At 32.1% G+C, this 72,089-nt stretch overlaps 3 protein-coding genes and 1 long non-coding RNA gene across 4 annotated transcripts; 1 reads left to right on the forward strand and 3 right to left on the reverse strand.

Moving 5' to 3' along the window:
• Positions 1-14,176: 14,176 nt before the first annotated feature.
• Positions 14,177-17,439, reverse strand: LOC134281679 (receptor-type tyrosine-protein phosphatase alpha-like). The gene is made up of 12 exons (XM_062764114.1): positions 17,343-17,439; positions 17,110-17,238; positions 16,802-16,950; positions 16,572-16,707; positions 16,114-16,272; positions 15,920-16,013; positions 15,664-15,734; positions 15,404-15,538; positions 15,015-15,134; positions 14,761-14,909; positions 14,419-14,554; positions 14,177-14,285 (listed from the first exon to the last, which is right to left on the reverse strand). The coding sequence occupies exons 1-12, from the start codon at positions 17,403-17,405 to the stop codon at positions 14,214-14,216; spliced, it is 1,413 nt and encodes a 470-aa protein (XP_062620098.1). The 5' UTR covers positions 17,406-17,439; the 3' UTR covers positions 14,177-14,213.
• Positions 17,440-17,562: 123 nt separating this feature from the next.
• Positions 17,563-17,931, reverse strand: LOC134281681 (uncharacterized). The gene is made up of 3 exons (XR_009995143.1): positions 17,843-17,931; positions 17,700-17,770; positions 17,563-17,601 (listed from the first exon to the last, which is right to left on the reverse strand). It is a non-coding gene; the product is annotated as an uncharacterized LOC134281681 (long non-coding RNA).
• Positions 17,932-38,690: 20,759 nt separating this feature from the next.
• LOC134281687 (multiple epidermal growth factor-like domains protein 10) lies at positions 38,691-48,549 on the forward strand. Its single transcript, XM_062764121.1, has 12 exons — positions 38,691-38,748; positions 38,840-39,061; positions 39,179-39,297; positions 40,596-40,730; positions 41,406-41,424; positions 41,571-41,744; positions 43,400-43,540; positions 43,995-44,240; positions 44,327-44,461; positions 44,619-44,759; positions 48,163-48,277; positions 48,362-48,549. Exons 1-12 carry the CDS (start codon positions 38,691-38,693, stop codon positions 48,513-48,515), a joined length of 1,659 nt encoding a protein of 552 aa, XP_062620105.1. The 3' UTR covers positions 48,516-48,549.
• Positions 48,550-52,361: 3,812 nt separating this feature from the next.
• LOC134281689 (perlucin-like protein) lies at positions 52,362-53,727 on the reverse strand. Its single transcript, XM_062764122.1, has 3 exons — positions 53,691-53,727; positions 53,527-53,610; positions 52,362-52,585 (listed from the first exon to the last, which is right to left on the reverse strand). The coding sequence occupies exons 1-3, from the start codon at positions 53,725-53,727 to the stop codon at positions 52,362-52,364; spliced, it is 345 nt and encodes a 114-aa protein (XP_062620106.1).
• Between the last annotated feature and the right edge of the window lie 18,362 nt (positions 53,728-72,089).

The raw sequence follows: 72,089 nt of genomic DNA on the forward strand, positions 1-72,089 counted from the left end.
ATTTTTTGATCGTTTTTTTTATCGTACGATCATATACCTATTATCTATTATTACCTTTATTGAAAAAAAAATGGATTAAATTTTGATCATGCATCACGAAATAACTATTTTATAATATGATAATGTTTTTTATTTCAAAGCTTTTCTGGAAGATAGTAAAACAAAATGAACATAGTCCTCGAATTTTCAAAATTAAATCTCGTTTGTAAATAAGTCTGACCTGACGCTAATAAAAAATATTCCTATGCAAGTCCACCTTTAAAGAAATTTAAATACATAATTAAGGAAATAATGTCACAAATGTCACAAAGAAAACTTGTTGAAGTAGTCAAGGACATGATCGTATATTCTTGGTATTTTACACTTATTGTCACACGTTAATAAATAAAAGCGACTGAAACGATAGAGCTACGATAAGCCTTAGTTCCAGAAAAAAAAGAATTTTTCCTTTAAATTTAGAAGAAACACAATAAAATAGCTAAATATATTCAATTATTATGCACACTGGAAATTACACATGAGTATTGATAAATAAATATAATGTAACAAAAACAACAAATACAAATAATAATGAATAAACAATAATTAAACTATAAAAGCTAGGTTACAAGATGGTATTTCAGATACGAATTATGCTATCACAAGTGCACTGGACGTTTATCAATACAAACACAAAAGGTTTAAACAATACTAATCATATACTTTTATCAATAAACGTAAACCAAGCTACAAAATGTCCATGTCTACCTTACATGTAGTCACACTATATAACCAGCAACAATAAAAGTAACAACAAATATGTAACACACTATAAATCATATCATACATATATAAGCCATAAAAATTTAGTGTTTTCCCAAGTGCTTCTGTAAAAATAAATCGTTAACTGTTATTGACAACAAAAGCAAACCTACAACTGACCATAACTCATAGTACTTTTTCCCTTAACAAAGATATTTACAACCTGAATGAGGAAACCAATATATCTGATAATTTTGAAAATCATATGGATAGTTTATTACACATTTTTTGTGTAACGACCAGTCCCAAAGCTCTTCCACAAACTTCTGTTAGATTTCCATCTTACATGTACAAAGAAAAGAAGAATCAGATAAAGAAGCAAGAGTCCCACAAGAATTCAATATGTCTGGCTTTAGTAGGAGATTGGCTATAAAAGGAACAATTTTGAAGAGATGGAATGTGTTTGAGTAAGATATTTTTAAAAAAAAATTAAAAAAAAAAAAAAAGATTAGCGGTTTCAGGAAGAGAAGTAATTTTTTTTGGAGGGGGGATGTGTTTTAAAACAGAACATTCAGGGAAAAGTTTTTTTTTACATATAAAATAAAGGATGGCTGTTAACAAATGCAATTTAGAGGATGCAGGTGCAACTTTGCAGTTCTTAGAAATTCATCCTGAAAATCGAAATGGGACACTTTCGAGAAGAAAGCAATATTTTTCCTTAAAAAAGCTATCTTGATATTATGATATTCTGTAAGGTTGCTTTCTTTTTCCCTGTAGATTAAATTGCCTTATTTAAGTTTCAAGATATCGAAGATAAAATTAAAGTACGATATAATTACGTATTTTATTTTGGTAAGTTAAAAAAGATGATAATGCGAAGATAAAATTAAAGTACGATATAAATACGTATTTTATTTTAGTAAGTTAAAAAAGATGATAATGCTTAAGCATTTAAAAAAAAAATTAATGGAAATTTAAAAACACACTTACGCTTTACAGATCCCTAAACCCGATTCCACAGAAATACTTCTAAATGAAAAGAATGTTAAGAAAAACGCTATAAACAAAACAATACTACCAATCTTCATGGTCTATCGTGTATCAATTTGTCTGTGCTGTTCAATCAGGAAGCAATAAAAAATATATTTAATGGTATAATTTTTTTTTGCTAAATATGTGTGGTTCATGTCACGAGTATTTTACATGTAATTATCAATGTAAACATCAATTCAAAAGCATTTGATATTTCAGCACATCATAGGTTATGATTGACACCAGGATTTTTTTTCCCAAATGTCAGTTATTTGAACAAAATAGTTTTCTGTAAATCAAACCAGTGTCGTACAGAGCTCATTTACGGAAAGAGATACAACATCATTAACAAATCTATAACTTAAAAGTTTCCAAATCACATATTTATATATGGAAATATATTTCAAATACTATAATTCTAGTTCTACTTGCCTAATAAAAGCTCGTTAATTTTATTAACTATTGCTCACTAAATATATATATGTTTATATACGTTTATTCATGGAAATTCAAGAGGTGGAAAACACAAACGTACGTCGTCGTTTCAATATACAATAAAATCCATATTTTTTGTAAAATGCAAAAATATAACCAGAAAAAAATGTATTTCATACCATTTTTTAATTCCTTATTTAAGGTAGGACAAAACAACCGCGGATTCTATTTTAACCAATTTCTTAAAAAGTCCCGGAGAAAAAAAAATAAAATTACTATATTGACAAAAATGAATTATCCAAGTAAGAAAAATAATAAGTTTTGACATGTTTGCATCATATTTTGTGAAAAAATCAGAGAATATATTGGTCACTTGGGGACTTACATTTTGCAATGAGTTTATGCTATCTAAGTGCTATAAACAAGCATGTAACAGTCTGTTATAAAATGCAGTGTAACTTTTGTTCCATAAAGAGTTTAATGGACATTGAGAATGAATACTGTTCGTTATTTCCATATCCTTCTTCCATAAAGAGTAGAGGGCATATTTGGACACATATATAAGGAGTATCCATTCTTTACGTACCACAAAGGTCAAGGTCATATCGAAAAGGTCAAATATTGTGACGTCATCTACTGAATCTTTCAGTTTTTTTTGCCATTGAAATTTTTTAATCGCTAAAATATCTTAAACCACTGTTTCAATTTTCTTTAACTTTAAACATTTTTTTCTAGGACCCATTTGAATCATTCTGTTGATTTTTTGTAAAAATTGAATATAATACATTTTCTCTTAAGAAAACTTAAACTGTCGGATATTTACATGTAAATTTTCAATTCTGACGATATGTATGGTCTATTTTTACTTAATATTTTACTCAAATTTTCCAGTATTAATTTGATTTACTGATTTAAAGTAACAAAAAGGTTATCTTAATTGAAAGTATGACACAGATTTGCAATAGGTCAATTGATAATTCTAAAATAAGGTTCATTCTCAAGTAGAATGTCTGATTTCACAATCTTCTTACAGGGGTCTGATAGGCCATGTTTCAGCCTATGTGGGCAAAAAATTGTGTGGTTGAATTTCTTTCATATTATATATAAAGAGAGATTTTGTATCCTAGAACAAAATATATAAGTTTCAGAAAAATTTAACTTGAGGAAAAATTTGGCCTATCTATTGTGTCCTATCTTAATTATCATAGTTCAAAAGCCATTGCTAATGTATCAGTAAAGTAAAATAAACAGAAACTCTTACGCTTTGTATAAATATTTATATTGGTCAAACGTCTGAATCAAATTATTCAACCTCTTTATGTCGCCCTCCTGGCGCAGTGGTTCGAAAGTCTGTTCTAGAGTCGCGAGGTAAGGATTAGATTCTTACGTTGCGGGTTCGAATCCCCTGTGGGACGTGAAGACCCGTCCTTCGGATGAGACCATATTAGCTGAGGTCCCATGTCGCAGTAGGTTTTGGCATAAAAAAGATCCTTCCCTGCTCAATGCCCCTGAATGCCGAGTATAGGACAAAAATTTGCAACTTTCCACCGGCAAGTAGTGGCGTCTCCATATGAGTTAAAAATTCTTGAGAAGGACGTTAAACAGTATACAATCAATCAATCAACCTCTTTTGAGGCAATTTATTTTATTTTCATTACTCCCTTTTTACTTATCAATTACTTGAAAATGAGGAACACCTTGATTCCCTTTCTTAATTCTCAGTTCCCTTACTTATGCAGCCCCATACAAACAAATACTATTAGAATTTAATCAGAGTATTCAGATGATTTCTGGTTGATTTCTGCCATGCAAATGATAGGGTACTCAACTCATTTGCATATATATTTTCTTTGCAGTTGATCGTTAGTTGAATACTCCTCTATTTTCTTTGTAGTTGACCGTTAGTTGAATACTCCTCTATTTTCTTTGCAGTTGACCGTTATTTCAATACTCTTCTAATTCCTTTACAAATGACTGTTAGTTGAATGCTCCTACATTTTCCTAACAGTTGACTGTTAGTTGAATACACTCTATTTTTTTGGCAGTTGACCATTAGTTGAACGGTCCTCTATTTAGTTTATAGTTGACTATTGTTGAATAATCCATTATTCATAGCACATTTGTTGAATACATTTAACAAAATTAAGGGAGATTTGAAATCTTAGACAAGCAGTGTTCTTAAAAATTAACCTTTTATGTCTCTGAGTATGAAGAGTCACAACAATGGAGTTTCTAAAATGACATACATCTAAATACGTAATAAATAAATTGAGCTCGCACACCCTCACAAATTGTTTCATGTTTCTTTTTTGTGCAGAAAAAGTATGAATTTAGTCTATAGCAATGGCATATTTTTACCCACACATAAAGAAACGCAACAAAAGACTTAATTCATGAATTCTTTTAATATTTTTAAAATGTTCCCAATTATAATTGGGACCCATACTTGCTACTGTTTTTGTCTATTAATATCTGTTTAAAAATAACAAAAGTACGAAAAATCTTTATATTTTATACGTACAGATATTGCACAGTCATTCATGAATACAATAATGTTTCAATTCAAAATTCCCCAACTTCTAATAAAACACACTGATTCAAATTTAAATTGTTATAATTATGGTATTGAAATCCCTACCTATAATAGTATAATTTCAAACCCAACATAAATAGTAACAGAGATTTTCTAACACTGAGTGGTCAACAATGATCAAATCTACAAGATCTCACCAAGTCAGATTGTTCAACTATGGTAAACTTTTTTTGCATGACATGAAACTAATTAAAGTAATTTTCTGATGAAAAAACCCCTTCAAATGAAAATTTTAAAGGGTGTCCTAAGACCCCTTGCCTCTCTGAATACAGTTAATATCCCTAGCTACGCCATTATTACTCGCTTACAATTCTCTAATGTAAATACTTACTTTTACCTCGTAACATATATCATCCGTGGGCTGTAACGATCAAAATATTTTCCTTTTAATTAGATATAGAAACGTTGATTTACTTCATCGGAAATATTCACATGAATATATATTTGCCTAGACTTCAAATAAGATTTTTAGAGTCATTTACAATTTAAATATGACTAGCGATCAAGGTGAAATTATTTTGTATATCAAATTTTAATGTGACGTTGTTACGAGAAACATAAGTTTTCATAGATAAATCCAAATTCAGTGTTGTACAGAGAAAAACACATGTATAAAGATTAACGAAGGTTCATTAAATAGAATAAATAAATAAATAAGTTACGATGAACAATTTTAAGACATGCAGGTGATGGTGGATACATACTCGCAGTTGATATGTATCTCAGTCTAACACTGCTCTGGTCATTTGCCAAAGTCACGGAGGTCCGTCAATCAACAGACGTACAGGCGTTGTCCAGAACGGCAAGACACACGCGCTAATTCGGAAACAACCCGGCGTCAAATGTAATATAATAATAGCATAATATTGCACGATATTAAAGTTCATATAATTTATACGTGACTAGATACATTGTAATATTTAACAATGATTTAATAATACATAACGACACTAAAAATCCTCCAACATTACATGCCATATTCCCGAAAAAAAAAGTTATGAAAACTTAAGACATTTCTAAATGCTCTTTTAGAGTAGTTGCATATCTAAAGTGTACTAAAATCACCCTTGCATATTACATATTGCATGCGTGCTTCAAAATTATACAAATCTTCAGTGATCCTTTATAATCAAAGTAATTAGTAATATATGTACTACGTACGAGGGGTGTTAGAAAAATTCGCGGACAAGTTCTATTGTGAGCGTGCTATTTCCACGAAACCGGTCAAACTTTCCAGATAAAATCTTTACCTTTTTTCCAAGAAATATACAAGAATTTGGTCCTCTCCGGTGATTATTGAAAAATATACAGCATTTTTATTTTGATAAAACTTGCTTCATGGAGCATGCTACATTTTGGCACGTTTACATCACAAAGACTCTTTATTAAAATTAAAAATTGCACAATTATAGCGCAAAGAGATTTATGATATTTTGCCTGCAGCTAAAGTATGCAGGAAACGTCACTGGGAGAAATTTTGAACTAAATTGGATGGTATCTGACTGTTTTATAGCCGTTTATAAATGATCAACGCGTAAAAGGACAGCCAAAAATCGGAACGTCACTGAGCGTCATGGAGCACTGCACTACGTAAAAATTATGTGTGTAGACAGAAAAATGTCTAAAAAGAGATTAGAATGTTTAAGATGCTGCCGGGAATTTCCTACACATACAAAGAACAAGTTTTCAAATGGTTATAGCTTCATAAGAATGGAAGGAGGGACATTTTGAATGATTACTGTAGATCACTAAATTTTAGCGACAGCTTTTTTTCACGAGATAGTCATTGACTCTTGATTAGCGAGACAAAATTTTCGCGAATTGTGGTTATTGCTCTATATATTCTTAAGGAATACTATTATACGCGAGAATTAAATTTTCGCGAGCACACTGTCTCGCGTAATTACGCGAAAATAAAGTTCGCGCGAATAAAAAGTGATTTACAGTAACTTCATCGATACTTCAATACCCCCTTATCACGTGGACGTTGCGTTGCGCCTATATGGTTTTGCATAGTTTCCATACCTGATCGATTAACTGCATAGACTTTTTTTTTTTTTTAAATTAAGATCTCAATAATATACGAATCAGTACAAAAGACATTATAGCAGAAAAGTAGCATGTCTTGATATAGATATTCAATTTTAAAGTAGAAAAAAAGATAAGAAAAATCTAAGAGATGAAAGATTTATAACTATTACTGCCACAAAACTTAACGGGTTGAAATCTGGTTGTCACGTCGCTTACGTCAAGTGATTGCTCCGTGAATCCCATGACCCCAGAGTAAAAATAGTTGTAAAATTTCAAGATTTTATTATATGGACCTGATTTTTTATATAACAATAAACAAAATGTAGGAATTCATTCAGACATAGTTCATACTTCACAGTACACAATAGATTTTTCGTAATTCAATGTGTCCGCGAACTTTTCTAACAACCCTCGTATACTACTCAGATGATTTTTTGGAATGTAACTTTGTAAGTCTTTGCTTTAAATCAAAGACATCTAGCAGCTAACGCACTTAAATGCTTGTGTTTCAAATTCCATACAAAAAATGACCTGCTTCTAGTCGTCGATTAGCAGTTAACTGGTCGTCAACTGAATGCTCTACGAGTGAGTTGAATGCTTCTCTAAAAATCTGTCCACTGTTTTGCAAAAACAGAACGTCAGTTGACTGCTTTGTCGATTTTACCATTAGTTGAATGCTAATACTTCAACAATTTCATGTTGAACACTCTGACTTAATGATTTTTAAAAAGTTTACAATAGTTGACAATTCAGTGTTAGAAAATCCCTCTCATTTATTTTTGGTTCTAAAATGACGTTATAATACATCAGGTTTGCAGTTTTTTAAATCTTGTACATTGATAAATTTGTGTAAAGAAAACAATAGGAGTAATCAAATTATAATTATAATTAACTTAAGGTAAAACATATGTCGTAAAAGTCTCTGTCACAAGATTTGCAAACTTTTCATAACGATAAATTAGCACTCGCTTATTACTCAGTTAAAAGCACATGTCATGTTTCCTTGTTATTAATTGTAGTGCATTCTGTAAAACTTGGAATGGTTATTAAAAACTCCGATTATACATTTTCAGTCATTTTTAGGAGTGCTTGTCATAAAGAGAATGTGAAAAATCTCAAAAATACGTATTTAAACATCATCGTTCGTCTACTTTATAAACTGAACAGTATTAAACAGTATTTCTCAAAAATATCCTTTTTTATTCAATTGAAATAAAAGATGAGTCCACATTTAAAAAAAAATAAGCAAATGAACTTTATTATTTTTAGTCAATTTTCCACCCTATATTTTTTAACATTTTTCAGAAGGCTTTGTCAGAATGTTTTCAATCTTACATATGATGAAGAACATACCCAAATAATTAAAAAAGTGATTAAAGTATTTACCTTTTCCCTAAAACTAACGAGAAATAGGTTATTTACGAATGCTACTTTTGTTGACCTTTTTGCACTTACACAGGATTTAATTATGAAATGACTGTTAAGGATCACTTTCAGATTAACAGTGGGAATGTTTATTTAAAAAATTGTATTTTTCTAATTAAAAAGATTATATCAGATAGAAAATTTGTACTCAAACACCAACCATTAAAAATAATGAATACATAATTAACTAATAACTATGAAAAGGAATGCACATCATTTCATGATAGACATAAAAAATCATACATATATGACTTAAGACACACTTATCAAGGTATTATACTCTTAAGTTAAGATTGTTGCATTCCCTCAAAATAGTAGCATACCATTCACAAGTTATCACAATGTAATTTCATTACATGAGAAAGTCTTGGATATTTTCCACTTTAGGTCAAGATCTAGTAAACGAAAAGTGCCTACAGGTTTCTCGAATTTGAGAAATGTTTTCAGTCATTTAGCTTTATAATCAAAATATATAAATTGATTACAGGTATTAAGAGTATTTTGGTATGATTTTAATTTTGTTCCTTGAATTTCAAATTGATTTATTTTCTACAATTTCTATTGAAGCTGTAAAGTACTGGAAAAAGTAATATTACATTATGACGTCTTTTAAAATGGATCTAGCACAGGCTTATCACATGATATCATACGACGTAGATTCTACGTTAAGAAACAGAGAAGTTTATAACTAATGGTCAGTTGCTAAGAAAATTCAACAATGGCCAACTATATGCACATGAGTTTATCGCTCCCTCATTTGCACGCCAAAAATTTAATTTACGGTCAATTTATGGTCGTCAGTTGATCATCAAGGAATGTCTAGTGAATGCTTTGATTGAATTCCACTTCCAGATTCCACTTCCAATTCCAGATTTTTTTTTGTATGAGTTGAGTTATAAAAAGACAAAGATAAAGACTATATGATTAGGAGAAATCACATTGTACAACAGAGGAAAATATATCATTCTTTTCTTTTCATCTTAAGAATTTGATTAGACAGAACTTTGAGAAATAGTTGTTGATCATTCGGAACTACTGTTCCTTTGATTTTGTCAGCTGTTGGAACAGCCAAGTCATACACGTTGTTTTTCGAAGTTGATTCTTTCATATTTTTATGATCTTGATGACTTAATGTGTCTTGTATGTTTTCTGTGTGATTATGAACTCTTTCTTCCGAATTAGCCAAGTTTATTTGTTTTTCTACGTAAGTGTCTCTTTCACTATATGGGGGACTTTTGGCGTTTTGAAAGGTATTTCCTACGTCAATTAAAGATGCTGAATGTAGGTCGGATGGTCTTAGATACAGCAAAGAGGTTCCACTACAAGATCCTGAAACTGGTGAATTTTCATTAAGTGAATAGCATCTATCTGATGTAGAACTTCTTGAATAATAGCTATCAATGCAATAGTCTGATGTTTGCATGGTATGTTTTAGAAGCATGTCTTTCTCCATTTTACAACATCCGTATACGTGTGCTTTTCTTTCTGTAGCGAAGCTGGATTCACTTGTACAAGAATATGCGGTACCAATGTCAAGGAGTTTCTTATTTCTGTCTTGAATTTCTGTGTTGTTCTCTACATTAGATTTTCTAAATGACGGATCTGAAACAAAATTGATCATGTAATATACATAAACACATGATAAATTACATGTAAGAACAGCTGAAGTCGGTATCGTCCTACAGTACTGAAAAAATTATATTTAAACACTCACCGATGGAATCTGAAACATTTTGATGAAAATGTTGCAACCTGTGATTAGAAAAGGGTGAAGATACAAAATTTTAAGAGATTGTTTACTTTATTAACTAAAAAATAGCATTTATATCTTTGTGTAAGTTAATTAATATACTGTAGATTCCTAATTAAACGCGATGAATTAATTTCCGCGTAATTTCGCGAGAAGCATCACTTGCTAAAAATATTACTCGTTTTTATTTTTATATTGCTGAAATCTATGTAAAATCTATTGATCAACCGTCCATTCGCTAATTATAATTCTCGCGATTTGACGTTTAAGGTCCAGTTCGCGATAAAAAGTATTCGCGAAAAATAAGGAATCTACAGTATATAGTGAATTGCATTTAAAATGTACCGCACGTACTTTCTAGCAAAGGTGTAGCTTATTCCAACCACTGTGAGAACAGCAAGGAGAACGCCAAATGACATAAGAGCAAATTGAAAGAATTTGCTTTTCTTGTTTATCTCATCAACTATAAAAATTCCCCAAAAATAAATGTAAACATACTTATTTTGGTTTAATTATTCAAATTGATAAAGTCAATATGCACATTCAGCAATTAAAAAAAAGAGTTAACATGTTTATCATGTTTATATTCATTATTTAATCTTAAAGAATGTTTCAAATTCATGTCTGAATAATATTAAATAATATTTTTTCATTTAGTTTCAAAGAATTAGTTCGTTCAATTAAGGTAGGACAAAACACCCATGGATTCTATTTTAACCCATTTCTTAAAAAGCACTAGAGGAAAAAAGATTTATATTACTATATTGACAACAATGAATGATTTCTGAAAGAAAAATAATAAGTTTTGGCATATTTGCGCTATATTTTGTGAAAAAATCAGAGAATCCTAATATTGGTCACTTGGGAGCCTACATTTTGGAATGTGTTTACGCTATATATCTAAGTGCAATAAACAAGCATGTAACAGTCTGTTATAAAATGCAGTGCAACTTTTGTTCTATAAATAGTAGAGGGGGGATATTTGGACACATAAATACGGAGTCCCTATTCTTTATGTACTACAAAGGTCAGGGTCATATCTAGAGGTCAAAGGTCAAATATTGTGACGTCATCCACTGAATCTTTCAATTTTTTTGCCATTGAATTTTTTTTAATCGCCAAAATATCTGCAACCACCGGTTCAATTTTCTTTACTTTTACACATTTTATTCTAGGACCCATTTGAATCATTCTGTTGATTTTTTGTAAAAATTGAATTATACATTTTCTCTTAAGAAAACTTAAACTGTCGGATATTTACATGTGAATTTTCAGTTTCTGAAACAATGTATGTACTATTTTACTTCATATTTTACTCAAATTTTCCATTATCAATGTGAATTACTGATTTAAAGTAACAAAAAGGTTAACTTTATTAAAAGTATTACACAAATTTGCAATAGATAAATAGAAAATTCTTAAATAAGGCTCATTCTCAAGTCGAATGTCTGATTTCACAATCTTCTTACAGGGGTCTGATAGGCCATGTTTCAGACTATGTGGGCAAAAATTGTGCGGTTGAATTTCTTTCATATCATATATAAAGTGAGATTTTGTATCCAAGAACAAAATATCAAAGTTTCAGAAAAATTGAATTTGAGGAAAATTTTGACCTATCTATTTGGTCCTACCTTAAATAACAGTTACATGTATCATACGACACACATGCAACACTACATACTTTTGCATCTAAACATTGAATGAACCGGGGCAGGGTAAATACCAAACTAGAACATGACAACTACCTGGTAAATTCAAAATTTAGAACAAGACATAGGTATGAATAAGTATATTGCATACTTATACATCCTTTTTCTGCGTCACATGTTTCATCAGAGGCACAGTTACATATCTCCAAACAAAGTCTTCCATAATAATTTATCGGACATTTCTTCGAGCAATTGTTCTGATAGCTCCCCGAAGGACATTCTTACAAAGAAAGGAAATAATGCAATGTTAAAAATTGTTGGGATGGTTTTTTCTTATATTTTGCAATCAGCTTGCATCTATCCTTTTATATTGACTACATGTACATGTAAAAATTCGTCGTCTGCGTGGCATAGTGATTTGATCATTTGCTCTTGAGTCGCAGGTCGCCCGCGTGGCCGCAGTGGTAAGAGCCTGCTTTAGAGTCGCGAAGTAAGGAGTTCATCCTTAATTACGTCGTGAATTCGAATCCCACTTTTGGATGTTGACACCGGTTTTTCGGATGAGACCGTAAAAACGAGCCCCTTGTCGCAGTAGGTGACAGCATTAAAAAGATCCCTCCTCGCTCAATGGCCTGAGTGCCGAGTATAGGACTAAATTTGCAGCTCTACACCGGCAAGTGGTGTTGTCTTAATATGAGTCGAAAGATTCTCGAGAGGGACGTTAAAAAACGCTCAATCAATCTAAAGTCGCAGAGTTCATACTTAGTCAAGAGTCTAAATCAAACTGCGAGACGTGGGAATCGGTCTTTCGGATTAGAACCTATAAAACTATATTCCATGTTGCAGTAGGTCATGGCATTCAAAATCATTCACTACTCAATGGCTCTAAATGTCGAATACAGGTCTAGATTTGCTGTCGTTCACTGGGAAAACTGCTGCTTAATGTAAATGAAAAAATCTCCAATAGGACTTTAGTGAAACAAATCATTCACGGATGGATAGGTGCATATTGCTTTTAATATTCTATTTCTTAATAATACTTTTTTAAACTTTTGAATAAACTTCTAGAAGATAGTCATGTTAATAAAGTGAGATATCCATCATAAATACGCATCCACTTGAACAGGTTTCCTTATTGTGTCAAACCCTGACTACTATTTAGGCATAGTGCACGCAAAACACAACACTATTATATAATTAGTCCACTACCGGTGAAACCGGATGAAACTATAGGTTTTTCTCCCTGTCTGTCTGTACCTCTGTATGTCTGTCAGTCTATCCCACTTGGTTTACCGCACTATTTATTCAAACATTCACATAATCTGTATTAAAGATATGAGTGGATTCGGAATACTAGTAAACAAAATATTTATTGACAAATTACAAAGTGTATTTCAAGACGAAAACACACACAAGTTATACACAATGTGCATGCATATGTAAAACCTATGTCGTCAGATAAAAAGAAAGAAACGTATTTATTGGATCAGGAAATAAGGCAGAAATTAACACAACTTTTACCAACGATGTACCTTCTTTCATTTCATTGTATCTTCATTTTAAGTCACATGTAAAATAGTCATAATGTATAAGGAAGAAACCTTAACTTGCATACTTTCTTTTACATTGATCACAATACATATATGGCATTTAAGAACCAATGATAATCAAAGGCGTTTTTTTTTCCTTAAGATTATTACGTGATTTATATTTGACATTGCATTAAGGGTCAATGGAAGTAAATAACATTTGGAACGAAATGCATTAAAGAAATTATGAATATATTTCTTTCTGTTCTGTTGATTGGTAGTCTCTGTACTTTTTCACATTCAGACGCCTTAAAGTAAAAGTTTATGTATTATATAATATTGACAGGGAAGAAAATAAACAATAAATGCAAACAAAACCATTTCCTTGTCTTTTTGTTTTTAGACTTCGTGTCCTTGAAAGCTAGAAAAATAAGTACAAATGAATAAAATAAATGTAGAAAAAGGTATGATAAATGAAGAGGTACCTAATTTAAAAAATCGATGTTCTTGAAAGTGATACTTTTTAAGTAGCATTTTGCTAGACGTGTTGTATGTTAAGAAACATTCAATGAACAGATCTAGACTTACTTGTAAGACACAATATAATTTTTAAACGCTTTATACTATTCTCTTATAAATCTAATGAATGAATTCAGTTGAAGAAAATATATGGTATTTTAATACCTGTCTGATTATTAACAAATAAATGAAAAAACATGAATAAGTACATATGCATTATTCTGGTTTATTTTTTGGTCCGTCGATGACTTAACTTTAAATATGTGCTGTATTGCTTCTATACATTGCAACAAATAAAGGAAATATATTTATCATTAGTGGCTAAAACTTGTTATAAAGTAATTCTTTTTACAGACTGTACTCATTCAGCAAACATTGAACTTCTCAGTATTTTCACTAGAGAGAGGACTAAAATAGGTGACGCCTGCTTGCCAATATCCCATTTACTTTTTTGTTAATAAAATTATGTATAAATTCAATTCATTTTAACAATTTGCAGCTATGTCCATTTAGCAATTAGCGTAAACTGCATCATTCTGAAGATATTCGGCTAAAACATCATGGCAAAACTGGTATTCATCCTACAATAGAGTTAAAAGAAATGAAATCAAACTAGCACAAATAAGATAATAATTGGCAATAAATTTCTAATTCGGGCCTACTTTTATTTCATTTATAATTTGGCTTCACAATCTCTTATCTTGTTTTTCGTACCAATGTTGAGATAAATTCCGGTCGTCGAATTTGAAGCAAACGTGTATTGGTAAACATATCAAATTCGTTGTCAAGGGATATTTGCTCCAGACAGTTGTAAACAACACAGAATGGCCCGCAGCGTTTGGCACCGTCACTGAAGGAAAAGGAATTGTTTGATTTTTAATTTGTGCAAAGAGTGTCAATTTTAATTTTTATCTATTTAATAAAGAAATGATATATCAAAATATAATTCCTATAATTGGACAAGATCAAAACTTTGTTTTTTTTTTGTTTATAGATGAAACTTCTTCATTGTATTTCATTACATAATCATAAGCCAAATTCATATCCTATCTTTACTTGGACAAAATCAGAATTCTGCTTCCAGTCAGGCTTTTTTCAATTTTTGTTTCTTTTATCGCGTCAAGTAACGCCCTGCGATCTAAAGGCAAGCCTTCTTTCCACGCCCTGCATTCACCTACAGCCAATCTTCTTATACTACCACAACCCTGAAAACAACACACATTCACTTATTTGTAAAATTGTTTTTTCTGTGCACTAGTATCTGATTTTGTATTACAGCTTGTCAGTGACATTTTGATGTTTTAACAAACCTCTCGCTTCAGTAAAATTTCTGTGGTGTTAATATTGTTGGAATTTGAAGATTCTGCAAATTTTACTGTGAACGATCCCAATGTTTTTGTCTGTTTTTTGAATGGAAACCACAGGGTAGACTGAAAATATATAGTTTAGATTCAAATGAATAAAAGAAAGGAATAGGTAAAATATGTAATTCATGTTCATATGAATAACAAAGAAGTGAGCATTTACATAGTAGCCAATACACTGTAAATTAGCATAATAAATAATAATCATATTAACCTATTCCTAAAAAACCAGAACGTAACTTTTAACAGTCAATGAATAGACATGAAAAACAGAAGTTAAAATGTCTTTACCTGATAAAGAGGAAAATTACTTTTTGTCAACTTATAACACATACCGAGGAAATATCTCTCAGGGGAGATAAGAATACAGCAAAGCGGACATCAAAGTCTGTCAGTAATCTGAGAAAGTCTTCCGTGTAATCAGGAAGCGGGTACTGAGCACTGATCAAGGCGTCATTTCTAGTAAAAGACTGAAAAATTCCAAAGTTATAATTTTATTTGTGGTATTCTGAATCAGTGTCTGTTACATTACAACTTGATTTTCTCTATTTGTTAATTAAGCAAAAGATGTGAGTTTAGTGAAATCTTGCTAAACCTTTAGAAGAACAGCATTATAATATGTTCCTCTATTTTTCACGTAGTCCAAATAACATCTGAATTCCTCAACTACAATAAAAACAATAATTGATCCCGAATTTTGCGTGTCTTAAGGTTCCCCAATCTTTATAATCATGATAGTTATTACTAAATAGCTTACAAAAATTTACACTTAAATAATACTAATCCTTGAAATTGAAACAGCGAAAAAAGAAGAAATAAACTACACGGTTTATATGTGTATTAGTATTTACCTGGTAAAATTGCTGGTGAATAATTTGCCTTGATATTAGCTTGTCCCGATTCAAAATCTTTCTGAGAATGTTCTTTTTTTAGGTTTGTCAATTCCTTTCAACAATAAATTAATTGATTTAAAACTGAAGGTTTCTAAACTGAATACATGTGATATTTTGTTCCCTTTTACAAATAGAAATAGTTAAGAATGAACCTCAAATTCTCCAGATAGTGATGGGTTGGTTTGATTTTTTCCAGAATTAGAGTAACAGGAGTGTTGCTGGTACTCTTGCAAAAATGACTCTGTAGACATGCATTTAGATTTTCCTCTGAAAGACTCACAGAGCGTCAAATAGACAATTTCATACTGATCCTGCAAGACAACATGTAAAAAAAGTAGTAAAAGATTAAAATAGTAACCTTACAGTATAAACTTATTATTGTCAATTACTTCCTTTATATTCATGATATTTTTTAGAAAAATATATCAAGAATGCAAAATTGATTCCTTAACATTTATATTGACCGTTAAAGAATATTGCATAATTCTCAAAATTATACATTGATCTCTGGCATGTAGAGAATCCTACAAATTGAAAGAAATCCCGATCAGAAAGAAACTTTCATTTCTGACCAAAAATGCTTGAATTCCTCTATGGGTATTTCACTTACACTCCCCTGTATCATGTTCATTCTGTCTTTTCTCATAATTTCCACATATTTCTGCACATTAACTTTCCCTGTCTTTTCACCTTCTCGGTATAAGGCGTCAAGTGCTATATACGTTCCCGTTCTCCCTATGCCTGCACTAGATAAAGAGATTCAAATAAAGTAACTAATTATAACGAGGAGAGAGAGAAAGAGAGAGAGATAGAGAGAGAGAGAGAGAGGAGAGATCATGCCTGCAGTGAACAAGGATGAATTTTCCTCGAACAACATCAGACACCCGCATCACGTGACGATGAAATATCACGAGACTTAGTGGATCAGGAACCCCGTGATCCGGCCATTTTGTGTAATGGAACATCATCACTGCCATGTTTTTTTTGATCTGAAGGGGGAGACAATTGTACATTTGTTTCATAAAAAATGTCTAACCCGAATATGTTCATAATATTATAGACTTAGTTAAGGGATTTTCATTCCAATTAGGGGTTAATTTTAAGAGTAGTTCTTTGAAATTATGGAAATTCATGAATATCATTCTTACATTTTTTCTACCTAGACGAAGAGTTCTTATAACATAGTCTGCATAGACAGTCTCCTTCTCGGTACAGATGGTAAACTCCCCAGTCCTTATTTGTTCGCCACTGTTGGGCCAGTATTGAGTACATTTAATCTAATAGAAGATTGTAGAAATAGTTCCGATGTATTAATCAACATAACTTTTATAAATTAATTTTTGCATGGCACAAACATTCATAGATAATCTAAAATAGAGACCTTTTCTCCCTCCTTCAGATTTGTCAAACACACAATGATATTAAGCTTTTCTTGCCAAACCATTGACCAAAAATCAGATACTGTCTTTGGTTTAGGACCTAATGATGAGAACCAAGATAGCAAAAAGACTACGCTTAAAAGCCTTAACAACTTTCTATTTCAGTCGTTTGTAATACTTTAACAATTTGGATGCCTTGTAATTTGATCTTTTTCCTCTTTTACCTTGAGTAGCAACATACGCCCGTTGTCCTTGTGTATCCTAATTCAATATACAAAATAGATACTTGTAGAAGCTAGTCAATAGAAAAAAAATATATGTATATAAAAAGAGGCTAAAAGTGAAAAAAATCAAGTTACCTCAATAAAATTTGCATTAATGTAGCTGGATTCTCTCGATACAGTTGACAGAACAACACGGGAATGATCGTCTGAAAAGAAGGATAAATGGGATTATACAAGCTATAGCATTTAGGCAGAGTTTGATACAAAGCAATACTTACAAGCATATGTTGTTTTGTAGCGGTTTTTGGGAACATTTTCAGGCTTTTTGGCTTCTAAACAAGGATAAAGTTCTCCCTTCTTTATTTCCTGAAATTAATGGAATCCTGAATAAATAAAACCTTAAACTAAAAAATGCAATGATCAAACAATTTGCGACAGAAAAAATGTTGCATATAAACGTATTTAAAAGCTATAACTGTAAACCAGACTAACAACAATGTAACATATACCATATATTCATTCTTATATCCAGCGCTTTCACATAATGTCATCTTTTCTATTATCGCATGTAAGTTCTTTATCGTTATTATTTTCTTTGTGCGTATCAATCCACCTCTTTGATCTTTTGCATTACCAAGGGGGGGCAAGGTTCAAGGTTGACTCGACAGGAATAGATGAATTGTCTTTTTCGGAAAATTCTGTAATTACATATATATCAACAGTATTATTATTTGCTTATATTTTTAGCCAAGATTCTTTCATCGGTATTTTATATGCAAATATGCTTTAAAGCATTTGTTTCAAAATTGGTAACTTCATCTGTTATGAACACAAATACCAAAATTGGTAAATATTAATTAAGTCTGCAGTGAATCAAGAAATAATTGTTACTCTGCTTTGTTGATGTAAGTTTCTTTTCTAATTTCTGAAGCATTATCCTTTCCTTTGGATTAAATGATACCTTTTCCTTTTGAGATTTGTTTCTATATCTGGAAGAAGAAATTGAAATCAACTGCAATAATATATGATTCATACATAAACTGGTAAATGGAAGTCTCGATATTTCATATAAAATCCACATGTTTAACCTATGTCTTAAACGCTTAATTAACGTTTTAATTTAACTACTCTACCGGTGAACAAATATGCTCCTCTTCGTCTGTCCGTCTGTCTGTCTAGATGTCTCTTCATTTGTCACTTTGTTTTAAATACTGGATGAAATTGAACTAATTTTGATATATGTGTGTGTGTATCTTGGTGAACTATATTTCAAGTTTGTAAGTTTGTATATATTTAGTTCCACTTCAATTATTCTTGTCGGAATAACTGCAATATCAAAGTTTAAAGACATGGCAATTATTTTTCTTCACGCGTGCAGATATTGAACTAACCTTAATGAGTTAGAGATAAAATTTGCTTTTTGTTATGCTTAAATGATATTTGAACGGAATAATGGCTTTTGAAAATGTAAATGGAAATAAGATAACCCTCTTTGTATATACATGTATACATTTTGCAAAATTATGAGATGTTGGTACATGTATCTCATTTTATCATAAACAGAATATTCTTTTAAAATAGTGATAGAATATATAGATAAATATAAATAACACTTTTTTTTTACAAAAAAAACTTACCGTAAAAATAGAATCAGTGAAACAAAAATCAAGATGAGTAAAATAGCTGCCCCAACACTTAATCCAACAGTTACAGATCTAGACTCTTCTTCCTTTTGAAAAGATTGACTTTCTACCTTTGCCACAGTCTTTATGAATCCTTTTTTCCAAAAGTTATGTTAACTATTAGTTCACACTTTTAGTAATGTAACTCAGCAATCTTTTTATAATTAATTTACAATTTATTATCCCGAGAAAAGCCTAGAGAGAAAAAAATGTAAGAAAGCTAATATAAAGAAGAAATCTTTTTGACTAAATTTAATTATTGTGGTCGGTAAAAAAAAACCCATATGATTGTATTTGAAAAACATCTCTTAAAGTGTAGAAAAGATCTGCTGATTTGAAATACAAATTAAATTTTTGAATTTCCATTATATACCTTTTTTTTATATTTCTGAAATATTTACAATTACCTTGATTGCATTTTGGAGAGTTCGTTAGTCCTTGTTTGCATATACAGGTTCCATCAACAGGATTACATATATTAGAGCAGTTCTCGGAGCAAACATTTGCACAATTTGCACCAAAATATCCATTTGAACAAGCTGACAAAATGATTCAAATATTTTTTTTATATATTCATTAGAATGGTCATTACATATCATTACCTATTAAACACATTACAAAATTCGTTATAATTATTATTTTCTGCAAGTGTGCTTATAATGTTTTTATTTGTCGAATTAAAAGAAACTGAGGCCTGAGCAATTGATGCATAAACAATTTAATATTCTCATTTTTAGAATTATTGCTATTAATCTTACTTATATTACACCAGCTTCCATTATAGCCATCTGCACATCCGTTATCACAAATTCCAGTCACGTAGTTACACGGTTCCTTGTTTAAGCAGTTTTTACTACAAGAATGCAGACAGCTTGTCCCATATTTTTCTTCAGCACACTCTTTCAGTAAAATGAAAAAAAAGTTGTTTGATTGAATTTAAATAATACTCTGTGGTGCTATGGGAATGTTATCTGTCTCTATTTTTGCCTCCTGATTTGTATTAGCTTATTCGATCAAGTCAAATGCCTTCTCTGAAATATCCAATGCTACAAACTAATGGTACAGTTTAGACGAGAGCTAGAGGTATATTCACTTATATCCAAAAATGTTTTACTTGGTAAAAACGGATGGAGTTCTAAAACGAGATACCGTTTAAATGGTAACGCTAGTTTAGGATAAAGATTGCTAAAGATCTTAAGTTTAAAATTGGTGGGTTTTGGAAATGTAGGTCTAAAAATGCAGTTCACACAATTCACATGAAGCTGAAAGAAAAAAAAGATTTTTCCGTTTTTTGTGTTTATTTCAATGGTAATTTAAAAAGATTCCGGTATATTTTCAAGGCTTCTTTTAACGATGTTATACGATATAACATAATTTGAGGTGGTTTATGCTTTATTTATCCCGAAGCGGTAAACTTTCTCAAGTTATGTTATATCAAATACCATAGATTCGAATAATTTTCATTCCTTATACTTTATTTTCAGTGTAGACAATTGTAAGTCAATTTTCCTCCAAAAATAGCTTCAACTGAGCATATATCTTAATAGTAAAGTCAAGCTGAGTAATACGTTTTTGACGTTACTCATTGTGACCAAGGTAATCATTGTTATACAATATTAAATAAATCTTTTATCCAATCGAATAAAGTTTTACAACTAAAATTAACTAAGCCTAGATAAAAAATTAATTGCATTTTGCCATCTCCAAGCCTGGGATAATTTCATAATTTAGAGTTGTTTGGGGTTCTACACGTAAGTGTAGACATAAAAATATCAAAGTAAAGATTTTTTTCTTTGTGTTAATAATGACAGTTTTGGAAAAAAAATATTACCATTGTCGCAACGTTCTCCCTCGTATCCGGGTTTACAACCTCGAGCACATTTCCCTGTTGTTATAATGCAGGCTTCTTCATGAAGACAATTTCCACTACAATTATATTTACAGTCCGAACCAAATGTTCCAGAGGTACAGCCTGAAATTGTAAACTCAAAATTTAAAGCTTAAAACATTATCTATACGCTTGTTACATTGAAATCTATAGTTTTTATATCATTTTTTTTTTTGATAAACAATTCTTACTTGCATTGCAATATTCGCCCTTCCACCCGTCAGTGCAGCCGTACGTACAAAACCCGTTAGTAGAATTACAAGGCGAGTTATTTTTGCAATGTCCAGAGCAGAATAAAGAACAATCAGGACCATACCTTCCGGACAGACATGCTGAATAAAAGTAAATGTGTAAATCTATCTCATTTAAATAATCAGTATCATTAAATAAACAAAAAATTGCTGTGTAAATATTTTCAACGTTTTCATTCATGTTCGAATTGTTTTGCAAAATGTTTCCAATTCTTAATTTGAAACATAGTTCTTATTCACAACATGAATGAATATCATCCTTTTTTACGTTTTTAATGAAATAATATTTTGCAAAATAATCTACAATGTTTTTATGTATGTGGTATTCAATGTAATCAATAACGAAAAAGAATTTACGTTGGTTGCATTGAAAGCCAGTCCAGCCATTAGCACATCCAAGACATGTCCCGTTATGTACAAAACATTGGTTACTTTTACAATGCTTAGGACATGGAAGATTACAATTAGCATCGTATTTACCTCTGTGACAACCTGTAATATGTAAAATTGTTTTAATGAAATGTGAAGTTAAAGGCAAACAATTAAAACCTTTATTATACTGTCGTGATCTGATATAGCGAATTCATTTCCAATTATTTATTCATTAGAAAATATTAGTCCAACAGGTAGTTTGCTGAATTTCTCTAAAGTGAACTTATCAAAATTCAAAATTCTCACTTTGATTACCTTTAGAAATAAATGTAGAAGTGAAAATTTTACTATAGTACTTTTTTTTTATTAAAGAACCCCTCATTTTGTTTCATTTTATGAGATTACTGTGAAATCACTAATTTCCGTGGGTTTTTATTCATATCTACCAAAAGTAAAATGTCATATACATGACTACTAAAAAAATATTCATCCACGAAATCAAATCTTCACGAACCCGTAGATTTCATGAAATCACTAACATTTGACCCCACGAAAATAGGCGATTTCATAGTATCCTCGGAAAAAATGAAATTTTATGTAACAAAAAGTTGTTATGGTCTTAAAACTCGAGATCATTTTTTAGAGCTTTACTATTTTTTCCCATGTAGTTTTGTACATTTATTTGTAAAACAGCAAAACACAGCTAGGTTAAGAAAGTTTGTAGAAAAAAGAAAGGTGATATTTTTGTACAGCATAACTTTTGAATAATGGGATTGATTGATTAATTGTATGTAGTTTACATCCCTCTCGATAATTTTTTTTAATTTACTAATATGAAGACACCAGCACTATCCGGTGGAGAGCTGCAAATTTTGTCCGATACTCTGCAGTCAAAAAAGTCCGCAACGTTATATCAGTTTGTGCTGCGAGGTCCAGATGGCTTTAATTATTACAACTCCAAATAGTGTTATAATGACAAGATAAGTTTTTTTATTTATTGATTCACATAACGATATTTATAACAGAAACCTGTATACGTATTTGAGTGTGTATGAAAATGAACATTAAAGTTGAGCACAACATTCGCCATTTTCGATATCTACGATAAAACAGTACAGGGATATACTCTTCAGATTCGTTACATCTGACTGCTTTATTCTCGCAGGTATCGGCGTGGAATGGCGACCCGTGTTCGTGCTGGTTATCTTGAATTACCTTTCTGTGTTTGTGTATTAACTGTACTAACCTGTACAACTTTAATTCTAAGTTTCTTTGAACTTCTATGATCATACTTTCCTGCATTAGAAGTATTGCGTTATTATTGTCGCTACCGAGTGCTGTGTAGCACACGTCCGTCTACATCGATGTCGACTGGTTACACTGAACAGTGAACAGTTTTGTCCTTTATATAGGGATTTGCAGATATGGCGAGAATCGGAACAAAAATGGCGGACACATTCCTTTACGAATCGCGTTCAGTCTTAATATATATTCGCCGAAATTTATTCGAACTTAATAATTTAAACGTGGCGTTACAAAGGATCTCCAGACGCTATATATTCATAGAAATGCATAGACATGTATAAGTATGGGAGTACTTAATCTAGCTGCAAACGTCACAGGACAGACTTCCTGTTGATTTTGATTGAATGTGAATATTAACGCACAATAATTTTGAATCATCTTTTGAATTTCTATTTGAAACTGGTATCGTTTTTTATTAATGCATTTTTTAAATGACAATAATCTTTAAACAGTGCTATGTATATTGACGGATGAAAATGCTGTATAATTGTTTACTAAAGAGGAATATCTTGAAAAATTAGTATACCTCAAAGTACCTTATTTAAATAATTGTTAGGGAAAAATTGAAAATTGTACCACTAAAACAGTTTTAAAAACACATTATGGAGTAAAACACATTATATGTTAAGCTTCCTACTTTCTATTAATTTCATGTTTATTCCTTAAAACTGTTTCATTGAGACATTAAGTAATGCGTAGATTCAATCGCTTCTTATCTGTATTCTCTGTTTGAATTTCTAAAACGAGGTATGTTGTTGACAAACAATTTGATGAAACAAGAATTTCAACAGTTTCGTTGTAAGTCATCATTTTTTAAAATTCTATAGTTGAAACTATGACCTTGTCAGCAAATACAATCATTAAGTCAAAAAGCTTACTGACGTTTTATATTTAAATTTTTACGTCGTTACTTACTAAATTGTTGACAATTTTCCGATCATGGCAAATAGCACATGTCGAGTTTGACCATTCGGCAAGGGATGGTCACACCTCCATGGCTCCTGATTCCACCTCTGATGTTTTACAGACCTGTGTTTGCTATGCTCCAAAATTTGATGGACTTCTAAGCTTGATCATTGTTCGTTATCTCCATATATTTCATTGCAAAGAGTAGCAGTTTTGATCTGAAGTGAGGGGATTTTTTAAAATCACATTATAAACATTACAAATATACTCTTACCTAATACAATGAAATCGCACAATTCTATGTACTTTAAGTCATTTACAAACTGCACATATTGTCCGAACGAGGGACATATATGTACCGCTGTTAGTGATGGTAAATATGTTCCATTATGTTTGAAGCACAGTTCCCCACTTTTTTTCCCCGCTGATTTTGACACATAAATTGCATATCCTGATAAACGTTCTTGTTGTCGTTTACCTTGAAACATAAATGTGAGTAAAACATTGGTAAAACAATAATGACCGTGTAAATAAAGTGTTTAAAACATCATATATGCATTTTCTTTACATACGGAGAGTCTCATCATTTGGATTATCTTTAAACACAAATTTTATGGCATATATGGCTTGGGTTTCCTTAAGGTCAACCATCCACCATTCAGTCTCATCTGGATTCTTATTCCTAGTACATGTTTTCAGGCTATTGTCAACAGCCAGTTCGGCATTGTATGGTCCATCATGGCATCCTGTGCATGGAAAAGTTGATATCTGTGAAGCAGCTTGATTTCTTGAAAGATCGTCTAAAGGAATAAAAATTTTGCATAAGGAATAATGATTTTATAATTTTCTTTTCCTTATCATTTTTGCATCTACTTTGCTTACCATAGCAATAAGAAATGATCCCTGTAAACATGTATATTATACGAAGATATGTCATTATTCAGTGAAGAATCTAGAATGAATATGACTCCGAGTATATGAAATAGAGTAAATGTGAGTTATAAGCGTTTCACATGCATATTTAAAGCAAATTTTGAATATTTTGAAGAGTCTATCATAAGGGGGCGGAGCATATAGAATAATGAAATATGAACCATTGTCCCGCCTAATACTGACTTTTAAACAATAGCTTCATGAAGTTTTTTAAAAGAAGAAGTAACGTGAGCACTGAAATCACTAAATGATACCCCCTCCTCTTATATGATTACAATGACAAAGTCCATATATTGCTCTAAGACCTTAAATAACTGTCAGATCAAAAAGTAAATAGGAGGTTCACAAGGACATTGGCTAATAAAGAATTTAATATAATTACATGTAATTTTTATATAGTGGTATAGAAGGAGTCACGGATTAGAGATGGCTTCCCTCATTATTATAAGAAAAATGAAAAAGTCCAAGTGTTGATACGGAAAACCCAAAATATGTGTCGGATCAAAAAGTAAAATAGGAGTGCATAATGGAACAATGTAATAAAGAATCAGTGAAAGCATTATAAAGAGGTTTTTCAATCAATGGTAAAGGAGGGGTTGTAGATAAGAGATGGTTTGAACATATTTTATTGTATAAATACTATTCAGATGGTTTGAACACAAGTTCTAACAACTACCGATGTTTTCACCATAAAATGCTACAATCTGTCAATGGGTATACATAGGAAGAAAAAGGAAATAAAATTGATATACACGTTTTTTTTTTAAAAAAGAAACATATATTCGTTACATATGAAAAATATATAACTATCTAAAGTTTACGTGCTAGGCTGTAATGATTAATTAAATCTACCAGAATTTCTCATAAATTTTTGATCGGATTGAAAATTATATTTCCTGATTTCTACATTTTGTGACTCATCTCCCCACAGGAGTAAGTGACAATTAATAATATTCAATTTTATAGTTGGTTAAGTAAGACGCAATAGGTTTCTTAATTATTTCTCTTTAGCATGTTTGTACCCTTTGCAAACAAATTGAATGAAAAAATTATATGGGTCTTCTGGTGTACCACATGATTCGGACTCTCGACATTGTTTCTTGCATAAAAAATCAAGTTTTAAAATGCAGGTGTGTCATAGTTTAGTGTGTATATGATGTTAAATCGTCTATTATCATGGGAGAAATAAGAAGGGGGTCTGATAGGTTTTCATGTATGTTGTTTTTAAAAATCAAAATTTTAAATGCAGTTCTGTCGTAGTATAGTATGTATGATGTTAAGTCGTCTATTACCATGGGAGAAATAAGAAGGGGTCTGACGGTTTTTTTTTATGTATGTTGTTTTTTAAGCTACTAAAAGATGACCTGTTTCTTGTGGTAATACTCAAACTATTCCATTGGTTTATTGTATCAGAAATAAAAGATTTCTTACATAATTGAAGTCTATATCTAGGAATAATGTAGTCCTCTCTATTGCGTGTGTCGTACTTGGATGCATTAATTCTTCTTGAGTGAAAAAAATACTTTTTAAATAATTGAGCACCAAATTGTGATCTTCTTTAAACATAGTTTTTTGCTACTTTTCGCACATCTGCAAGACTTTTCTTATTGTTCTCACCCTTCACGGTAGCTCAGTCGGTAGAGCGCTCGCTCCGTGATCGGGAGGTCGTAAGTTCGTGTCTCGGCCGCGACTGACCTAGTCGATAAAATAGGTAGCAACTGTTCCTTCGCAATGCGCTCGGCACTTTGAAGTGAAAGTTGTGGGTCCTTCGGATGAGACCTTAAAAAACCGAGGCCCCGTGTTCGCGGCAGGCGTTGGCACGATAAAGATCCCTCACTGCTCAATCGCCCTGAGTGCCAAGCATAGGACAAAATGTGCAGGTCTCCACTGGCGAGTGGTGGGGTCTCCATATGAGTGAAAGTTACCGAATGGAACGTTAAACAATATACAATCAATCAATCAATCAATCAATCAATCAATCAATCAATCAATCTAACTGTTCAACATCTTATAAGGAACATCCATCCAAAACTATATAGAACAATATTCAAGAAGTGGTCTATTAAAAGTTATGTATACGTACATTTAAGATAAAGTGTTTCTACCAATATTGTATTTGTACATGAACATTGTAATTTAATTAATTACACATCTTAGAAAGACCGAATTTAACGAGGCCGAGTCTAATTCGAGTGTGCATGACTTTTGCGCAGCTTTTTAATTTCACGCAGTTATAAGTGCAGCAGTACACATTTCCCAAATATTGTCATTTTAATATAAATTAACATTATCAGTAACACCTACTGGTCTGAAAATGAGGATTTAAGACAATTATTAGCAAAAGACGCCGAATCGGCTCTAACGACGTCACTGTTTTCCGATTTTGTAAGCCATTTACGACGCTGAAGAGTGATTCATGACTCGCTTATATGAATGTAGACGTCCATGGATATTATATTAAAAACTGATGACAGAACATCAAATAGAAACATACTAGCAATCCAAATATTGCTATTTTTAAACCCCCCCCCAAAAAAAAAAAATATCTGCGTCGATATTTCCTCTGCACCGTCATGTATTTATAATAAAATATATAGAATTTTTAGAGGTATTTGGTCGAAAAAAAAAAAAAAAGAATTTGTAAATAAGACTGAGACCAACCTAGATGGTAAACCTTTTTGAAATTTCGCAATTTAGTGACTTTTAACAATTTTTTTTATATACTTGACTGAAGAAGAAATCTCTTGATCAGAAATACAAAAAAATATGGAAAAAATGTGATAATTTGGCGCTTTTCCAACAGATTTCCATAGGGTTCAATAGTAAAATATGACAACTTTCGAGATGGCCGCTAACAAGTTGGGGTGGTAAACATTCGGTTTTTTAATCTTAAAAGTTATGAACGAAAAATTATCAAAATCCCTAGGGTAGAAATAATTAGACTCGGTCTCGTTGATTGTAATTTAATTGAAGAAAAGGCAAAGAAATTGAAATTTAATTAATTACTTTGATAAATAATTGACCTCATCCCTGATCTACACTGCATGACTCACGTCATCTAAAAATGATTATGTAATGCAGAATATTGATTTCAACGTTTGATCATGAGATATGAACACAAGTCGACAAAACATTTTCAGATTTTGGGCATTTATACCTAAATTTAGAAGCTTTCTTGAGGTCAATATATGTTCAAGAGACGATATTGTGAGGTTTAATCACAACAAAAATGTGTCTTTTGATATTAGAATTAATTTAGATATTTTCCTAAGCAATTTATGTCCCAGAAGTATGTCATAAGATTATATAGTATATTTATACCCCCGCTTGAAAATGGGAGGGTGAATATAGATAGGTATACCTGTACACGTCCGTCTTTATTTCCGTCCGCCTGTCTAGCTGTATGTTCGTCCATCCCTCTGTTACGCCTTGGTGTTCCCATATCACAAAGTTGTTAATTAATTAATCACGAAATTACAAGTAATTGGAAAAAATTTTCAATTACAAATTACCTCCAATTTATTCAAAAAATGTAAGTTCCTAGAATATCTATATATTTTTTTTAAAGAAAACTGTCAGTTTTATATTTATTTTATTCCCATGTTTCATTGAATATTAAACTATATATTTATTTTCTTATGCTTAATGTTATAAAGGAAGAAAGAAAAGGTCTTACGAGGGCTGTTTGGGAATTATTGAGACATTTACTTTAACTTTATAAAGAGCAGATATAAATTCCGGAAAATTCATCAACACTTTTAAAGAAGAAGGATATGGAGATAACGAACAGTATTCAATCTCAAAGTCCATAAAACAATACAAAATAAGAGCAGAGCAAACACAGACCCCCGAAACAACAGAGGTGGGATCAGGTGCCATGGAGGAGTGAGCATCCCCTGCCGACCGGTCACACCCGCCGTGTGCTCCTTGTCATGATCAGGAAATAACGGAAAAAATCCGTCCTCAATTTAGTGTATAAATAATGGACTAACAATTGGTATGAAAAAGTCAGTCAGCATTTGACTCAATGATAAATTGAACTCCCTCACAAGGTCATTGTATCGACTTTAGAACTTACGAAATGATGACTTTAAACGAGACTGCTGATATTCTTGTTTCATCAACTTGCTTGTCAATAATTTACCTCGTTTCAGAAATTGTTCATACGTAAAGCATGCTCTTGCGTATCGAATCAACTGAGATATATATACTCTGTATGCAGGTGAACAAATAAAACAAAAAGTTTCTAATTAATAGGACAATTAGATAAGTTCTTGTGAAATCATAAAAATGCATATGTCTATCGACCTGGAGCAGCATCACCACATCGTTTCGACGTCATGACAGCCGAAGACAGAGATGTTTTTGATTGTGAAACAATCGGGAATGAAGCGTTTATATTTATTTTATTGTTATCATATAATTTTTACATTACAAAAATCAAACATACTCTTTTCTCAAATATTTTCTTAAGAATCATTCTTTAAAAAATGTGTGCTTTTGGTTTACCAGTGTTAATTTTCATTTGTCATACATAAAGGATGACCTGCATTGTTGCAATCACTATTGAAATAACGACCACTATTGAAATAATTATATCAATAGTGGTTGAGAGTGCATTTCAATAGCAAACATAGTTAGTAACCACTATTGAAATACGACCACTATTGAAATAATTATATCAATAGTGGTTGAGAGTGCATTTCAATAGCAAACATAGTTAGTAACCATATTGAAATACGACCACTGTTGAAATAATTATATCAATAGTGGTTGAGTTAGTAACCACTATTGAAATACAACCAATATTGAAATAATTATTTCAATAGTGGGTGAGGGTGCATTTCAATATAATAACCATAGGTTTCAACCACTATTGAAATTTGAGCACTACTAATATAATTATTTAATAGTGGGTGAGAATGCATTTCAATATGGTAACCATATGTTTCAACCACTATTGAAATATAAACAATACTGAAATAATTATTTAATAGTGGGTGAGAGGGCATTTCAATATGGTAACAATAGGTTTCAATCACTATTAAAACACGACCAGTATTGAAAGAAAAGTTTCACCGTGTCAGCAACGTTTGAAATAATTATTTTAATATATCGGTGTATATTGGATTCATTGTTCAAAACACTGTTGAAATCAGTAATTTAATCCATATATATAGAAATCTTCATAATTATCAAAAGTACACCATATTTCAATAGTGGTTACAACCTATGTTTGTTATTGAAATGAATTTCACCCACTACTGAAATAATTATTTCAATAGTGATCGTATTTCAATAGTGGTAACAATCTATGTTTTTTATTAAAATGAACTCTCAACCACTATTGAAATAATTATTTCAATAGTGGTTGTATTTTAATAGTGTTTATTACATATGTTTGATATTGAAATGCACTCTCAACCACTATTGCTATGATTATTTCAAAAGTGGTTGTATTTCAATAGTGGTTATCACCTATGTTTGTTATTGAAATGCACTCTCAACCACTATTGATATAATTATTTCAATAGTGGTCGTTATTTCAATAGTGGTTGCAACACTGCATCATGCAACTACTTGCCTATTTACGCAATGCAGGTCAACATTATTGGTCAACATTATAGGTGAAATTGATGGTCATCCGGAACTTTTAATTTTACTCTGGTTGAATTATTGGTCAGAAAAAAATATTCCAATGAAATAACAACCTTTAAACATGTTTTGCAGTCTTGTTCTTATTGTTTTAGCAGGTTGGTTAGTTTAAGAAAAAGAAAGATTTCTTTACTGCACTTAATTTTTTGATGATCGTCGTATTTCTGATCAGAATTCTAACAAACTTACGCAACTTGCAGCTAAATAAAATTGAGAAAATAAAAACATAAAAATATACAATATCGCATTAATTTCCAAACAGCCTTCTTAAGTATGATTCGAATTTAATCCAAATCAGCGTTGACCCACAGAGATAAGCAATCTTCCTAAAATCTATCTCAGTGTGATTTAAATAAACTACTTTGCTTACGTCATATAATTTACAATATTTCCATTTCCAATTGTTTTCTATATGAGAAACACTACAAAAGTGAATCTTGTTAATTTCATGGTAATACCCTGTGATATGTATATTTCTCTATTACTGATAAGTCAGGTGTCAACCTGCATGTATATCACTGGCGTATAAATATACTAAAGGAAAAAAGATGTTTTGTTTAATTGTTTACAAAGTAATTTGATATAATATATTTTTTTAACAAACAAAATAAATAAGGAATTATCTTCGGCTCGAAAGCAAGTCACTATCGAAACGCTGTCCACTATCACCGAGGCCTCGCGAGACCGAGAACTCCACTTCCGTAAACATGTTAAACAGCCACGTGGTCGTGGAGAAATTGACATTGCAACATGGATCTGCACGTACTCCATCATCTGATACAGAAATCGTCCCTCAGTCATTACCAACCGACTTCTTGAGCAACTTAACTTCTTCTGTTATTTTAATATCCATACAAATCGGTTTCCTGACCATGCTGACCAACTCCCGTTTCATCGACTGCAACATTGCATTCAATATGGCGGCGGAGAGGTGCCTATATATGTTCGTGCTTCCGAAAACCTAAATCTAGGTCACATATATAATTAAAGTTAACAAGATTACTTTGATCATAATTTAAAATTCTTTTGTTGTTTATTTTTTAAATGTTGATATTTGACTAAGGTAACTAAATAATCAATAAAATTTTTTTCGTGTTTTTTGGGACTATTTTTTTATAGTAAAATTTGACGTCATGGGGCCTTGTGAATTTCAAATCTAGTCAATTAGACGGTATTTCGATTTAATTTAAGATGTTTATTTCAAGTAAAAATGGAAATATAATGAATCACTGTCTAGTTTTGAGAGTATGCCAGGGACATCAACAATAGTGGGAAACATGGGATAATTCAAGCATAACGGGCTTCGCCCATTACGCAGCACAGTTAAGGTTACAAATGGAAATATCGGCGATTTTTTAAGATAAAAAATACATACTTTATTAGGATGGGCGATTCTTTTTAGGAATTCACGGATATCAAAAATATGTAATGTGGTTCAAATCTACATGTATGGGACATTTGGTTTTTTTTATTTAGACTTGTCATTTGATGTCGACGTCACATGACTTTGGCAATTATACTTGCAGTTTAGAGGTCATCTATAAATTTCAATACTGCAAGGGCATAACCAAGCTAAAAATCTTAGTTTATTTTATAATCCTTTTCAACACTATATGTAGTTTGTGAAAAGTGCTGCGAACCTATATAGATTCCCTTTTTTAATTGGTAAAATTTAATTTGTTTGACGGCAGGTTGAATATTTTGCTGGTCAACTACATTCAATATAGCTATTATTAATTTATTTGCAAGATTTCAAGAGGTTCGCAGCACTTTTCAAATATCTTAATGCTTGTTGAGTTTATGTGTAAAATTTCTACAAGATACATTGAGGGTATGCCCTTGCAATAAATCGATTTATTAGGGCCCTTCCATTACTTTTTTCAATGAATCTGCATACAAACACACGGCAGAATCGCATGTCTGATAAATGCACGGACAGTTTATGAATAAAATACTAAAATAAACATCGCATCCAAGTTAATGGCTTTTTATTTTACCGCAAATAATATTTTATTTGAGAACACAAGACATTTTTCATTGTAAAAAATGTGACTTGATCAGCCTCTGACTGTGTAAAAACTGCGTCATTTTTGCGAGATGACGTCACATTGACAAGTGCATTGCAATCGATGCATCGTTTATATACTGTTGTGTGGGATTTAATAAACGACAAAACTGCATGTAATAGTAAGTTTGTATGTAGTATACAGCTATCCAGCTGTTTGAAATAGCAAATTACTTCATTTTGTGGTATTTTGAAGACCTGATATTATGCGTGACGTCATAGTTAACATTTCCCGTACAAATTAGGCCCCGCCTCCTTACTGTAACCTTAACTGTGCTGCGTATGCAAATTATTCCATGTTTCCCACTATTGTTGATGCCCTGGCATACCCTCAAAACTAGACAGTGATTCCTTAAATCAATCAAGAAAATATCAAACAAAAGTTATTCAATGAACTTATTGATTTCATTTAATCAAACGTTTTAAAGATGACATAAATGAGAACATAATCTTGAAAAATAAAACTTTCTTTTGCTTTCTTCTAAAATTTTTGACCCATTTCTTCCATGGCATGTAATAATTAACTTGAATTTTGCCGGAGAAAAATGCAAAAAAAAAATGTAAAAAGAATTGAAATTTTGTTTACATCAATTTGATATTGACAAAATCTAGTGAAATTAAAGCGCAATTGAATTTCATATAGACTGGAACAACAATACACAATTTCAAGTGTATCGACGTAAAAAACAAGATTGCTTGAAGAATTAATTTGTTTTGATTAGTGGACAAGTAATCAATAACAGAATACAAACCTAAAATCAATCGCATTTGAAAGAATAAGCAATGGAAGCTTTTTTTAAATGTTAAATATTATTCCAGCGAAATAAAATCGGAAAAAGCATTGAAATTTAAACACAATGAACGGAGATAACCATATTTACTTTAAGGAAACTCTAAACACTAACAAAACGTGTTTTATTTACATGTATTTTGGTTTACATATTGAGACAATTTAGTCATTCTCAATATATTGTATCTATCTTATTTCCACATTAAAATATACAAAGACAGTGTACTTTTATTTGTGATGGAAATCATAATTGCTTGCTTTTACTGGTTAAATTATTGAAAATAATGAGTTAATGAAGTTGACATTAAAAAGATGCTTGATTTTCTGATTGACAATATTTATGTGTTTTTTTAGAGTCCAGGTCTTCCAACAATCTATTGGAATTCCCATGGGTACATATTGCGCCCCGTTTTAGCAGACCTATTTTGATTTTATACGAAGCAGAATTTGTGCAAAAGCTTATACACGATAAGAGGAAAACATTTGCTGTGGCCTTAATCTCGACATTTAGATACATGTATGTATATCGAGGACGTAATGGAATATAAAATAACGATATCGTACAGCAAAAACGTTATTTCCCGATTTATGAAAATAAAACATAAGGAGACATCCAACAGTATTCAAGATGAAACGTCAGTAAAACAATACAAAACAGAAGCAGAGCAAAATCGGACCTCCAAAACATCAGAAATGGGATCAGGTGCCATGAAGGAGTGAGCATCCCCTGCCTACCGGTCACACCCGACTTGTGCTCTTTGTCATGAATGGGAAATAATCCGTCATCAATTCAGTGTGAATGTCTCAATGAACACTGTATTTGCTGACAAAGTCATGATGTAAACTATGAAACGTAGGAAATGATTAATTTAAACGAGACTGCTGTTATTTTTGTTTCATCATCTTATTTGTCAAAAAATTACCGTGTTGTTTGCTCTGCTCCTATTTAGTAAAATTTAATGAACTTTTGACCTTAAAAACACTCCTTTATATTTCATATATGAATACTTATTCTTCGTTTTATATAATGATAAACGTCATGACTTTAACTATGCTATCGTCGACTTCCATTACATATGCAGCGATATACCTTCATCACCTGCATATGGAGTTTATATATCTCAGTTGATTCGATACGGAAGAGCTTTATTAGAAATTGAATCAAGTTCGTACCGTCGACCGGCAATAACATTTGATGTTAAACAAAATTATAAGATATATATCTTAGATACCTTAAAAATGTGAAAAATGTAATAATAATAAAATATTTATTTGATCATTTAATTAGTGATTTAACCAATGCTTGCAATCAGCTTGTATTGTTGTAAGAACACGGTTTTAAAGTAAACGCATTAATCCTTTGTTTATGTAATATACTAAAAAAATCAACACCAAGTAAATAATTAGCTAAAAGTAATTACTTTAAATTTTTCTAAATCAGATAATTATACTGCGTGGTATAAATTTGTAGGAGTAATCACTGTAGAATTTAGTTAGACGATCAATTAATCTGGAACATACGAACTAAAGAATCTTTTTGAATTAAAAAAAAATGCATTTTATTTTACATGCAGACACTTCATATACTCTGTAAAATATTCTGCTTGCCGCTTCACAGGTGAGTGATATCCTAAATGTCGGATCTACCAAGTAGATACAAGGTCACGGATGGAAATTTATATAAAGCGCTAAAAATGACCAACGACACGAACAATAAAAATTGTCAAATTTTCGGGACGCCCTGTCCCTTCCTCAGGACAAAGAAAAAAGTTAAAAAGTCATAAGAACAAAGGAAAAAGAGAAACAAAAAGAACTAGCACTACTACTAAACTACTAAACACTATATATTTACATACTTAATTACATGTTGAATTTGAATTTTTTTAGAACACTAATAAAGAAAGAAATCCGGACCGCTATGAAATGCGTCCGGTCTATCGGGTATACTCGGGTGAAGTGCGATTTACATAATTGAACGAATTAATTATGCTAATTAATTACGACAATCAGTAAATCGTACATTGTTTCATTCTCTCAAAATGGCGTAACTTTACTTAATAAAGAATAATCATTATGAAAGAAAAATCATATAGTAGGGATATTTAAACATATGAATTGTGATCAATTATAAATTTTGAAATATTTAAGGACTTATAATCGGGAAAAAATAATTAACAAAGGCGTAAGCAATACATAATTATGTGGTTGTTCGAGAGTTGATGACGCAAATTAACTGTAGAGTTAACACTAAATTGAGAGAATAATTTTGTTTTGTATGATCAGAAATTGGGTCTAATTTACGTTCATTCTGGTGAAGTCATTCAATTTGTTAATACCATTTGGGCGGAATGACTTCAATCTGTGCATCGAGAGCTTTTCTTTGCTTTTCCTCTGAGCATCTGTCCATCTTGGGTTATGGTCAATCACCACTACTTTCATGTCCTCCCATTTGTGACCCTCAAGGTTGAAATGTTCCCCAACGGGTTCATTGAGTTTTTTGGTCCTAATGGTCGAACGGTGGTTATTGACACTCCTACGGAGATCTCCTGTTTCACCAATATACTGTTTGGAGAAAACTTTGCAACTGATGAGATAAATGCAGTTGTCAGTATGACAGGACAAATTCCCTAGTATTTTGTAGCTGCGGCCTGTAACAGGGCTGTTAAAACTGTCTGTGCCAGTGCTGTGCTTACAAAGAAGACATCTCCTGTCAGAGCAAGTTTTAAAGCCCCCATTAGGTAACGGGTTGTCCAGTCTGGTTCTTACTACCATGTCCTTTAGATTCCTTGGGCGTCTGTATGCAGCCAATGGGGGTTCCTTAAAGACCTCTGCCATTCGTTTGTTTGAATGGAGAATTGGTAGGTTCTTTTGGAGGATACCGCTAAGGTTCTTAAGGACGGGATGATATGTGGTTACCAGTGGGACCATGTCGCTATTGTCTTTTTCCTTGTAGCGTAATAGGTTTTGCCTGTCATGTTCCGACATCTCATCAATAGCTGTTTGTACGGTGCGGGCATTGTAGCCTCTTTTGCATAAGTGGGACTTAAGAAGACCACTTTGCTCCTGATATAAGGCAGGGGACGAACAGATGCGTCGAATTCTGGTGGCTAGACCCGTAGGCACTCCCTTAAAAGTGTGTGGGGGATGACAGCTAGTGGGCATAAGATATAGGTGGGAGTCTGTGGGTTTGGTGTGGAGACTGAATTCGATTTTACCATCAATCATGGTAGATGTAGTATCTAGGAATATGTTTTTTGAATTAGATACGTCTACTGTAAATTTGATCGACTGATGAAAGGTGTTGGCAAACGTAATGAATGCCTCGAGGCTCTTGCGACATTCCACCCACTTCATCTCTATATCGTCAATGAAACGCAACCAGCTATGGGGCCTAAATGGTGCTTGAAGTAACAAATTGCGTTCCAGTCTGCCCATGAAGACATTGGCATAAGACGGTGCTATATTCGTACCCATAGCAGTGCCATTAACTTGCAGATAATGTTCTCCATTAAACATCTATTGATGAGATAGCGGAACATGACAGGCAAAACCTATTACGCTACAAGGAAAAAGACAATAGCGACAGGGTCCCACTGGTAACCATATACCATCCCGTCCTTAAGAACCTTAGCGGTATCCTCCAAAAGAACCTACCAATTCTCCATTCAAACAAACGAATGGCAGAGGTCTTTAAGGAACCCCCATTGGCTGCATACAGACGCCTAAGGAATCTAAAGGACATGGTAGTAAGAACCAGACTGGACAACCTGTTACCTAATGGGGGCTTTAAAACTTGCTCTGACAGGAGATGTCTTCTTTGTAAGCACAGCACTGGCACAGACAGTTTTAACAGCCCTGTTACAGGCCGCAGCTACAAAATACTAGGGAATTTGTCCTGTCATACTGACAACTGCATTTATCTCATCAGTTGCAAAGTTTTCTCCAAACAGTATATTGGTGAAACAGGAGATCTCCGTAGGAGAGTCAATAACCACCGTTCGACCATTAGGACCAAAAAACTCAATGAACCCGTTGGGGAACATTTCAACCTTGAGGGTCACAAATGGGAGGACATGACAGTAGTGGTGATTGACCATAACCCAAGATGGACAGATGCTCAGAGGAAAAGCAAAGAAAAGTTCTGGATGCACAGATTGAAGTCATTCCGCCCAAATGGTATTAACAAATTGAATGACTTCACCAGAATGAACGTAAATTAGACCCAATTCCTGATCATACAAAACAAAATTATTCTCTCAATTTAGTGTAAACTCTACAGTTAATTTGCGTCACCAACTCTCGAACAACCACATAACTATGTATTGCTTACGCCTTTGTTAATTATTTTTTCCCGATAATAAGTCCTTAAATATTTCAAAATTTATAATTGATCACAATTCATATGTTTAAATATCCCTACTATATAATTTTTCTTTCATAATGATTATTCTTTATTAAGTAAAGTTACGCCATTTTGAGAGAATGAAACAATGTACGATTTACTGATTGTCGTAATTAATTAGCATAATTAATTCGTTCAATTATATAAATCGCACTTCACCCGAGTATACCCGATAGACCGGACGCATTTCATAGCGGTCCGGATTTCTTTCTTTATTAGTGTTCTAAAAAAATTCAAATTCAACATGTAATTAAGTATGTAAATATATAGTGTTTTAGTAGTAGTGCTAGTTGTTTTGTTTCTCTTTTTCCTTTGTTCTTATGACTTTTTAACTTTTTTCTTTGTCCTGAGGAAGGGACAGGGCGTCCGGAAAATTTGACAATTTTTATTGTTCGTGTCGTTGGTCATTTTTAGTGCTTTATATATATATAGATATAGATATATATATATATATATATATATATATATATATATATATATATATATATATATATATATAATAATGAAAGGCGTATTTGTTTTATCGAATACTCGAATATATTAGAATACTCCTAGTGAATATTTGAATATCAGCAGTTGACAATTTTGAACATTCCTAGTTTGTTGACGTCACAATTCATATTTTTCTCCCAATTCTGATAATACATAGATAAGTTTGTTTTTTACATTGTGCATATTTGATACTTTATCTTTTAACAAAACACATTAGGAACATTAATGTACCATTTTCATTTAATTTGCTCCGCCCCTTTTAAATACTATAAATGGTTTTAAGGTTGTTCATATTTATTAAGACACATGCTACTCTGTACTCGCTGTCTCCGCTCTTTAATGTTAATTTTTTTTTAAAAACATACTCCAGGTTCCTCAATCAATAATGGCGTGTGTGAAAGTCTTATGCATGTTAACTGGAATTATATTTTCTCGTGGCTATGGTTTGTGTTTATTTATCTGTGTTTTAAATATAAAAGTATTGAAAGATTTTGCTGTTTCTAAAGTTCCTGGTATAAATTTTTATTCATACAGACGATCTCTCTAGAAATAAACCTGCCACACAGATATCAACTTTTCCATGTAAAGGATGCGCTGATGGATCATACAATGCCGAACTGGCTGTTGACAATAACCTGCAAACATGCACTAGGAATGTGTTTCCAGATTGGACTGAATGGTGGATGGTGGATCTTCAGGAAGCACAATCCATATATGCGATTAAATTTGTCTTTAAAGACTATGGTGATACTTACCGTATGTAAAAAGAATTGAACATGGTATTTATACACGTCATTTATAACTTTATTACAAGAACAGTTCTGGTAATTATTAAACTAATGTCTTACTCTTTTATGTAATTATGTTTTCAAGGGAAACGACAAGAGGAGCGTTTATCAGGATATTCTATTTATGTCTCAGATACAAAGGAAATAAAAAGTGGGGAACTGTGCTTCAAACATAACGGAACCTATTTACCATCGCTTACAGCGGTACATATCTGCCCCTCGTTCGGACGATATGTCCAATTTGTTAATAACTTTAAGTACATAGAACTCTGTGATTTCACTGTCTTAGGTAAGTGAAATTTAAAGATTAGGTGCTAAAAGAGTGATATTTTTAAAGGCCTTAACTATGTTAATGTTCGGTATTTAAATTTTGATGAATTAGGGAAACTGACATAGGATGCAGAAATGTTAATTAGACGAATATCTAATATGTATTCATATATATACATACATTTCACATTAAAAACAAATATTTGCAAGAAACGAGAATTTAAATTAAAAGTTAAAAGATAATTAGAGTTTATAGGGTTCATTTAATTCACTTTATTTATTTAATAGTCATTCCCTTTGAGAAACGATTTATATAATCTCCTATTTCAATACTCTTACAAATGGATTTAAAGCTCATTTATATAAAATGATTTGTCTATAGTAAACACCAATATACATAAACTGCTATTGCAAAAATTATTAAATGTAAATTATTTTAGAGGTTCTGATAAGTTAGTAGGTATTTTTTCATATATATTATTGAAAATTTAAAATAAATATTCAAAGAGAAAATACAATTAATTCCACTAACTGCAATTATTCAGAAAGAAATGGATCGCTTTCTTAGACAACATTATACATTATTTGCATCATAACTTTTCTGAGATTTAAGGTAATGCAAATGGCAATAATAAGGAAGAATTTAAATTTTGACCATAAATAAAAATGTGATTTTATGCCAAATATAATTATGTCATGCACGCTCCTAGTTTGCGGAAGACATATTTAAAATTATTAACTATTATCAAATATCATTTAACATTTGCAGAATCAATTTATGATAAAAAAAATTTGACTTATCTTAATTCATTGTATTACATGTATCTTATGCATCTACAAACAGCAAATGATGAACTATTTTGTAAGTTCTTGCAAAAGAAAAAAAAAACCCACTGAAACAATCATTTTACGTAAGGGCTATAAAAAGTTATTAACACATTTGACAAAAAAGATACAGGAATCATTCATTAAATAAATTAAAAGTTTGGTGTTACATTTTTTTAAACTTGAAATACGTAGTTAGGCTCAAAAGTCCATTCATTCGGAAAAATACGAATTAGAAGCCGAGCAAAATCGGTCCTTTAAAAATCAATGGAGGAATAAGTGGTATGGGGGAGAAAAACCCCTGTTGGTTCGTTGCATTTAATAAGTGAAAAGGGACGGACAAAATAGTAAAATATAGTTAATTGAATTTATTGTTTATAAATATATCTGCGTTATATTTTACATAGGTTGTAGAAGGGGTCACTACGGTGCTGTTTGTAACCTTTTGTGTCCACAACATTGTAAGAATTACCAATGCTTTGTCACTAACGGGACATGTCTTAGATGTGACAATGGCTGGAATGGCTTTTCGTGCAACCAAGGTAGGATATGTTGAGGATGGCCGAAGAATTAAATCTCAATCTAAACTGTCATTAGTATACATGTACACTAGGCTCTAATCTAGTTTGATTCATGGACAATAGAATTTATACAGACAACTTAAATGAAAGGATGTATTAAATTTATCAGCATATTTGGTGCAATAGAAGATGGACTTAAAATTCACATTTCAGTCAATTAGAATTTTTAAGTGTGATGGTTCAAGAAATCTGTTTAACAAAGTCTTTTTTATATTATCCTGTCACACAATTAAACCGATTTTATTCTAGTGCTTGAGACCAGACTCGGTATTATTCGAATTGCATTTCAATATTTAACTTCATGACCTTGATCTTGAATTTTGTTGCAGTTTCAATAAACTTTAATCGCTATCATAACTTTTCTTAATATTATAATTAATGTCTTTTTGTAAAATTACAAAGAAGGCAATAAACACAAACAAGACAATTACAGTATACCATAAATAATTTCATAATTTTCAGTAAAAAATGAAAACGGAGTACTTTAATATTTTGCATTTTCTTGTTTACTCTCCATCCTAATCTATATTAACGTTATTTCTCTTTTATCGCGAGCAAGATTCATTAAGAGAACATTCTCTCAAGAACTTAAGTTCAGATGAGTGACCACTTTAGATTAACTGAAATATTTTATAGGAAATCATAACCTATCCAGGTACATGTATATTTAAATGAAAATTGTCATTAAATAGTTTGCTTAACGATCTATTTGTAGGACACTTCGTATCAAATCGTTACTAACATAAAAAGAGTAAAGTTCGAAATATTCCTTTTGCTTGTTCATTATAATTTGTATAACAGGCCAAAACTTTCTGTGCTCATCCCATTTTGCAGCATGTTTAGTCGGAATGTATGGTCCAGATTGTTCATTATCCTGCTCTGGTCATTGTAAGAGCAAGTCTTCTTGCAACCCAATCAATGGTATTTGCTCAGATGGATGTGCTGAAGGTTGGATGGATGTGCTTTGCAATAAAAGTAAGAAAGATAAAGGCAGAGATTTTTTTTTACCGGGTGGTAAATTCCAGTTGAGGGAGGGGCTGAACATTGGCAGGTGTTAATCCTTTGAGGGTTAGCAGTCTACCTGTGGCTGTTTTTCTTCCAAACCCTATACACAGAAAGTGATTTAATACACAGTGGAATACTCTAGATGTCATACTTTACCTGTGTTGGGAATTTTGTGAAAATTTTACATTAGAGCTTCAAAGTTTTAAAGGTACTTGGACACATATTTGAAGTCAATATTTTCTCTATAATATTACGACTTATACATTTTAATAGCATTTTACACAAAAATTAGTTAAAAATCTTATTTCAGTTAAGAGATATTTGAATTTCAATTTTTTTGGCGGGTTTGATTGACACATCCTCTCACTATCACAAATTAATTTTATTCTTAATCCTCAGGAAAAGTGGCAATCTCGTTGTGTATAAATGAAAAATATTCACACTATAATCCTGAAAATTCAGAATAGACATGTTCGAAAGCAAAACAAACACGCAATATATTGTCAGTCCGTGCAGTTGTGGTAAGCAGACTGTGACGTTTGAACGCATCCAGTGAATTATAAACATAAGCAATAACAGAACCCCTGCCCTGTTCATAAAAACTGTGTACATAACACGAGTGTGCTCGATTTGCTAAACTCTGTACGCAACTCTTAGTTCGGAATGACAATACTTGTGAAGGAGTTTTGCTTTCTCACATTTCTACTCTGAATAAAATTATTTTTCTGAATTAAAGTTTTAATATTTCTCATTAATAGACAACAAGATTGCCACTTTTCCAAAGGATTAAGAATAAGGTTAAAATTTGTGAAAGTGCAAGGATGTGTCAATAAAATCCGTAAAAAAATTTAAAGTTTTAATAACTTTTAAATAAAATAAGATTTTTAATTAATTTTTGTGTGAAATGCCATTAAAATATATAAGTCGTAATATTATAGAGGAAATAGTGACTTCAAATTTGTGTCCAAGTACCTTTAATGAAAAAAGAGCTGTGTTAACTACATTTAAAAAATATTTACGTTAATTCAAATCTTTAGACGGCTTAGTACATGTAACTATGAAACAAGCAAAACAAACTTAATTCAATTACGACACACAATGGTGCTCTTATCTTAATCAATAACATTTCCACTTTTTGTTAGCATATTAAAATTAATATGAAAATTCCATTAAAAAATCTATATATACTAAAGTTTTAAAACATGTATTTTATCATGAAGAATAGTATAATCGATTCAAATACTAATGGTGTTTTTATTAAGCTAAAATGTTAATAGTAATATAGTTTAGCACTACCATCTGAACATCAAAGGATCAAAAGTTCGTTTTAAGGTCCCCACGAGTGCCAGATAAGGTGCAAAGGGTATACACCCGAGGGAATAGTAAGTATATGTAAGTAGACGTCAATCAAACTCTAACATCCAATGATGGACCTTCATGCACTTGATTGTCAGAGCTACACAGACCAGGTATATTTTAAGGCGGTGCTTAAAATACATTCATTAAAACTGTTTATCTCGATTTTCTATGTAATTTGTTTATAGACAATTTCCTACAGGCATCCTCAAATATCTAATAAAAATGAAGCCTACAAATCAACAGTGTGCTGGTATTCTTTTCGACAGGCTGTGTCTCCGGTACCTTTAGACCGAACTGTAAAAACAACTGTAGTGGGAATTGCTATAACGATTTAATCTGCAATAGCACAACAGGAAGATGTGACAAAGGCTGTAAGCCAGGGTACCAGGGAGAACTTTGCAATAATAGTAATTTTACCTTATTCTGAGCTGTAAGTTCAAGTGAGCTCACAATACCTTGTCCTGCGTCCATCTGTCTGCAAATATGGAGACCTGTCTAGACCTTTGCACGTTTTCAGCATCTTCCTCAAAACAACTGAGGCAACATGCAATCACGTAGTAAAGTTTTATACATATGTAGTATAACATAAGATAAAGAACAGTCTAATGGTGATAATTAATTCTATTAATATGCAAGCAAATGCACTTAGAGCAGGTGCAAGATGGTTGGAAATAAAATGGAATCACAGCATTGGGAAAGGTCAAGTGAAATAGTAAACAAAATTTTAAAAAAGTTATTGCCCTTGTGAGCTTTCTTTCCTTATATTTGTCACAGAAACTTGTAGACAGTACACTCTCTCAAAATCTACTAAGCTGTGGATATTTTTAGGCTTATTTTACAAATTATATCATTTTTCTAAAGCTTACATCTGTGTATTTAAATCAAATGAGGAATATGTCATATTAGACTATCTTGAGAAACCTGTATCAAATATCGGTGAAAATACTGTTAACTCGGATAATGTATTGTTAGCTTGCAGGCATGGCTATTTTGGACCAAATTGTTCGAGGAAATGCAATCCATTCTGTATAAACAAGTGTCAAAATGTCAATGGACACTGTCTTTCTGGGTGCATCAGCGGTTACGAAGGTTCAACATGTGAAAAAAGTATGAATTTAATTTGTGCTGTATGAATATTCTTATCTTTGGAATTTTGTTGCTAATAGAATTAACCTCATTGAATATAAAATTAGAGTGCAGCAGTGGATGGTATGGTCACAATTGCTCCATGGGGTGTAACAACTGTGTGAATCAAACTTGTAATCATATCACGGGCAGCTGCCAATATGGATGTAAACCAGGCTGGAGAGGTTCAAAATGTTCTCTAGGTAATATAATTATATACACATGTATATATAATGTGATATCTAAAAGAAAGTACATGTATTTTCATGTAGAGTATGCATGGAGTAAAATATACATATCTTTCTTTCTAAATTTTTGTGATATTAATGACTATCCCCTTTTTATTCATATATTCAACAGTGTGTACCGTGGACACATATGGATCAGATTGTATGTTTTCTTGTAGCCAAAACTGCATTAATAAGGAACCTTGTGACCACGTAACTGGAATTTGTGAAAATGGTTGTTCAGATGGATATAAAGGAGGGCAGTGCAATTTAAGTAAGATGAGACAATCATTCGTGTAAATTTCACTTTTTATAGGTATATATACATCTTTGTTGCTTTGATTGTTGATATAAATTATTCCTGGGATTTTTCCCCTTATTGTATTTTGAATTAAACATACAGTCAAGAAAACTATAATAGTAATTTAAAATAATGCACAAAGGTGCTTATCATCATCTTTTTATGGTTTCCTTTTCATATGTTCATCTCATATTAACTTGAGTTGAAAATCCCGTACATGTATGCCCTGTTCACACGGAGAGTTTAATTCGAATTAAACGTAAAGTTACTGCGAATTAGCTTCGCTTAGCGTTCACACGGAGAATTTAACGCGAATTAGTTTAATTCCGCAGCACTGTTAAGGCTAGAAAAAGGGGGCAGGGCCTAATTTATACGGGAAAAGTTAACTGTGACGTCACACCAAAAATATGACTTTTATGCATTCCTTATATTACCCGAAAATTAAATAACTTGCAAATTTAAACTGTAATAGCATAATAAATAACAATAAAACTTATCAATGCATTAACAAAAGCCGCTAGTTAAATCCCATGCAGCTGGTTTTAAACAAATCACCGATCTCGATGAACGTGTCAATCATGACGTCATTTTGGTAAAAATGACGTATTTCATGTGCTGTGAGAGGCAGATTTGGGAATTTTTTAACAATGAAAAATGCGTCTTATTATAAAACAGAATATTATTTACATGTTTTTAATAGGCTTATAATACCAATGTATTTTATTTGTTTGGTGCGATTATTCATTTACTATCGAGAGAATTTATTTAGATAATTCTGTCGTGTTTTTATGTTCAGGTTAGGTATATTTTACATCGATGTGCCTCATTAATTTTTTGAATATAAATAGAGGATATGTTCCTTAACTTGAAAAGTGCTGCTGCTTGCATGACTTTATAAGTACACAAAATATTTCGTAAAAGTCAAACATATTTCGACATTGGCCTATTTACTTGAAATTTTAACTATTAAAACGCGGATTCTATTCAAAGCAGCAGCACTTTCCAGAAAGTACAAAATATGCAGAAACATTTAATAGCTTGAATTTTTAATTTCAACCAGGGTATGCCCTTGCGATATTGAAATCTTTTATTGACCTACATGCCGTGTACCTACTATGCATTCACAACGTGACTGTCCATCGATGGGACTAAACTCCATACAGTTCAGAGTAGGTTATACTATGCTATTTTCATAAGTATTTAAGTTCTGTGATAATAGAACAGCTGAATAAAAATAAATTCAGTTTTAAAAACATTCCCGTTTTTGCCCTTCTGTTTTCGTTGATTTCTCGTAGTAAGCCTTAACAGTGCTGCGTCGAATTAGTTTTCTGCACATTAAATTACATTAAGTCCGTACCGTGTGAACGTTAAGCGAATCTAATTCGAATTATATTCTGACGCATGCGTAATGGCAAAATTTAGTCAAATGCCACTTGTCGGTGGTCAGCTATAGGTACTTGTGCTTTTTTGAGTGAAATAAGGAAACTTTTGTTTATCATTAAAATGTGTATACAGGCACTTTGCCATTATGTCAAATGGATCTGCTTCTGCATCAGGTGACGTGATTTGCAAATGACGTCATAATAGCCTGCTGACGCCGGGCTGCAAAAGTAAAATTTTAATTCACATTAGTTTTCTTCGCATTAGCTGTCGTGTGAACGGAATTTAATTTGCATTTATTTACTTAAGGAATGTTTTTAAGTTTTTGTGAGTTATTGGTGAGCGAATCACACAGACTTGTCACGTAGGCATATTTCATGAAGCGCGCTAGCGCTTCATGGAAATATGCCTACGTGCAAGTCTCTGTGATTCTCACACCAATAATTCACACTAAACTTAAAAACATTCCTTATATTTACATTTTACATGTTTGGAAGCACCGGAAATATACTCAATATTTGAATTTCTTGCTGCCCTTTATTGTTATACGTTTACTAACGTCGCTGTAGCCCTATTGTGACGTCGCGATAACGCACGTTTCGCCGTGTATATTTCTACGCGTGAGTTTACACGAAAATGATTTTCAAATCAATTTCACAGTTAGCTTAGTAGAAAAACAGCGAATGTAAATATTGCTAATTAAACTCTCCGTGTGAACAGTTTATTACTATAAAATATAATGTGTTAAAGGAATTTGTGTTAACATTTCATAAAGGCGAAAATACATAATTTATAATTGCATTTCCCTATGTATTTAAACCTTAAGATGTTATCTTACCAATTCCACCTTTACCTTTATATCTTTACTGATCATGAATTCAATAAAAAGACTGAAAAAAATATTTTATTTTATTATATGATTGAATAATTTCCAGCTCTCTGATTGGCTGAGATCCAACTATGTTAGAAAAATATTACGTCGTATTGACCTGCAGGTGACGTTCCAGGTCAATACAAGGATTTATTTCCTCTACATTGATCTAAAAATAGCTTTGGAAATTCCAAATTGATGCAAATTGTTTTAGAAAGCTATTCAAACGACTATGATTTTTATTTTCATGTGAACAAAACATAAGCGAATATATATTTTGGGTGAGGAGATAAGAGGGGATGCAGGGACCCCCCCCCCCAACACTTTTACTGAACAAGAATTTTTTTTTTACTTTTTGGCAGTCAGTTTTTCCTGATAATACTCCTTCCTTTCAAAATCTATCCTATAAAAAAGACTGACATTATATATTTCTTTCATGGCAACTAAAATTGATTTAAAAAAAAAAACATTATTATTCACATTTTAATTCTGCTTCTCTCTTGTATTTGGCTAGGACTTAATAAAATGCAAACAAGTAATGAGCTGTATCATTTTATCCTTGAATCATATAATAAAACAATTATTGCTGATTTTTTCGGTCAATACAATGATTTAGCCATCTTCGAAGTACAATATTCACCTCGCCCTTCGGGCTCGGTGAATATTGTACTCCTCAGATGGCTAAATCATTGTATTGACCTCAAAAACCAGCAATAATTGTATATTATTTTATGATTCACATTTCAAATGAAGCATTGAATTTAAAATATAAGATACAACTCTTATCATTTAACTTTTTCAGTCTGCGCAAATGGTTATTTCGGTGCAAATTGTTCAAAAATTTGCTCTGATAATTGTTCTGATATATGTAATCATGTTGATGGGACTTGTAACTGCAAAGCTAGAATGATGGATTCTCCAGAATGCATACAAGGTAATATTTGCGAAATTTTATATATTAAAAGCAAATGGGAAGAGCCAGATACCCTTTGTATAATTCATTAAAAGTACAATTTCAATATATAAGTGAAAAAGTACCCATCTTTTCTGTTACTTTTATTTATATAATTTGGTTTGAAAATCCTTGTATTCAATTCACATGACATTTCCTATCTTTTTATACAGTTTCATTATTGACTTCAATGGCTAGAAAATGTGATGATCACTGTTTTTATGCAATTGGAATATCTATATTAGTCATACTAAACGTTTTGACCTGTACATTATGGATTTGTGAAAGGTATTTTTTTTTCTTAACCATTGTTTAGTTATATAAAATATATATGTGCATTTTGAATTTTTAAAATATTTTTTTTCTATTTAGAAGAAGGAAAATGGAAGTGAGAAGACAGTCGTCATCTCATTACATAACAACTGAAGCAGAAATGAAAGAAAAGACTTCTGAATCACATGAATATCAAGAAGTGAATTCTGTATCACGAGATTTTTCGTACCAAAACCTCACATTTGATACCTGAAAATTTTGAAAATACAAGATTTGAGTAGGGGAGTTCGGAATCAGAGAGAGAGAGAGAGAGAGAGAGAGAGAGAGAGAGAGAGAGAGAGAGAGAGAGAGCTGCAATAATCCTTTTACGACGTTTATATCGTTCTTTCACTTTAAAAAAAATCTTTATTTTTAAAATTATTTGTTTAAAGTACAACATTGTGTACGTTTTTTTGTCAGCATGGGTCTAATTAGAAAAAAAAACCCATTAAAAATCTTTAAGAATTAGTTAATCTATACACTTCACAAAAGGTTTTAATGCAAATTGATATTATATAAAGTATATTTAACAACCTCCTGCTTATACAATAATTAGACAATATGATACTTCAGCGAATAGAAACATTTTTACACCCGGCATATATTCATTTTTTATCGTACTACTCCTTGTTGGAAAAAGAACAATAATCTTTTATCTTCAAAATAATATAAGAACTACTCTCAAATCTCACATCTGTCCTTGTATCTTAAGTTTGTATGTGTGTTTTACATTTTACAAAAGGAAAATGTACCCTAAAACACTACTGATGTGTTAAATAGGAAAAATAAATAAAAACATAAAGATGAATAGAGGTACAGTGTTTAATAAAAATGAGGAAATATTCCACTGACTAGACATTCAGTAGGCTTCTATGATCATTTCCGTGTATTTGAGAGGTCATGTAATAGGTAAAAGGGGATTACATCGATAAACAATATAAGGAATGAATAAATCCAATAACACTGTGTTTGATATATAAAGGAAAAATAAAAATGAGGATATATTTCACTGAAACGAAAATTATTAGTTATCTTACATGTACTTCCCTCGATTTCAGGATTTAAGCATTATAAGGAATAGTTAAAACCAGTAACAAAGTATAAGTTATCTGTACCTTTCTAGCCATTTGTTGAAAGGAATAAAAGGTAAAACCTACAAAAAAATATTTCCTGTCTTTATTATTGTATATTTACTACCTGTTGAAATGAATTTATTGATAGAAAAAGGAAATTTTACGGCAGAGTAAAAAAATGTAATATATTTTTTTTACCTTTTTCCTCAAATTAGTATAAACTAAACTTCTTGAACGTCAATGGAGACAAAGATGCATAAGACTGTTAAATGATTAAATGGCGTGGATTGTGTATAGGGCGGTTTCTTTCAGTATATGTATATATATATATATATATATATATATATATATATATATATATATATATATATATATATATATATATATATATATATATATATATATATATATATATATATATATATATATATGTATGTATTTATATATATATATATATAATGCAATGAATATTGAAATTTGTTGATAAAAACATAATTGTATTTTTATGATACACATATAACATTATTTGTGCTTCTAAGACCGCTTAGTTATTCCTTACAAGAAGTTAATGCGATTTGCCAATGTCCCTTTATTGCAAAAGACCTAGTACAAATGATATTGAATTCTAAAAGCATTTCTTTTTTTAATTATTGAACATTCACTCAGGTAGAAGAAACGTGTTACTTGTGTAGATATGAATTAAGAAAGTATCCTTTAAATATAACAGTACAAATAAATGATATTTCTATTTGATCTGGCTAATGCATAACTGTATTAAACAGTCAAATATATATAATTGTTTGTTGAAAAGAAAGTTGTACAATTCCATCGAACAGGAAAGGTCCTTTTGTGGATTTTCCTAGATCCAAGGTTATAGAAGAAAGTCAAGTCTTTTGATGAACCTTGGGCTACATTCGGGCAGACCATGAATCTCCTTGTACATCATTATGATGTCAGGAGTTGGTATTTGGTTAAGATTTTTGAAAACTTGCGAATACTCCGACCAATCTGTTGAAGCACCAAATACTTCAGCAAAATACCATGATATTATTCATGTTATTATGGAAAAAAGAGCAGAAAGCTTCGTCTCTATTTATAAATTTTCAAAGAAATCATACGAAAACAAGAGGACATGCATAGAGTATACAAAGAGAAAATGAATTTTGAAACTCATGTATTTAAAGGACAAAAAAGTGTGATCATGGTTGTTCTTGCGGGGAAGTTGATCTTTTCTAAACTATTATAAAACGACTTTTTACATGCAACAAACTTTCCAAGGATAATGCAAGCGCGATAACTCTTACACACAGAGCTTTCCAATGTACATAAAATATTTTAAGTACAACTTAGAATTCATTTATCCTTCGGTCTCCGTAGACATTAAAGCATTTCTACACTATTTAGTTTTCCTTTAATGATTATCACTTTCTTATTAGATTGTATTTTTTTCTTCACCCAGTCTAACAGGTTTCCCACGGAATTAGAATTCAGCAGGCATGCTTATGAAAATTTCCTAAGATGTGTCTTAAGACGTGTCTTAGGATATTTCTTAGGCCATATCTTAGGCATATCTTAAGATTATTTTAGGATGTAAAACGAAACCATCTTAGGAATATCCTAAGTTAAGATATCGTAAATTCCATCTTAGGCATTTTCTCTTTTTTCTTCTGAATGTTATCGCCTCTCCTCTTCTTAGTGGCTATAGCCTGGGTCATGAGGGAATCCACCAGGGCTAAGAAAACCGCATTAGATGGAGAATGGAAAACAAACTGGATGACTTGAATTATGCCGATGACCTATATCTCATTTCATCCGTCTATCGACAAATCCAGGAGAAAACAACCAAACACTATACAACATCTAAACGTCTAAGCATAAACATCAATTTTAACAAGACCAAAATAATGAGAATCAATGCACAGAATAACAACCCCGTACAAGTTAAGATGTAGACACCTTCGCATAAATGGACAGCATTGTAACAACATCAGGAGGTACTGACGCGGACATTATATCAAGAATCAATAAAGCCCGTCATGAGTTTGTCATTTAAAAGCCAGTCTGGACCTCCTCCTACATGACCATGACAAAGTTTATGATCTACAATAGTTATGTAAAATCAAAAATATTATTTGGATCAGAATGCTAGAAGCTCCAGAAAGACCTCGAAAGGAAACAGAGTTTTTGTAAATCGTTGCCTACGGTCCATATTTCAGATAATATGGCTAAAGGAAGTGCCCAACAACGAACTTTTAGAGACGATAGGACAGGAAGATATTGTGGCAGAAATTGTAAGAAGAAAGTGGAGATGGTTCGGACATGTGCTCAGAAAAAATACAGCATAACATCACAAGAGCATTTTTTGAACGGCCGACGGCAGGAGCAAAAGGGGCAGGCCAAACACAACAAGGCGAAGAACAGCAGAAAAAGAACAGAAAGGGATAGGACACTGACGTGGAAAGAAATAAAAAGAAAAGCAAAAGATAGGACAGGGTGGAGAGACTGTGTACCTACCTTATGTGTAATCTGGAACTAGAAGGCCAGAGTAAGTGAATCAGTTATTTTTTAGCCATCATCTCTGTTTTCCATTCCAAGCACATCCAAATAGTTGTCGTTTGAATTTATGCCTAATACTTTCATTTTAAAGCTGCTGTCTGGTTTTTCTTTTCGATAATGGAGTTACATTCAAATAAGTGATAATTGTAGTATTACCATAATTTTATCCTTCTCAACACACAATTTTCTTTTACCCATTTTACATCTTTTCAAACTTCTTGACAGGGGTATAAAGCATAATTAAGAACTGATGGCCACCGAAATCTGTTTTCAATGTTTACTGTTATGTAGTTTTCAGTCACAGCATCTTGACCTATATACATGTAATATATTAAGATTGATTTTCCCTACTAAATACTACTTGTTCATTTGTTGATAGACGTTAAATTACAACCAAATATTTCATTCAAACCGTAGTTTGAATGGTGACGTCATGAGCCTGAACCAATCAATCTCTCACAAACAAAGTTCCTTTGCTCTGTACAATCCTCGTCATCCCACTTATACTTTTTATAGCTTGCTAACGTAGCACAGTCTTGATTAAATAAATTGTCGGGATTTCCCCAGCTCCAGTTGGTAAACGTCAAAGCTTTCAATGACGATAGGTACACCCATTTGCCCTCCACAAAGGCATCAATCATCCCAAGCCGAATATCTACAGTAAAATGAAGGAAAATAATCATTTTTTTTTATTTATTTAGCATTTCTGTAACAGTGTGTGTTTGAAGAATATCATTTATGAGTTTTATGATATGTACTTAGTATTTTAAAACGGTTTAGCATATTGGATGTATTTAGAAGTGTTAATGGCACGATGCAGAAAGGTGTTAGTTAGCCGGAGTAAGCAACAACTGCATTACTAAGTCCACAAAAAACTAAGTAAACCAAGAACATGTTGTTGATTAATTAATTGTGCCTGATTTAACAATAATATCACTGCGATATGTATGTAATCGATATTCTATTTATAAAAATATATGTCTTAATAGATATTTCTCACTTCCACTCGCAATCACCGTATAGTAAGGCCATGGGTAGCCGCCACAAGAATACGAATTCCTTGTTTAGCGATCGCAAGATATTTTTTTTACTTGACTAGATGGCTTATCAGTTTAGTGTACTGTCTTTGCACTGCTTATGGACATATTTTATAGTTCGAGAGATAAACCTCGGGGTATACATGTCCGAGAAACAAAGTTCAACAATATCACCTATTCAGTATTTTTTTTTCTTTTATAAATTTCTTAAATTCGTGCTTCTTTTAATTTAGAAATACGTAACAATTTACTGTGTTTTAGTTTACATCATGAATTTAAAAAAAGCGTCATTTCTTATCGATAAAATTCACATTTTTCCAATCAATAATATTCAAAAGTTGTGCTTTCGTCATTTAATTTGGAAACAATGTTTTTTTAATATAATATATATACTATCAAGTTATATCGAATGTCTAATACAAGTACATATTAAACATTTATCAATTCTTTTAAAATAATTATAAATCCAAACTTTAGGGCAAATTGATGACATGAGAAATAGTCATTTATTTGGAATACGATGAATATAGAAAAGGACTGTTTAAAAGGACTGTTTTACCAATTCTTTCTTGTTTCGCAATGTTTGTCAAAAATGTGTTTTCTTCTGGAGTCTCTACCTCAACAAGCTTGCCAAACAGTGTCTCTTGAAAAAAAAAATAATTAAAGATAATCAGTACAGATTCATTTTCAAACAAAAATCATACATACAAGGTTTACAAGTACCTTCCAAGTCAACCTCGAAGTTGTTTGGACTTGCCATGATAATGCTATGATAAGCTTAGAAATGGTGCTTAAATATCCCCATCCACCCCTTTCCCCGGGATAGGCATAGGGCTCTTATAGACAACAAAGTTATTTTATCATTTATTATTATTATTATTATTATTTTTTTTTTTTTTGAAAACTTTCAGACATGAATGGATTGTAAAATTTGAAATTAAAAAGCAAGCAAATTAGCACATGTACTGTGTAGGAAAAATACGATTTTGCCAACACGAAAAGTGCAGCTTATCTCAATGTGTAGAATGAATTAGAAATATACTTTCAAAAATAGTAATTGAAATGTGTTAAAAATATATGTTTATTGTGCATGAAAATAGAGATGCCAAGACCTTGTTAATCTGATTTTTTTTTTTGTTTTCAGATATATATCTTGTAAGTGCAAATGCAAGGGCAGTAATTAAGACACAGTCCTTTGGAATGCAATGAAGTGTTGTAAGGAATGATAACTCTTGACTAATAAAAATCATCTGATAAATTCTCATGTGAAAATCAAATTTATGGAAATGATGCAAAGCAACGCTGAGAGTCATATTAAGATGGAATTATACTGTAAAATAACATACTTTGTTGGGTCAATTTTTTTATGTTAAAAAAACCTGTTCATTTGTGGGGATTTTCTTTTGAAAATCGGATAACGTGGATAAGTTATGGAATAATTATATGGAATTTTACATTTCGCAGTTAATGTGAATTCGGGTTAGTCTTCTAGCCTTGAATACAGCAAAGATTAAACCCCAACCCCTAGCAAGGAAAATGTGGAGATAACGAACATTCTCAAAGTCCGTAAAACAATACAAAATAGGAGCAGAGCAATCACGGTCCTCCGAAACTTCAGAGGTGGGATCAGATGCCATGCAGGAGTGAGCATCTCCTGCCGACCGGTCACACCCGCCGTGTGCTCCCTGTCAAGATCAGGAATTAATGGAAAAAAATCCGTCGTCAATTCAGTGTATTAATGATGAACTTACAATTTGTATGAAGAACGTATTTCAGCATTTGACTCAATGACAAATTGCATTTGCTGGCAAGGTCATTGTATCGACCATTGAACGTACGAAATGACGACTTTAAACGAAACTGCTTTATTCTTGTTTCATCAACTTGCTTGTCAATTATTTACCTCGTTTTAGAAATTCTTCATAAATTGAACATGCTCTTGCGTATCGAATCAATTGAGATATATATACTCCGTATGCAGGTGATGAACGTATATTGCTGTATAAGTAAGGTACGTTGACGATAAAAAAGTCAAAGTCATCACGTTTGTCATATAGCTTGGTTGTTAGATTACCATTAGCGTCTTTTTGAAGTAAAATATCCAAGTATGAAACAGATGTGAAAGACTTCGTTGTATCTTTAATCTTAAGCCTACCAGGATATTTCGTGTCGACGTAGGAATAGAAAGTACTATTGTTAATTGACAATACGTCGTCGATATATCTAAATGTCGAGTTGAAGGTCACGCATAAGAGTTTGCGCAAATTATACTTCATATGATTATGAAAATAGGTCTGCTTATAACGGAACGCAATTTGTACCCATGGAAATTTCAATAGGTTGTTGGAAGACATGGTCTCCAAAAGCCACATAGATATTGTCAATCAGAAATTGAAGCATCTCTTTGATGTCAACTTCAGAGTGTGTGGAATCAGTATGTGTTTTAACAAAATAATTTTGTAATGACCAATGACCAGGTAAGAACATTTACAATTTCCATTTATTTTGAAAAAGCAGCTGTCAAAAATATCAAAAAGCCTGGACTTTAATTTATCATTGAAAATGACTGTGTATAAATCTGAAAAGTCGTAATTTTAAAAGCTGTTGTATTTGGTAAAATCTTGAGATTTCAAATTGTCTAAAAGTTATTTGGAATTTTTGAGTAGCCACATCTGATTCACACCACTTCTTGAATATACGTATTGTTGCACAGTGCTCTTGAAGTTTTTCCTTCACTTCTGTCAAAATCTTAGTAAGGAGTAACAAAAGAAGATTGGTTTAGCATTGAATTGTAACCTGCAATGTATCTTGTTTGTAAGGATTTTTATGAAGTTTTGGAATTCCAATACATGTAGGGTAGTTTAAATCCATTTTGGCTCTGTGGAATATTAAAAATATCTAAAACTGACATATGATTTTGAAGAATTTCTTCCTTCGAAATGGTAATATGAATATAAGTTGGATTTCCATTTTAATTAAACCTAAGTTCTTCTTAAATAGAATTTATATAATGACCAGTGCGTACTGATCATGTAATCTATCTAATTCTTTTTTCACGTTTGGGTTATTGAACACAGAAGGATAGATTGTTTTCATATTGCCCCTCAATTTTTTAATAAGCGACTTTAACATGGATCTGATACATTTAATCCATTCTGACAAGGTGTCAAGTCTTCTTTTTCATATCTGGCCCATCGTATGTGATAATAATTATTTGCTTAAACAAATTCATGTTTACCCCATGCAAGTTGTAATGATCTGTTTGCTTCAAAAATAAATTCAACCAAAACATGTTGTGTTTGTTATCGATTCAGTCAACAAAGAAAATCATGATTGTTTATGCGCTCAATACCAATGTCTCTGCTGGGTTCATCATCGTTTGAAATTTACTGTGTTGCAGAGTTTAAGCGAAGCACTAAACTTTTGCGGTATCTTTGCGATCAAATTCGCGACTGAATCGCTATTCATTATAATTACAAATTAAAGAATACCTGAACACACTTTTAAGATCATTAATTCGTTACATAAATGGTTTCGTTTTATATATTGATAACAATTTAAACGCATGTTCTGAGAAAGCAGATGAAACTCTTGCCGATACAGTCAAGGTACTTATCATTTTACATTGATAGTAAAGTTGCCATGATATTTTGTCAATTTTCTTGATCGAATTAGCGAATTACAAAAAGAAACTTCAGAATAGTAAAATACTTTGAGTTGATTGAAAATTCAAAACAATTTATCTACATCAATTAAATGATTACGGTACAATGTTATGTTTCACTTACAGTGCCAACATAATTCTAGAGCCGTGGCTCTATAGAAAAGACATACATGTATTTATTTTTGTAAATTAAAACAATGTATTTTTAATGCAACTACCGATTAACAGTTACAAAATGGAGGTGAAAACAAATTATTTGTCTTTGTTTCTTTCATGCGAGGTTGTAGGAGATAATTGTTTATGCATGGCGAAGCCCTAATTACATGTAAGCCCTCTACCTTTTAGAATTGTTGAATGACAGTAGAACTATTTGATTAAAGTTTGAGTTAGAAGGAATTTGTACGGTTGAATTTTCTGATTTCATTTATATTATTATGTCGGCAAAGTTTTTACTGTGTCGCGCGCATAAAACTTGAATTGTGTTAGAGGAAGTTTTACTGTGTCGGGACCAAAACAGTAAAATAGCTCATGGAGAACCCTGGTCTTTGTGTTTTAATTCATTAGTAAACCAACCATAAACAGTTCGTATGCATTTAATCCACGCATTTAGACCGTATTTCTAGAATATTCTATGTACATAGGGGCGATGCTTAATTATAATTAAGATTACTGTTACTATCTCCATATCCTTCTTTAAAAATATCTCACAAATAAAGTCATGTTCTCATGCTGTGAAGAATAACATAAACTAATTCGATCCATTTTTTTGAAGATCCGTCACAAATTCGGTAGTAGGACCCTGAAGTTCGTGAAACACAACCTTTAATATTTACATTTCCAATAAATTTCACCTATGATTCTCTACAAAATAAAATGCAGTATATTTTCTCATAAACTACATTAGGTATGTATCACGAATAAGCATGAATACCTGCATTGTTACGTCATAATAGCGCTCTTGACGTCAAAAAGTAAAAAAAATATAGTGCACACTGTTTTGTTTTGAAAATGACAGTTGGACGGCGTAAATTTATGGCAAGTCATCAGAAAAATAATGCAAATATAAGAAATGAATTTAATTTTTTGAAGATTCATGAGGTATATGAACTACGACGCTTCACGCCGGCATATTTATCATGAAGCGCTAACGCGCTTCATGAAATATGCCGGCGTGAAGCGTCGTAGTTCATAACCTCATGAATCTTCAAAAAATAAATTCATTTCTTAAGAATTTTTAAAGATTATTATTCAAGCAGACTTTTTCGCTACGACTTGATATCTTTTCCCAAGAATATGATAATCAGTGGCCTCTGGAGTGTCTCTCATTTGTTTAAAAAATGTAATTTTAAAGGGTAAAACACTTAATAGGCTTTCAAATTCATAGAGAAAAGACCAAAGGAAAAATCATTTTTGCTTTAAAAAAAAATGTCTAAAATGAATCAAGATTTGCATTACTTGATTTCAAGTTTACGTAAATACGAGTCGAAAACTAGATCTTGCAAAAATATAAATAATCAAGGATAAAAATTAACTACATTCCTAGAAATCCATTCATTTTTTTTTTTGGAAAATTAAAAAGTACAACTCTAAGCTTGATTTCGTCTAAGTTATCTTTTCTAATCAAGAGCAAATGTATACTTTGCAACATCGTTATTAAAACTCTTATTTTATAAAAGTTATTTTCATAGTAGGTCCCTTTTTATCCCAGCAAATACTTAGAGAAGAAAAGGGGACTAAATCAATGAATTCCAATCTCAGAAAGGCAACAATTATTATTCTTTTAATGCTTTCTACTAGCTCAGCTATCCAGCTAAGTGCTGTATTAATAAAATTTAACAGACTATTTTGTAAGAGTCGATATGAATCTAGAATGCATTTTTATTCTTCATGAAGTTCAGAAACTGATAACCATGTTTACTATATAGTTACATATATGATTTATGACATTACCTGTGATCTTAGGATGTTAAGTTTTTTCTTCACAAGAAGATAATGCGATTTACCAAAGACTCTCCATTGCAGAATATCTAAGAGAAACAAGTTCGAATTAGAATTAGAATTTTTCTGTGAGGAACAGAAATTAAAAATTTGTTACATGTATGAGAACGTTAACAATAAATTATCAAAAAAAAAAAAGACTAGCAGATTACATGTTCTAAGTTAATGATAAATTCTTTTTCTGGTTTTGAACAGTATAAATTAGGACTAATAAAAATTGTTTTCCATTAAGGACAGTCAAAAAATTTACTTGTTTGAATAGAGAATTGCACAAATCCATCGAACGGTACAAGTCCATTTGCAGAGCTGGTTGCAATGCACCTTAAAATACACGGTTAAAAAATAACTTGTATAACCAGGAAGTTTGAAACATCTCGAGGCACATTCTGAGAAACTTTGAATTTCGTCGTATTCCCCTAAAATATTCAGTGTTGGCATTTTGTTGTCATTTGCAGAAACTCAAGAAAAGTCCGAAAATTCTTTAGAAGCACCATATACACAAGCATAATATTGTGATATTATAATTACAAAAAAATAGAAAAGAAAGTTCATTTTGTTTTCATGAATTGTCTAAGGGATCCGACAAAATAACTGGGAAATTCATACAGAATGAAAGAAAAAGAATATGCAGTGAGCTAACAGTGTGTTTCATAGTGCGCATGTGGAGAAATTGATCTCTTTTTTTGTAATTGAAAGGTTAGAATATTCCACAGGCTGTTAGACACTCTGATATATTATTTAAACCTTCCTTCCCTAAGCAATATAAAAAATTCAACTACTTAAAGAAATTAAATTGGTCATTTATTTTGAAAGAAAACAACATATCTGGTGCAATGTTTATTACAATTTATAAAATAACCACATTATCATACAGGTGTGACACACTTGCAAATTAATATAATTGTAAATTAATAAAACGTCATCCATATATCTGAATGTTGTTTCAAGGGCTAGAGTAAGAGTCCTACATGTATCCTTTTAATGTAGGAGTTTAAAAATAAATTCTACTGCATATGGAAGCAAGGGTTGGACTGCTAGTTACGAGAGCACAATAAGTACACATGGGAATTCAGACAGATTGTTCCAATTGATTCAGTAAGCAGGAGCAAGCACTTAAAACGAACAATTTTTAAAACGAGACAAGCTTTTGACGAGTAACTTAGTAGAACAATTTATCATTTAACAGTTTACAAGTTTACTTACCTGGTCATTGGTCATTTGCAAAATTAGTTTATTAGATATTCTGATTGCTCACACAGGTACTCTTAAGTTGACATGAAGAAGATACTTGAGTTTCTGATCGACAATATCTATGTGGTTTTTGGAGACCTGATCTTCCATCAATCTATTGGAATTACCATGGGATTCAATTGCGCTCCGTTATAAGCAGACCTATTTTTGTATTCATATGAAGCAGAATTCATGCAAAATCTTATGTGTTAAAGAAGAAAACCCTTAATGTGGCCTTTAACTCGATCTTCAGATGTATCGATGAATATTGTCATTTAAATATGGTAATTACCAATCCTACGTCGATACGATATATCTAGGAGAGCTTGAGATAAAAGATACCACAGAGTCTGAAACATCTGTTTCATACTTGGATATTTTACTTGAAAAAGACCTTAATGCTAACCTAACGACCAAGTTATGTAATAAACGTGACGAATATAAATTTTCTATCGTTAACTTCCCTTACTTACCTTCATTTAAAGAGAGACCATAGAAAAAAAGCTGATTGTATGGGCATATATTTGTAAAAATTATGATTTAGAGCTCATATTTGTCTTAAAGATCCTATCAGTTGGATATTAAATCTATTTATACGAAAAACCTGTTAAATATTTAAAACAAAATAAATCTAAAACTTTATATAAAATCCACAATACGATTAAAATATGAATTGTCAGAATAAAATAATACATGTCAGAACTACATGTAATTGGTGTATTGATATCAAAATATAGTCTAAGACCAGCTGAAGACCAAGAATGAACTTGAACTTAGAATTTAAGAAGGATGAATTTCATGAGAGCAATTGGGCTATGGACTGCACTGTTTAAGAGCTCTATCATGGACAATCATCTGGAGAGGGGAGGGTGTTACGGACTATGTTGCTTCATACTTTTTTCGATTTTATCTTAATTGTTATACATATAGCTCAAGATGGTTATTTAAAATGTTTATCAGTATATCATTTATTTTCAAGATTGACCAAGATTGGCCATTTGAAGTAAAAAAAAAACATAATATTACATTTATCTATATAAAAATCAATGTATATTCTTCAAAAAAAAAAATAAAAAGAAACACATAGTAGGAACAATATCTTGAACAATATTTAATAAATTTTCTATTATTTTTTATTTAGAAGGGTATGATGCATTCGATTAAAATGCATTATTTTTAATGCAATTGTTAACTTTACAGCTATTCTACAAATCTCACAGACAAAAAAGACCTGACTTTGCAAAATTACTAAAAAAATTTATCCCAATTTTCATTCATTTGTTTCTGATGCAATTACTTTGGACACAAAAGGGCTGTTAAAAGCGGGGGTTCTCGATATTCGAATTTGGTTTTATCTGAAAACTGACTCTTTCTAAAAGTGCTGCATCTGAATGTTGCATAGCACAAAAGGGAAAATGGGCAACAGGAAGCAGGTATACCACAGTCTACAATTGCAGAAGGTTTTAATGTTATGCACAGCACCATATCTAGCCTTTAAAACATAATTCATTGACCTGGAACACCCATTGTTAACAAAAAATACGGAAGACCACATGTGACATCAGCAGCACAGCATCACTTCAGAGGACTACGTAAACTTGTGTGTATGTAAAATAATGACGTCATCTACAGCATTAGCTATTCCTGAACTTCACAGACCATCTAACAAGATTGTTTTCAGTTGACTTTGAAACATTGCAAAAGGATTATTCATGCCATTGTTCAAACCCTACAACACTCAAAATATCAACTCCAAGGATCTCAGATCAATAGAGTATAACCACAGCGTCACCGCTGAAAATTTTGGTTGTGCTATTAGTCCAGAATGTTCATCGGAAAGAGTTTTATAAATTTAAGAGTTCTCAGGCTTCGTAATGATCGTTATAGACTGCTTCCAGGACGTAAGAGAATTGGTAGTGGTAGAGTAATGATATGGAAAATGGTATCACATAAAAGTAAGACTAATATGGCTCGTATTCAAAGGTCTGTATAAAACTGAAGTATATTAATGCAGTTTTCAACAAATACATTTTGAGTAACAGTACTCTTACCGTTTACAAATAAAATGTACAAAAGTCTTGCCCGTGACTTGTTTCTTTGCGCCTTTTTTCTTATAATATTCAACTTTTGCGCCCCCAAACTCACTACTGCTTTTGACTTTTGACTCAAAAAAAGGTTTATAAGTTACACAGACATGTAGAATCTTATGTAATTTACATGAATTAAACTTTGCGAATATGTGGAGATACCACGGGGTCACAACTGCGCCCGCGCCATTTTGGACTATAAGAGAAAATATGGGGCACACTTCTCTTGAGCCTTCATCGATCTCACAAATCTGGTTAAACACCTGACGAATTGATGCCATCAATTTTGTAACACGATCGTCTATTATTCAGGGATTGTCAACTTTTCTCTCAGTTAGGTATGTTTTACGCAATATTCTGAGCGAGATTCGATAAAAACATGCGAGGTTTGATAATCCCTTAAACCATTTCAGAACAAGAAGATCTCCGAAATAAAACACCATATGATAGATAACAGTCTATGTTAATTATATATAAATCAATTTATGCATTCGAATAAACATATTATTATATGATTGTAGTCATTGTATCAATAATGTTTGTGAATTTTTTTGATAGTTGTAATATTAGGGCTATGGACTATACAGAGCTAAGGACACCAATCATTCTTCTAAAATTTCTTTTAATGTTGTCGAAAAAGTTATTCATTACTGTTTAATTCTTTACTGGTAACTGAAAATATTAAACAAGAGCATTAATAATAAATTATATGTTCTTCTGGTAAACAAAAACTATAATGAAATATGGGGCTACGGACTATACACATACAAGATATTAGATCAGTATGGGAAAAAAAATACAAAATGTTCACGCAATTTAAAACCACTATTATATCTTTCTTATAGTACTTTTTTCTTAAGTAAAATCAATTATTTTCAAACATATATTTTTCAAACATATATTTGCTCCCTTTTTGCTAGAAATCATGAATTAATTCATTCAACATAAATACATCTTAAAGTATATAACAAAAGCATATCTACACACATTTATTCATAATTTCCACAATTTTTATCCTTTTTCTTTTCTGTAAAAAAATTAACCAGTATGATTTTTTTTATAATAAACTATATCTAATTTGGAATGTTTCATTCAAAATAAGTTTAATTTACCATTTCTTTTAAAAATGTAAAACAATTAAGTACAACTGTGAGCATAACGCTTCAAGAGTTATGAATCTGAGACTGTATTCAATTTTTTTTTCCAAGATGCTGGTATTATATAAAATATGATATACCAATGGAAAGCTCTCAATATTTTCTCTGTAATGCAACTAAAGACATTTAGATAAATAAAAGAGTTACGTCTATATAACGTTATTCATGTGAAAATGGCCTCCTGATTTTGGCCAAGCCGTCCAGTGAACAAAATTGACTCGATCTTTGTATTTTGTATTCACTAACTTCCTTAAAATCCGTACAAAGATGCATAATGGGGTCTAGCATATGCTCTTCCAAGTACCTTTATTCATCATAAGATTTTGAACTCCTGTATCGGAGCAACTTTTTAGAACAGAAGCACATTCAAATTTTTTTTAATTCAACGTGATTTCTCAAAAATCTCAAAGAACATGTAGAAAATTTGAAAATAACAAAAATTTTCCAACATATTAAGTATGTATTATCTAAACAAACGACCGAATTTTCTAGAATTTTAGTAACAACTTTCACTTTTGGAAAAGACACAAGACCTTTAGATAATAAGAACTTATTTAATATAACTAAATTTTAAAAAAAAATATATAGATTGATTGATTGATTGTATTTTGTTTAAGTCCCTCTCGATTGACTCCTTACTTCGCGATCCTAGATCAGACGCTTTAAACACTGTGCTACGCGGGCGACAATACTTTATTTAGGTGTTTTTCTGATAAAAACATTTGAAAGAATATTTACAAATTTTATAATTCACCGTAAAAAAGATAATTGCCGAGCTTTCTACGTAATAATGTTTTTAAGCATTTGCTTTTTGAATGCCTTTTCTCTTATAGATTTTTTTAATTTCCCTTTTGTAAGTGGGCGAAGTATAATTTGCATCGGGTTCGAGATTCAGATTGAAATTTTTTATAAAGTTTACAAATTATGAAAAGGAAAATTATTTTTATGTTTATATCCTTTTTGAATAATTGAAATAACGTTAGTATTTGGCTGTAAGTAATTTTTATAATTTATTTTTTTACACTTGTGAATCTGTCCATTGATTGGTCAATTTACCGAATGTACAGTAGGCCATCTTTTGGCGGTATTTTCACAATAGATGTTGATCAGTGAAGACGTGTGTCAGCCGTGTTACTAAACGCCGTTTTGTCTGATATATTGGACAGTCTTCGTTTGATGACGTCACAGTGACCGGAAGCCATACTGCATTCCTTACTTAGGACCACTGTCATCATCATTATCATCATAACCATTTATCAAATCAAGAATAAAAGAACTATACAAGAACATTATTCTCTTGTGTTACAAATGGCGTCGTGGACAGGATTCTTGTGATTGTGATTCTTGTGATTGACGACAGTGTGCAGTTGTGTTACCATCATCATGGAACACCTCATCCAAGGACTATTGTACAAAATTAAGATTTTGGAGACTAGAGAAGACCAAGATAGGCAGGAGAATGCGGTGATGCAACAAGAAATTAAAAATCTACAAGGAAAAGTTTCTTCTCTGCAAGCTACCGAGTCGAACGAAAAACCAACACCTTTAGTGTATGTCAAGTCCGAACGAAAATTTCGTAAGTTTGAAGGTCGACCAGTTAAGGATGGAGACCCAGATGTTTACGAGTGGATCTCCGACATGAGGGAACATATACAGTCTACACAGTCCAAATACGATTTCGTAGATTTCATCATGGACCATTTAACTGGATCTGCAATATCAGAAGTGAAACGTCGACCTCATACAGAGAGAAAAACAGGAAAACAAATTCTCGACATCTTGGAGGCTGTGTTTGAAATTAAAGAAACCACTACCCAACTTCTCCAGAAATTTTATGAACGAGACCAAAAATAGGATGAAACATTGGAAAAATATTCTCTTGTATTAATGGACATGGCACAGAAAATCAACATGAAAAATTAAAAAAAAACACGTGACTGATGTTAAGCTTACTGAGAGATTTGTTGATGGAATCAGAGATCAGAACACCCGACAAGAACTGAGAAAAGTTGTGCTAGACTCTGGCAATATACCATTTTTAGAATTCAGACTTAAAATGTTACGATGGATAGAAGACAACCCTGGCGTGAATCTCAGTGTGAAGAAAACATCATGTGTACCTACTCCAAATACAGAACTGAGTGAATTAATGAGTCTGGTAAAGAAACAACAAGAGATGATAGAGAAACAACAACAACAACAGATAGATACGCTTTCAAAAACATTACAGAAGTCTCGACAGTCTAATTCACTTTGGAGAGGAAATAGACCTAGCAGAGGACGTGGTCGAGGAATCGGAAGACAAGATCAGAGTGTTTGTTATTCCTGTAACGGACTTGGACATTTTCCTCAGAATGCCCAAATCGTAAAAGCGGGTTCTCCCAGAACAAAGAAAACAGACGACTGCAACAACAGCCAAGACCACAGTTTCCTAACACCGATCTAAAAGTCAAACCCTCACAGTAGAGAGTCGCCTGTTAGAGGGGAGTGGGAAAGACTCGTGTGATATGAACGAGAAAATAAAAAAATGCTAAAAGAAACAGTTCAGTCACTACTATTGAACTAAACGGACAACCTGTAAAATGTCTTCTAGATACCGGAGCAGAAGTTTCGACTATATCTGACATGTTTTATAAAAAGTTCTTGCATCACAAAGATATTACTGACACAAGAAAATTTATACGATTATCTGCAGCCAACAAAATCCAAATTCCATACCTTGAAATGAATTTGAATGTACATGTAATGTAATGTAATGTGATGTAATGTAATGTAATGTAATTGGATGTAATGTACTGAAACATATTAGAACAGCCTGTCATTGTGATAATGTTAATATGAAAGACCCTATATGGAACAATGTTATGTCTGTTCTAGCGTTAGCTGAGAATGAATTGGATGTGAAGATTGGACTTGTTAAAGTGACAGGAAGAGAAGCTGTAAGAATTCCAGCGAACTCTATGAAAACCATAGTAGGATCCACACGACAAAATAAGAAAAGAAACCCACATGTAGCAGCCGTTCAACATATTTCCAATGAGAATGGATCTCTACCTCGAAATATTTTGGTGATGGATACTGTTAGTGTTGTGGAAAGTGGGAAAATTCCTGTAAGGATGTTTAACATTGATGAAGAAGATGTTTGGATTCAACCAAAGACTCGTATTGGTACACTACACCAGATCGAGATTTTGAAGACTTCTGACCAAGAGTATGCAGTTGATATTGAACCAACAGAATTGAACATTCGTAGTGTCTCGGTGTCAACCAACACTGTTAATTCTGATAATTCTGATTTAAAGTCTAAACTGGATCTTGGAAATGTTCCATTATCCGCTGAACAAAAACAGAAACTACTTGAACTATTTTCTAAACATGAAGATGTGTTTGCAAGGAGTGATTAAGATTTGGGATACACAACAACTGTGACTCATCCTATAACGCTGACAGATAACCAACCTGTGAAAATTCCTCATAGAAGAATTCCACCCAATCAAATTTCAGAAGTGAAACAACATATAGAGAAACTGTTAAATCAGGGAATTATTCGCAAAAGTACCAGTCCGTACGCTTCTCCTGTTGTGATTGTCAGGAAGAAGGATAACAACATAAGACAAACTGTCAAAGACGCATATCCGCTACCGCGAATTGAGGATACCTTGGATATTCTGAATGGAGATAAATATTTCAGTAGCATAGATTTAATACAAGGATACCATCAAGTGGCTGTAAAAGAAGAAGACATTCCCAAGACTGCGTTCCGTGTTGGATCTGGTGGACTCTATGAGTATGTTAGAATGCCTTTTGGATTATGCAACAGCCCCGCAACCTTCCAAAGACTTATGGAGGCGTGCCTTGGAGATGAAAATTTCAACATACTAGTTCTTTATTTGGACGACATCTGAGTATTTTCAAGAATAGTAGAAGAATACATCAACAGATTAGATCAAGTGTTTACTAAATTAAAATCCAATGGACTAAAAATTATACCAGCAAAATGTCATTTCTTCCAGAAAGAAACAAAATTTCTCGGACATGTCGTTTCCGAAAAAGACCCGGAGAAAACAGCTGTTATTGAGTCGTGGCCTATTCCAACTACTGAAAAGCAACTCCGCTCATTCCTCGGATTAGCTAGTTACTATAAGAAATTCGTCCAAGGATTCGCTAGCATTGCAGCTCCTCTTCATGCATTGCTATCAAGACCAAGGAATGCCAAACCAAAAGCAGAGCAGTTAAAAAAGTTATGGACTGACGAGTGTACTAAGTCGTTTATTAGCTCAAAGGAGAAACTTGTTTCACCCCCGATTCTTGGATTTCCCGATTTTTCGCAGGATTTCATTTTGGAAATAGACGCAAGTTTTGAAGGACTCGGAGCAGTTTTATCTCAAGAGAGACCTAATGGAAAAATTGTGATAACATACGAATCAAGATCACTGCGGAAATCAGAGAAGAATATGGAAAGATACAGTGCTATGAAGCTTGAACTTCTGGCACTCAAGTGGTCAGTTAGTGAAAAATTTCGTGATTACCTCCTTGGATCGAAGTTTATCATTTACACTGACAATAACCCGCTTAGTTACATCAACAAACCAAAGCAACGAGTAGACGCAACAACGATGAGATGGATAGGAGAGCTAGCTCAGTTTGATTTTACAGTGAAATACCGCTCTGGTAAGGTGAATCGCAACGCAGATGCGTTAAGCCGTAGACCTACTTCAATGGAAGAAGAAGAAGTGAAAGTTTCCTTAGATAGGATCACTCAGAGTGATCATTGGAGATGTTACATAGCCGTCTACAGACTCAGTTGAGTTCAGAGATTACAGACTTTCAAATGCGGACAGTGAGTGCCATAACAACGCTTCCTGAGTATATTCCTGCAGACATAGCAGTATTCAAGATCATGACCCAAAGTTGAGTAGAATTTGTTACTGGATGGAGGAAAATCGTAAAATTTCGGTTGATGACTTGAAAAAGGAGCACAAAGATGTGGGAAAACTTCTTAATCAGAGAGACAAACTTTCCATTAAAAATTGTGTTTTGTACAGGAAGATCACAGATGAGACTGGTGAACAGAGACAGCTATTACTTCCTGAAGTACTGAAGAAGACCGTTCTGGAAAATATTTACAACCATGCAGGTCATCAAGGTGTCGAGCAAACTTATTCTTTGTTGAAGAAAAGATGTTTTTGGCCAAGGATGCTAAAAGATGTCCAAAAATGGTGTAAATCTTGAGAAAGGTGTTTAATAGGGAAAGCTCCAATTCCAGCGATTAAGCCTACAATGAGTAATTTAATTGCGTACAAACCTCAAGAAATTCTGGCCATTGACTTTACTCTTCTACAAAAATCATCTGATGGACGTGAGAATGTGTTAATTATGACAGACATTTTCTCTAAAATTACCCAAGCCGTACCGTGTAAAGACCAGAAAGCAAATACTGTCGCAAAAATTCTTGTTAAAAACTGGTTAGTGAATTTTGGAATCCCTAAGCGTATTCATAGTGACCAGGGACGCAATTTTGAGAGTTTCATTGTTCAAGAACTGTGTAGTTACTACAACATTGAAAAATCCCAGACAACGCCTTATCATCCGGAAGGGAATGGACAATGTGAAAGATTCAATAGGACCATGCATGACAGACTGAGAACATTACCTCCAGAAAAGAAAAGGAAATGGCCTGAATATCTTCCATACTTGGTGTATACCTACAATGCCCCTGTTCATTCATCGACCGGTTACTCTCCACATTTCTTGTTTTTCGGACGAGAACCAATTCTTCCCATCGATTTGATGCTTAGATTACACAAATCTTCAGATGATGACATTGAAAACGTACCTATGGATGATTGGATTCAAGACCATAAGAGGAAGATGTTGGAAGCATCAAAGTTGGCATTGTCAAATATAGAAAAATCTGCAGAACAGCGGAATCAACAGAAAAACAAGAAACCAGTGTTTCGGTCATTCCAGTTGGAACAAGAGTTCTTACGAGGAACTGCATTCTTGGAAAAAACAAAATTCGGGATACATGGTGTGCTACTCCATACAAAGTTGTGAAATACCTTAGTGATAATGTGTATTCCATTCAGCTTGCAGATGGATCTGGGCCGATCGAGAATGTGACAAGGAAAGAGATCTTAGACACAGCTGAAAAAGTGAATTCGAGTGATGGATGTTCCAGTTCGGAAGAATCTGACCTCGAGTATATACCAGAACAGGCCGTACAAGTTCAAGAGGAAGAACATTCCGCAACCGCCGAAAATTTGGAAGAAGCTGCGATAGAAAAACCGTGTGTTCCTCCAACAAGTAGGGAAGATTCAGAAGAAGAGACGGTAGAAGTGACACAACCTCGACGAAGTAAGAGAAACCAAACTGAACTGCAGAACAATTAATTCTCATATGGAAATTAAAATTTGATCAAATTATGGTCCTGTGGATTGTACACTAGACAGAATTGCTAACGCACCACTTGTTAATTTTCATTTGTGAATTGGACATTTGCCGAATCGGTACTAGTGTATATGTTATGCCATTATTTCCAAAACCGTGGGATTGATAAATGTCTTGGTATCATTTAAAACCCCTTGAATGACCTTCTTGCATTGTCCGTAAAGTACTAGTAATTAGTACTGCGCTGCGCACCATTTTTGCACAGATATAAAATTCTTGATGACTAAAGGAGTATGTGAGATTGCCACAGGAGTAGTCGCCCAGTTATCACTCATCGACTTTCATATCTCCTAGAAATCATCTAATACCTTACTGTCCATACCAAATCCATCTTATATCCGGTTGACCTAGTTTTTTGGAACATATTTCAACTTATTGTATGCTGCTAACTTAATGCCGCAGTAATCTATGGTAAACATTTTTATGTTTGTTAATCTATTTGGAACAATTTTTCATGAGTGGAATTCATTAACTTTTTATTGTTTTGATGTTTTACAGATTTCTGTAAAGGAACCCCCTGCAGACACCATACTGTCTGCTTTTGCACGCTCTTCTAGCGTCAAAGGCTGCATACATTTTAACTTTTTTTCTGAATTTTTAATTAGTAAAAATAAAAATAACACAAATACGAAGAAAAAATTGATTTTTTTATCTAAAAAAATTGGCAAAGACACGATTTAAATGTTTTCTATGAATTTTTCACATTTCTAAAAGCATTGTAATGATTTATAAAGTTTGACATTAATATGCCTTATTATTGTCAACGTAACATATTGATTTATCAAATGTTTCATAAACAGGTTTTTTCAAGTAAAAAATTAATTTTCTTAGGTGGTGCGTTAGCAATTTTTTCCAGTGTATGGCCACAATAGGTCACAGAAACTTTGGATTTCATTTGCGTATCTCCTATATGAATTTTAAACCGAACCTGCCCATGCATAACACATGCTTCAAAATATGTTATAGTCAGATGCCGACTGTATAACTTTGAAATAATGTTGTCCTTGCTCAATGTCGAGACGTTTTTTTTGTAATCCTTTCCTAAAAATAAACAAGTAAACGACATTTCCCCGCTTTGGTAGCATAAAACATTTATTGATCGTTCTAGTATGCATACCGGTTTGTTAACCAAAAGAAATAATTTGAAAAGAAGCGGGACAAGTTTTGAAATTCAGAAAATAGGGTAAAAGTATTTCATTTTTCTTTTACAAAGTAATGTGGAAGTAGGATATATACATTTTAAGTCAATGGAATCCAGAGTTCGCTCGCATTAAGCATCCGAAACTGCTTTCGCGGTCCTTATATGCATATGTCCCGCTTCCAGATTACTTTTTAAAAGGAATAATTAAATAGTGAAGAAATGTGTATGCTACCAAAGCCAACAGGGAAATGCCATTAATCTGTTAATTCTTAGGAATGAATGATAGAGTAAAAAGACATTGCATGAATGAGGACGGAATTCTTTTAATCTTTAATAGTTGGTAACAGACTTTTAGATTTTATAGCAGCGACAGGTTGTGATACGTATTTATATATTCTGTTTTAATTCAAATGAAGAGATGCGCAAGTGAAATCCAAAATTTCTGTGACCTGATATTCGAGTAGCTTCCCTTTACGAACATTTACGAATGTTCCGGGGAAAATATACCCATTTGGATATAGCAAAATATTATTGCACAACAGGTAAGATTTTATTGTGTTAAAGAAATGTTATATTTGATAAGGTAGGTAATGACACGACAATATTTGAGAACATTGTGTTTTGCTAGTCCTATATCCATTTTGAATTGAGTCAACGTTAACATTCTCATATACTAGTATTCGTGTGCACTGTTGTTTGATGCGTAAATGTAATAGTCAAGTGAAAGAAAGTTTCATTTTATCAATTAAAAATCATAATTAAATGATAAGAAATGAATATAATACTTAATCCCTTTGACCGACATACGTTGTATTACAGAAAATATTTGAACAGAAAACGTTGCACGCATTGATGACGTTTTCCGTCCAAATGTTTTCTTTGATACATTTAAATCGGTCAAAGGAAAAAAAATTCCATTCATTTCATAAATAATCTAAAAAAAAAGATTTGAGTTTTCCTCGCTTTAAAGTTTGCATACATTGTAAAGCACGTCTGTCGAGGGATTCTAAACGCAGTGTTGTCTCTCTAATTACTAATTACAATGTTTCATATATTACTTTTTTATGCATTTTTTATGCAATCTCCTTCTCTATTGGCCAATATTTATCGTGGCACATGACCTCCGTTTCCAAGAATATATACTAGGCAATATTGTTAACGCACCACTTGTTAATTCTTATTTGTGAATCAAACATTTGGTGGATCGGTGGTAGTGTATATATTTTGTCATTATTTCCAAAACAGTGGGATTAACACATGTCTTGGTTTCTTGAAAAGACCATTGAATTATCTTCTTGTCCAAAAACCAATTTCTAGCGGTGCACTGTGCACCAATTTTGCCCAGATATGAAATTCTTTATCACTAAAGGTGGTCTATGAGGTTGCCACAGGAGG

This window comes from Saccostrea cucullata, unplaced genomic scaffold, assembly GCF_032062105.1.
Source record: "Saccostrea cucullata isolate Sc308-1 unplaced genomic scaffold, CSIRO_AGI_Scuc_v1 ctg286, whole genome shotgun sequence".
Taxonomy (NCBI): Eukaryota; Metazoa; Mollusca; class Bivalvia; order Ostreida; family Ostreidae; genus Saccostrea; species Saccostrea cuccullata.

Bases quoted from the DNA above. Each gene is read 5' to 3' on its own strand.
- LOC134281689 (XM_062764122.1), bottom strand. From the start codon at position 53,727: ATGGCAAGTCCAAACAACTTCGAGGTTGACTTGGAAG. The intron at 53,611-53,690 runs GTACTTGTAAAC...TTTTTTTTCAAG, and splicing joins CTTCGAGGTTGACTTGGAAG to AGACACTGTTTGGCAAGCTT. The intron at 52,586-53,526 runs GTAAAACAGTCC...ATTTTACTGTAG, and splicing joins TGCGAAACAAGAAAGAATTG to ATATTCGGCTTGGGATGATT.
- LOC134281679 (XM_062764114.1), bottom strand. From the start codon at position 17,405: ATGGTTTGGCAAGAAAAGCTTAATATCATTGTGTGTTTGACAAATCTG. The intron at 16,014-16,113 runs GTTCATTCTTAA...TATTGTTGAAAG, and splicing joins CACTATCTGGAGAATTTGAG to GAATTGACAAACCTAAAAAA. The intron at 15,135-15,403 runs GTATGTGTTATA...ATATATTTTCAG, and splicing joins CCCTGAGAGATATTTCCTCG to TCTACCCTGTGGTTTCCATT.
- LOC134281687 (XM_062764121.1), top strand. From the start codon at position 38,691: ATGGCGTGTGTGAAAGTCTTATGCATGTTAACTGGAATTATATTTTCT. The intron at 38,749-38,839 runs GTTTGTGTTTAT...TTATTCATACAG, and splicing joins TATATTTTCTCGTGGCTATG to ACGATCTCTCTAGAAATAAA. The intron at 39,062-39,178 runs GTATGTAAAAAG...TATGTTTTCAAG, and splicing joins AGACTATGGTGATACTTACC to GGAAACGACAAGAGGAGCGT.